Source organism: Melospiza melodia, chromosome 9 (assembly GCF_035770615.1).
Source record: "Melospiza melodia melodia isolate bMelMel2 chromosome 9, bMelMel2.pri, whole genome shotgun sequence".
Classification (NCBI taxonomy): Eukaryota; Metazoa; Chordata; class Aves; order Passeriformes; family Passerellidae; genus Melospiza; species Melospiza melodia.
The window spans coordinates 10,121,951-10,182,898 of record NC_086202.1 but is presented as its reverse complement, the minus strand read 5'-3'; the positions used below and the strand labels follow the sequence as shown (position 1 = coordinate 10,182,898).

General features: G+C 46.2%; 1 protein-coding gene across 2 annotated transcripts; it reads left to right on the top strand.

Annotated features, from left to right (window-relative positions):
- The first annotated feature begins 1,004 nt into the window (after positions 1-1,004).
- MXI1 (MAX interactor 1, dimerization protein) lies at positions 1,005-55,854 on the top strand. Of its 2 annotated transcripts, none has more exons than XM_063163222.1 (6): positions 1,005-1,200; positions 11,660-11,792; positions 27,834-27,863; positions 51,355-51,469; positions 52,655-52,826; positions 53,964-55,854. In XM_063163222.1, the coding sequence occupies exons 1-6, from the start codon at positions 1,005-1,007 to the stop codon at positions 54,125-54,127; spliced, it is 810 nt and encodes a 269-aa protein (XP_063019292.1). In that variant the 3' UTR covers positions 54,128-55,854. The 2 variants fall into 2 exon arrangements, with proteins under 2 accessions (XP_063019292.1, XP_063019293.1); XM_063163223.1 differs by lacking the exon at positions 1,005-1,200 and adding an exon at positions 10,614-10,942.
- The last annotated feature ends 5,094 nt before the right edge of the window (positions 55,855-60,948 follow it).

Here is a 60,948-nt window from a genome sequence, read left to right as displayed (position 1 = left end):
GGTGCTGGAGGTCACTTGCGGCCAGCCTGGTGCTCGTGGAGTCCACTCCGCATACCCCCTCAAAATTCATGGACCCGAGATTGCAAATGACTCCTGGAAGTGCCAATCCTTGCCCTTCTCCTCAGTCTGGGTCAGGTCCTGCACTCTCTCCTCGGGGCGCAGCTGCTCTTTCTCACCTCCCTGACTGCAAAACAAGGGCAAAACAAGCTGTAGTGTGCCCGGCCCTGACCCACGTCTGCAGGGATGGGTATGGAGGGGGTGAGGGAGGCTGGTGCATCCCTTGCCTGCTCTCCGCCTTCGATTTACTTTGGAAAAAAATAATTTATTAATTGCTTTTAGAGTCTGCACCCAGAGAGAGCTTTCTGGGGGACACTGCATAACAGAGGAGTAACGTGACATTAGGTTTAATGCTAGTGCTTCGTGCCGAGGGGCCCCTTTGGAGTTCGGGGCAGTGCTGGCCCCATCGCCCCCAGCACTGGGCGCAGCATGGGCTCCCCAGTCCGCCTGTCACGCTGGGTCCCTGACCAGGGACAGACCCTGGGGCAGTGGCGGGAGGTGACACGGGGTGACAAGAGGCAGGGCAGGCTTGGCTGCGCCTCCGCGTCCTGGGGGCGGGTGCAGCTGGGCCCCCACCAGTGCCACCATCCCCGGGGCACGGTGCCACCGCCGCCGGCGCCCCTTTCCGAGCGGTCGTTCCCCCCGCGGCGCTGTGACACATCCCGGCGCTGCTGACCCGCCGGTCCCGGCCCGGCCCGGCCCTGCCCCGCCGGCCGCCCCCCCGCGCCGGGCGCCGCGCAGCCGCCGGCGCTCGCACTCCGCAGGCGCGGCCGGGCCGGGCCGCCCCGCCGGGGCGCGGGGGGGGCGGGACGGCGGCGGCCCGTGGGGCGACACAGCGGCGGGGCGGGCGGCGGCAGCGCTGGGACCGCGGCGGCCGCCGGGCTCGCCGGCAGACGGACGGACGGACGGACGGACGGAGGCAGCGCAGCACGGAGAGGCGGCGGGGCATGGGGAAGCGCGGCCGGCCGCGGAGGGAGCCGCGGAGCGAGCCGCGGAGCGCAGGGGCGGCCGGCGGGGCCCGGTGCCCCCTTGGGGACATCTGCAACACGAGCCCCGCGGCGGGCATGGACACCTTCCTCTACAACGTGCAGGTGCTCCTGGAGGCCGCCAGCTACCTGGAGCGGATCGAGAAGGAGAATAAAAGTAAGTGCGGGCTGGCGGCCGTGGCCGCGCGTGTGCGTGACTGCGGGGCGGTCAAGGGGAGTAAGGAAAATAACCCAAACTTTCGGCTGCCTGCAGGGGCCGGCGACGCAGTGACAAAGGGCGCCGGGGCCGGCCTGCACCCCCCGCGGCAGAGCCGTGCGTGCGACCCCCGCCGCCACTGGGGAGACCGGGCCCGGGGGAAAGTTTGGGATGGAGAGCGGAGCGGGACGGCGCGGGGAGGGGGGGCGCATCTCTGGTTCTCGGGGAGAGCGGGCTCGGAGCGGCACCGAGAGGGGCCGGGGGGGCGGTGGGCCCCGCGCGGAGCCAGAGCCGGTGGCGGAGCCGGAGCGGCGGGGGAGGAGGCGATGACACGTCCCCGCTCCCCCCGCCGGGGCATGGGCAGAGTCACGTAGGCAAGTGGCAGCGCTCGCCAGGTAGCCGGCGGGGAGGAGAGGGCAGGGCAGAGCAGTGCAGTGCAGGGCAGGGCAAGCGTCCGGTGCGGGGCGGTGGCCAGCAGCGCCGCTAGCCTCCTGCTCCGCGGGCGCGGAGGGTGCGCGTAGCCCGCGGCTTTGCCCCGCGGAGCGGTGTCCCGAGCGGGCAGGCGAGCCGCGAGGGACGGCGGCACCGCGAGGCAGAAGCGCTTCGGGAACAAAGGGGCGGCCGTGGCCCGCGGCGGAGCGCGGCCGCGGACCCCGCGCGGTGGCGGAGCGCGCTCCAGCGGCGCTGCGCCCGGCGCGCCCCGCCCCGCGGGCGGACACATGGTTCGCACATGGAGCCAGCGCGCCGCGTTCATTGGCCGCCGCCTCCCGGGGGCGGGGCCTCCCCTCCCGCTCCGCCAATGCGCGGCGCCGGGGTCCCCCGTGTGACGTCACGCGTTGCCGAGCGGGCCGGGGGGGCGCGGGGCCGGGGGGGCTCGGCCGGGGGGTTCGGCTCGGGGGCTCCGGGACCTGCGGGCCCGGGGCTGTCACACGGACACCTCGCAGGGAGCCCCGGGCTCCGCTCCGCCACCGGCGCTTTGCCCTTGTTTTCCTCGGGTTTCTCTGTTACTCTTTGTTATAGCCTTTTTAATTTTTTTTTTTTTAAATTTTCTACTTTTTTTTTATTATTCTACTTTTTTTTTCTTTTTTTTTAATTTCTCTGTCCTCCTCGCTTTCATGTTTGGGGTTTTCCCCCCCTCCCCCCTTTTTTTCCTCCGAGGAGCATGTGCTGCGTTTTGTTTTCCGTTTAACTTTACAAAGGCATCGGCAGTGCCTCGCCACGCGTCTCCATCGCTCCATCGCCCTCTCCTCGCCGTTCGCCCCCGTGGCAGCTGCAGGTCCCGAGCAGGTGCCGGTACAGGGTGCCCTTGTTCTGCGGGAAAAGCTGCGTGCCCGCAGGCTCCCAGGGAAAGGGATCCCACTGCGGAGGAGCCGCTCTGCCGCTAAAGCTGCAGCCAGCAGCCCTTGTTCTTTGCTCGCCCAGAACAAATCCAGGCTGCTCTTCTGTTTTGGAAAGTTGAGTTAATATTAGGGTGGGATTTTTTTTTTTTCTCTCACGTGCTAATTGTTGTTTCGTAATGAATCTGCAAAGCCAAGCGTCTGAGGAGCTGAGCTGCGCCGTGAGCAGCAGCTGCGAGCAGGGAAATGACAGGAGACACCAGCAAGAACTGGGTTTGCGTGTGAAAACAGCAGCATCCCTGGTTTGGAAACTGAGTGTCAGACCGCTGCTTTAGGTCTGTTTTTTTTCTCAAGGAGTGCTCTTATTGTGAAGGGGAACTGTCAAAATCATGGCTTTTTTTCAGGGTGGGGGGAGATAGAATTCTCTTTGCCGTTGAGATGGATAGTATCTGATCTTTTACACGCTCCATTTAAAAATGCATCATTTTACACGGTTCCTTGTTTGGAACTGGAAAATGACTAGGACTGCAGGATACAGGATTTTTTATTGCTAGGTTTTTAAAAGAGGTGTTTGCATCTAAACAACTCCATTCCTGAGCACTTGTTTTCACGGAAGCTTTCACTAGTAATTGTTGAGGTCATAATGTTGAAAATCATCACTTTTATTAGGAAATTCTGCAAAACCTTTCAGTATTTTAATGTGCAATCAGGACATTTTAGGGTGAAAAGTCCCATTTAACCAAAGGTTCAGCTGGTGAACGTGCTGTTCAGAACGTGACTGTCATAAACCAGGCAGCTTTTACGTGTTGCTCCCAAACAAAGAAAAATGCTGCTGGGATTGGAAAACAATCTCTGAGCCTTACTGGCCCTATCTAAACTAAGGAACAGCTGCAGAAGCGGGAGCGTTGTACCCTAATGTATATACATCTCCTTTCTGGGAAGGGATTTGCATGCAGAGCTCAGGTTATTGCACCAAGAGAATGCTGTGCCCTTTCCTCTGCCAGGGCAGGGGTGATTCCTCAGTGCACCCAGTGCTGGCAGCCTGGCAGAGATGTTGCTAATGGTCACTCCTCATTACAGTCTCTGAAATCACAATTCACAATAATAGAGGGGGCAGCTCAAAAGAGTTTGGTGATGGAGACTGCCAGACTCAGTTGCTGGAGACTGCCAGACTCAGAAGCTTGCCTGCTTCCTGCAGGATGCCCAGGTCACTTGACCATGGTGTTACAAAGGGTGTAATGAGCTATTTTGGTGTTACTCCCATCAGGAAGGTGGCTGAGTCACAGCCCTGTTGTGCCAGGTGCTGTACATGCAGGGGAGTGACAGTGCCCTGCCCCAAGGAAACAGTCTTGAAAAAACAGAGGTGACAGGTGGATGTTTGTCTCTTCCTGGCCAGGATGGGTGACAGGACAGAGCTGGGTAAAGCTGGTTGGGATCAGCATCACAGTGGTATGGAAACTGAAGAGCTTCAGTAACCATAGGAAGGAATTTAAGGAAGGGCTGTTAAGGCTCTGAGAGCTCAAGTGGTTTTTCCTCATAGTTTTATGGTTTCTGATAAACAACACTCAGTGCCCTCATTCATTCTTCCAAGCCTTTGGTGGCTGTGCCATGTTATTCACCTTCTCAAAACAGCGTCCTCAGCAGGAGCAGATGCTGTTTGGTAGAAGGGCCCCCTGAGAGGTGGACACAACCTCTTCTCTTGTGGGTCCAAATGCTTGGATATCCCAGATGTGCATGTCACGCCTTCTGGTGATAGAGGAGCAGCTACAAGGAAGTTTTCAGCCTCCAAAACACACCTACCCTTGTCTGCAGGTCAGTGGTACAAGGCAGACAGCAGAGCCTTCCAGGTCTAGGGCAGGACTTGAGATAAGGCAGGAATTTCCTACCTGCCTGAAGCCCAGGCAGAAATATGGAGATGATGATGATTTACATTTATAGGTCCCACATCCTATCGTTGTGGCCATGAATAATAGCTGAGGGGCCGTGGGTTGGCTGGGTGGTGTGGAAACAGAACCACAAGCCATGGAGCAGGGTAGGATATACTGTCAGGGCTATGGCAGGGGGAGGCAATGTTCAGGAGTGGCCTCTCAGCAACACCCTTATTCACTTATATTTTAAAATATTAGAATAAAAATGACCTGTGTTACAGTATGGTGACAGGGAGGGTTAGAATCCTCTTATCAGACTCCTTGGGTAAGCTGGAGTATTTTAGCTGCTGAAATATAACTGAATTGTTTTTCCAGTTGAGCCTCGGGGAGTGAATAACAGTGCTGCCTGCCTGCTTGCTGCAGTTCTCATGGTGAGACCACAAAACCCAATCCCAACACACCTTGCTAACTGACATGTACAGGTTTCCAAATGACCTGTTTCTAGAAATTTAAGCTTGGTATCCAAATAATAGAAATGTGGCACGAAGAAAGTTACAGTGGCTGTTTTCAGAGAGGAAAGTTGTGCTGAGGGCAGCTCTGTTGATACATCTGTAACCTCTGCAAATGCCACTTCATGAATAAACAGGGCTGAAATCTGTAGCAGTTGGAATGTTTTTAAAGGGACCTGGAGTAAACTCAGGTGAGGTTTAGTATTGTGCCAGGCACCCCCTTTGTGTGTGTGGACTCATGTTTTTGTCAGTAGGAGTTGCACAAACATGTGATGAATCCTTCGGATACGATGACTTATCTGTAATAGGCATGGTGTGTAATACATTCTGATCTCACTACAGATACAGACCTGTGTTGCCATATCCTCTTCCAAAAGCATGAAGGCAATCAAGTCTCTGTAACAGGGGTGACAAGTTCACCAGTCTAATAGAGGTGTGCATGCATAGGACAGTGGGCCTTGCCCCTCGCAGGAGACAGCTAGGTCTTCTTCAAGTGCTGGCTATGTTTATTGATCTTCTGACCAGGAATAACAAATGGATGATCTTAGATTTGTCCTTTGCTCCTGAATAATTCTCTCTGAGGGAGAAGACAACTGAGCCTTGGGGATGAATTAACAGTATCTTCATCATGTGGCTCCTTCCATTGTTTGTGTACTGTTTAGGGTCTTTTTCTGACAAACCAAAGAAATGTCAGAAACCTGTAATTAGCTGAGGGCAGAAGAAGCTGAGACTGCCTTTGGTCTGCATGCAGAGCTCCCATTATATCAATGAGAGCTGACCAAGTGGCTCAAGGTCAGTGTAGATGGCCTTGGATCTCATGGTGATGTGATATATAGAGCAGTGTGGGACCCCTTTATTTATATATTTTTCATCCAACTCACAGTAAACCCCTTTCATTCCTCCTGGTTCATGACCTGGCCACAGTGATTCATGTGTTAGCCACTTCCAGGTTGGGGTGTTTTGACTCATGCTGTTTGGACCTCAGCATAGAATTCAGAAGGAAGCCACAGCAGGAGAAATGATAGGGCAGAGGTAGAACCATGGAACTGTGCTGGAAGCACTGCTGAGAACTGATCACATCCCTTGTCAGCAGAGCATCCTGAGAGCCAGAAATGAAGCACATTCTGAAGAACCCTACTTTCTTGTTATTTAGCTGAAGGACTCTGTATATTTTTTCTTGTGGAAATTCCTTTTAATTTTGCAGCTGGATCAGTTAAGTGACTTAATCAAAGTTATAGAGTAAGTCACTGACTCAGTATAAATTTGGGCACAGCACAGGGCTGAAAACAGAGCACATCTCCTGGAGAGAAGGAACAAGTGACCCGAAGAGCCAATAGATCTGTGGCTTTTATCTTATTGTTTGGCAGAGCTTAGTCTTTGAATCAAAGCGTGCACTTGATTCCTGTTCAAACTCTTGGGTATCCCAGAGGTTTGGTTCTGAGGAATGTCTGTCCTCAGTGGTGGATGGGTTCCAGGTACCAGTGGGAGTGCTGAAATGGATTATCTGGTGCCTTGCAAAAGAGTGAACCTCCTGGATGAGAAATGAGGCCATGTCCTGTAGGCACTTGTAGGTCCCTTGGTGAAGGTATTGCAAGCCTTGGAAGGAGTTGAGTAGGTGGGACTTGGGTTGTGCTCCAGTCTGCTGCTTCAAGTCCTGCAATTCTGAGCTATTACAGTCATGACTACGAGAATAGAGACCTGTTTGTTACAGTGTGTGCTGATTATGTTGTTCAGATGTTGTTCCCCTCACTAGAGAAACAGGAGTGGTATGGATCTGCTGTTCCCAGAAATTTGGGGAATCACTGAATCTTTTGAGAGTGCCAGAAAATGGTTCCCACCAGGGACCTCTGTTCATGCTTTGATTACACAAGTGTTAGATTTCAAGGATTTGAAAACAATATTAAGAGTTTGGAGGGTTTGTGTGAAGGTGGGCAAAGGAAGCACTTATGGCTGTTGCCATTTTAATGTTTCTCCTAGAAAATGCAAATGGTTGGGAACAGGAGGATTTTAGCAAAAGCCAAACACAGAATGAAAAACAAGGCAGCTTAGCCAAAGGGATTGCCCTTATTGAAAATAACTTCCACGTTGCAAAGCATTGTGCTATTTCTAAGGTTTGTGTTCAAAGCAGAGGGCTGGGCATCTTGATTTGTGAGACGTGTTCCTGTTCCACCTCTGACTTAGGGTGTGTCTTCTTGTGAGTAATTATGCTGCTTACACCTCAGTTTCCCTTCCTGTCGAGTGGAAAGAAAATAGCTGAAGTAATTTTGGGTTTGAGAAGCTTAAAGCATTACTTTTGGAAAGCTCTTAGAAAATTTCCCTGATGGAAGTTGCTAGTTTAATGTAGGTGATGGCGATGTTGATAAAAAACAGATCACATCTGTTATACTTGATGAAAATAGTACAGCAGCATTTCAGATGTAAATATTAATTGATTTCTGCACTGCAGATTTCTTCTTGGATATTTAAATTATTGCTAAGGAGGAGGGAAAGGCTATCAGGGAGATTAACAAATCCATTATTAAGGCTGGAAATGGAGGGTTGCCGAAGTGCCATTTAATAAAATGTAAAAAGCCCCTTTCTAAAGGGCGAAGCAGCAGAACACACAATGAAAGTGAATCACAGCTGCCAGAAGGGATGCCAGCAGCAAGCACTTATAATCAGAAAACTGTACTTACAGATCATTCGGAGCCACTAAATTAAATGATCTCATTCTCCCCTAAAATACTCTTCCCTTAGCCCCTCCCCAGTGTTGCCTGTGGATTGCTCAACCACATTTAAAATTTGACTTTGGGGGCTTTTTGGTCAGCAGTTGAGTGGCATTGGGCCTCTTCGTGCTATTTACTTTCCACCCACTTTTGTTTCTGTCACACTCTGGCATTTTGCAGGCTGACCTGCCCACACGAGCACTTGGGATGGCAATTGCAAGATTTTACAGATCTGCTGGGGCTCCATAGTTACTTGCCTCTTCTCTAGGGCTCCTTCTTTGGGGAAATGTCCCACAGTTTATTTCCAAATTTGTCTTTGTTTCACACAGATTTTTTTTTCTAATTTACATTGTTTACTTCAGAAACAAAGACTTGGAAGCTGAGCTGAAGTGTAAATGCAAGAGCTTGTCCTACATCATTTCACACAGAACTGATCCTGCTGTTACTTATTTCTAGGCTGATTTAATTCACCATGTGTATCAGGATTCCCCTCCTTCCTCCTCTCTTGTTTTGTATATTGAGCTTTACCTTCATGAGGCTGACTCTCTGATATGCTCCTAACCTACCCCTTCATTTTCCAGCCATGGGTTTCCCATTTAACCCCTAGAGTGGCACCACGTATCTCCCAATGTGCCATCAGAAAAGCTAATGGCAGTGGGTCTGCTAAGGGCCTGTTTTGCAGTGAGTTTGGGGGGTTGGAGTTGCAGGGTTTGGGTTTTTTAGTGTTTAGTGTTGCTAATCCTGAGAAGCAAATGGCTCTCTGGTTTTGGAAGTAGGTTAAAGGAAGCTCAGTTAGAGCCCAGAAATGCTCTTGTGTTAACCTCTCTGTTGTGGAGATGTCTGTGCACCTGTGTCCTTTTCCTTAATCCAGGATCTTATGAGTAGTCCTTGACACTGCCCAAATTTGGAATTTTCCTTCTGTGCTTTTAACAGTCTCCTCTATGGGCAGTTTCCAGTGTAGAAATATGAGGTGGGGAGAGAGAATGTTTCATTCCCTGAGTTCTCCTTTCCAAGCAAGGGCTGGGACTGTCTTTCCCAGAATGAGGAAGGGATGTCCCTGGAGGTGTCCCAGCTTCCTTTATTTTTCAGCTATGTCACCTTAAGAGAAACAAAACAAATCAACCCCTAGAGATCTGGAGATGAAAAGGTCTGTGTAAGAACTGAATAGTGGTATTATTTTTACCTCCATCAGCTGCAAGCCTGCAGTTTTCTGAGGAAACCTCAGAAATGGTGGATCAGCAAATTATGTGTAGAGAAAAGTTAGCTACCCTGAATCCACTTTTTTCAGCTCTTCTCTAGTTGAGTGCTGCCGACTCTTGCAACTGCATCACAAGTCTCCTGATACTTTGTGCTCTGCCTAAAGCCTTTGCTACCAGACATAAGCCATTGATTGAGAATTTCTGCTTTTTTGGGATTTTTTTCAAGGTACTTTTCTGTCTCCTGTTGTGATGGAGGAATGTTTGCAAATGTAACCAGTCATGGCCTAAAGGTTCAGAAAATATCCCAGTCAGAACTACAAAACAGTCCTTGGGGTATTCTAAGTCAGAATCAGTTGGAGATTCAGATATTTACTATGAATGTTCTTATTGTGATCTTGAATGTTTTCTGAGTGCATCCTTTTCAAGTAAGATAAATATTTTAGAGGTTGGTATAATACAATTCTATGTTACCAGGTTTTTAAGCTCCATTCCAGCTAATACTGAGTTTGGTAAAATTCAGGGTGATAGAAGTGATCCAAGGGTTTGTACCTACATGAAAATAAGGATGTAAATACATTATTAAAATTCTGGAAAGAGTGATCATACTGAAGGCATTTGTTAAAATGTTGAGATGATCACTGTTGTGCCTTGTTAATGTACCACTTCAAGTATAGTGAATTTGCTGTCTGTGGTATCTCTTGTCTATGCTCTTAAATAATCTGTGCACATTGAAAAATGGGCCTTGCTCCTTAACCTCCTATGAAAAACAATCTATCAGTCACTCCAGGTGGGAATTCCAGGAGTTCCATCTCCACAGGTGAGATGTGGAAAGTTTCCACATTGTGGCTGTGGCTTTGTCTTTTGTAGGCTCTCAGCTTTGTCCTTGCCACAGCCCTGCCAGTTCCATGTGGGTGGGCACGGAGCCCTCACCTGGGGTGGGTGCTGTGTCCGGCCCTGGGCTTCTCAGCTCAAGGGAGACACGGAGCAGGTGCACTGGAGGGCTGCGGAGTTGATCTGGGGACTGGAGCGTCTCTCTTAAAAGGCTGAGGGAGCTGGGCCTGCTCAGCCTCAAGAAGAGATGTCTGAGAGGGGATTTTATTAATGTCTGTCTGTTGGAAGGGAAGTGTCAGAGGTTGGACTGGGTTCTTTGTGGTGGTGCCCAGCAATGGGACAAGTGGCAAGGGGCAGATGCTGATACACAGCAGTCCCACCTGAATATGAGGAGCTGTGCAGGTAACTGAGACTGGCACAGGTTGCCCAGAGAGGCTGTGGAGTGTCTCTCACTGGAGATATTCCAGAGCCATCTGGATGCAATCCTGCACACTGTGCTCTGGAGTGACCCTCCTTAGCTGGGAGCTGACCCACCGTGGTCCCTCCCAGCGTGACCCACTCAGTGATTCTGTGACCTGACCACCACGACCACCACCTCAGGGTCTGGGTGGGCCCGGAGCCATCCCCTCAGGCGCGGGGACACGCAGCCACTGCCCCGGGAGCTGCCCCCACACGCTCCGGCCGTGCCTCGGTGCTCCCGGGAACTGCATTTCCCAGCCCGCCCCGCTCCGCTCCGCTCCGCCCGCCCGTGAGCGCCGGGCAGAGGTAAACAAAGTGCTGCGAGGCGGCGGGCGGGGCGGCGGCCGGAGGGGCCGGTCCCGCCGCGGGGCTGCCGGGCCGAGGGGGCCGGGGCTGGATCCTGGCAGGGCCCGGCGCGGGGGCGCATCGGGGCTGGCCGCGGGGGCAGCGCTGGGGACGGGGCTGGGGCAGGAATAAGCGCTCGCCGCTCCCCGGCGGGAGCATCCCGGAGCGGCTCCTTCCTCCGGCATTTCCTCCGGCGTGTTCCCTTGCCGCCCCTCGCCCTCCCAGGAGAGCCGCCCCCGGCACGGTGTGACGAGGCCCGGGCACTGGGCAGAGACGGCGATCCCCAGCGCCTCCCCGCCGCAGCCGCCCCCGTGTCCAGCGGGGGAACCGGGAGCGTGGGGGCGGAGGGCGGCCCGGGGCTGCGGAGCCCCCCGGCCATGGAGCGGGTCCAGATGATCAACATCCAGCGGCTGCTGGAGGCGGCCGAGTATCTGGAGCGAAGGGAGAGAGGTAATGGGGGGAGGATGGGTGCCCTCCGTGAGGGGAACGGGGCTGGGGTCAGATCCCCACCGAGGGGCGACAGTGACCCCGAGAAGGGATCAGAGCCGGTGTTTGCTGGCGGGACGGTGGTGAATCCCCAGCTGAATGAAGGATAGGGCTGATGAGCCCTCCTGAAGGTGGTGGATGAGGTGGAATGTTTTTGCAGAGTGGGGGAGGTTGACGTGGATGTGGTTTCTGGGAGGAAAAGGGGGTATTTGGTGTGAAAGTTTTCCACTGGGCAGGAGGGATGGTGATGGGTGGCTCTGGCTCAGCAGACACGTCAGTATCACGGTGAAATATATCTGGTTTGCCTGGTTCAGATAGGTTGGGCAGGAGGAGGAAGATGAGGCACTCTCTAGACTGTCTTGTTTTGTTTTTTTTTATATTTTCAATGTTTGAGTGGTGTTGACCTTCCTCCAGGGTTGGCAGAGACTTTATACTTCCCTTCCTCCCTTTTCTCCAGCCCCAGTCACTTCCCTGTGAAATGAATATATATCCTCAGTCATTTCCCTGAGCTGTTGTGATTAAGGGCCTCCCCAGCTAGGCCAGCAGGTTAGTGGTGAGGCCTGCCTGCTGACTTCTTTATTTTTTTCCTTTTTTATTTTTTTCTCTCCTTTTTCTATATATTTTTTTTTTTTTGGTCGTTGGTTTTTGTTATTAATGCCTTGCCTGTTGATTCTCTTGCAGAGTGTGAGCACGGCTATGCCTCGACCTTCCCCTCAGTCCCAAGCCCTGGACTACAAGACCCAAAGCCCACGCGGAGGCTGAGCCGGGCACGGAAATACAGCGGCAGTGGCAGCATTGCCAGCATTGCCACCAGGTACAGTGTGGGCAGGGCTGCCTGGGGCTCACAGCTGCAGAACAAAGCTGGAGGCAGTGGGGAGAAATTTCCTCTCTTGGAAAAATGGGAAGAGAATGTGAACAGCTAGAGGGATTCAGAGCTGGGGCACACAGGTGCAGCGTCCATTCTGGATCTACAGCGCTGGAAGTAGAGGGGGACACAGGGGAGCTGGATCTGAAGTGGCGCTGCCAGCTGACACCATGCCAAGTCTCAGATGCTGCAGAGGGAAGGGGAATAGGGAGATCTGTTCATAAGGTTTAGGGAGAAGGTAGGCAATAGCTATTCCCATTATATACAGCTGATGCCTTTGCAACCCAGAAATCACTGCTTTTAAGGGATAGTGCATGTGCAGCCTGGGTGCTTTGGGATTGTAATGACAGGCATGATTTGAAGCAAGGAAATGTTTTGAAATGGATCCCCTACAACAAATGGGAGAGAGGGAGATGACTGACTGTAATGTACAACATGTTAAAAATTCAGTTCAGGAAAACAAAGCTGTGTTTCAGTCTGCCTTTCAGGGCAGTGGGATTTCCCAGCTTTTGATAGCTTGGTAATTGTAGAACTCCATATTTTTGACACTTTTCTTATTATACAATGGCATGTTTTTGGTTTCTTAAAACTAGAAGAGACAATAGGATTAAGCCTATTGCCTGATGCTGTGGTTGCATTTGCCTCTTCCCTCTCATTTCTGTTCTTTTTATTTTTGTTTGCTACCTTCTGTAGGTTTGTTCAGACCTTGTTGAGACCTTCTGGGGTAGAGAAACTTTAGAAACATAGAGTATGCCTTTGAAAAGGCATTTGCAAGCTTGCTTTTACTGCAGCAAGGCCTGTGCAATCCATAAAATGGTGGCAGGTGGCTCAGGTGATTAAGGCTTTCTTAAGGCCATTGGGAAGGACCTGTAAAGGCCTAAGGGGAAGGTGCCTTTGCTTGCAGTGATTCTGCTTCGGCAGCATTTGATAATAAAGGTTGTTTGAAGCAATGTTAGGACACCTTGCTGTGGGGAAGTTTTCTTCATCAGGATCAGCATATCTTGAGCTCTTTGTCTGTTCAATGTTTGTATTTGCTTCTCTGCTTCATCCAGCCTCTCCTAATTTGAGGGCATTTGTAGCTCTTTGCTGTTTACTGTGAACCAAAGCCCCCAGTCCTGTGACTTTGTGTTGGAAAATGGTGGCAAATGCTGAATTGAGGTCGGTATTTTTCTCTCTAGGTTTCCCACATACTATTTTTCCATCCCACACCTCTTTGTCTCAAAGGCCTTTGTCATGGCAACCTGCCCTTCTCCAGAGGAGGGCTGGAAGCACACCCCCCTCAGGAACTCCTTAGCACTGAATCCAGCAGCCTGTAGGCTGGAGAGGGATGCAGAGCACTCCCAGTCCCTGGGGCCAGGGTGCTCAGCAGGCCCTGCCAGCACAGAGCTCCAGGCACAGCTCTCCTGGGGCAGCTCTGTGCTGACACCAGCCCACTGGGCCCTGGAGCTGACAGGCTGAATATGTTCCTGTGGGGGGAAAGGCAGCAGAGAAGCAGAAGAGGTACTTTCTAGTCTTTCTTAAACCTTCTTTATACAAAGAATACTGAGGCCAGATTGAATCTTTAGAGTGAGAGCGTTGTTACCCAGAGTGTTTCCTCCTGTGCTTGTTCCAGCCTCAGGGAGTGACCAGTGTCAGGTCTGCTCCAGGCAGGGACCAGTGTGGGTCTTTTGGGGAGCTCAGACCTTACATGCACAGTTGGAAATGGAAGTTTCTTTTAGCACAAGTCGTAGCAGCTTGCACTTGCTGTAGGAGATGGCAGGCCTTCCAGATGGCTGAAGTGCCGGGAAGTGACAACTGTGAAGTTTAGGGTGCCTCCAAATTCACTGCAGTGTCTTTTGTGTGATGCTGAGTATAGCATCAGCCTTGTTTAAGGAAGGCTCTGTATCATCTCTTCCTATTAAAATCAAAGGGGCAATTCAGTAAGTTCTGTCTGGTGGAGTTGGAATGGACTTTGAATTAAATATCAAGTCCTTGATGAGGAACAAAACTTACATTTCATGTGTGGACAAGAGATTTTCTTAGATTGCTTTTGTCTCAAAATGTTTCATTGGTGTAGAGAAATAATGCATTTAGATCTCATGCAGATCTTGTAATAAAACAACCTCCTGTAAAAATGTCTCTCAGGCAACCTTGGGAAAGTGACAATGTTTTCCTTTTTTTTATTTATACACTTTTACACATTCTTTTACAAATTGGCACGTGTACATTGTTGGTGGTCTTTATTGAACCAAATAATCCATGATTTTGTGGTGCTGGGTATTTATGAAGCTTGGCTGCTTGTTTGATTAATATTTTAATTCCAAGTATTTCCCTTCAGCATTTGCAGCCCAGACATGACAGCTATTTCCTCCCAACAGGCTCTGTGCTGTCATTGCACAAACACCCAGAAAGTTCTGAGGAGCAGACAGCCCAGTTCTGGATGGCAGTGGTGGAGCAATTCTTATTCTTACAGAGCTATGGTGATCTCGCAATCTCAACAAAATAATTCTTTTCTACCCCAAATAGGGGTGTGCAGATAAGAGGAAAAAAATTGCTTCATAGTTTCTAATTCTTGTGATGCAATTTTAAGGAAGGATGTTGAGGCTCAGGTTCTCTTTTCCTTTGCTTGTCTCTGTTGTGCAACCAACAGCATGGAGATTGCTGCAGAGGGCTTCCCTCTGCAATCATTATCTACATGAATGTGCAGTGTTTTGTGCACATGTTTTAAAGATATAGTCAGTTTGAGTTAAAACATGAACTTATTTAAAAATACAGTTTTGCTTTAGTTGGAGATATTTTGGTATGGGAAATTACCCACCTGCAGAAAATAATTGGAGAATCACAGTCATTGTTACTTGGTGTTTATAATAGACAAGGGAAACTTTTTTTTTTTAAATCCAACTTAACACATAAATAAAAGCAAAAAACCCAAGCAAATCGAAAACTGAAGTTAGCCAACATGTGTTACATTTGAATTGAATATTGCCTCCTTAAATTTGCTCTTGACAAAATTATCTTCTGATTTTTGGGAGGGGTTGGAAAATGAACAGCAGTTTGTTACAGCATGTCGTATCACTTATTTAACATTACTTTTTTCAGAAGGGGTTTCTGGGGCAGAACCTGAGTTTCTAAAACACTGCTAGAGAAGTGAAGTAGTGTGTGCTGGGGGTGAAGTTCTGTGGGTACATTAACTTGCACTCAATGTCACTGGAAACTGCTGCCACGGACCCTACATGTGCAGTTCTAATAGACTCAATTATTTGAAAGGTTCATTATATTTACTTAGGATTAGCCTGGCTTGATATTTCTACATTTTGGAAAATAATTGAGAAGACTTTTTAATCAATTAAATCATTGTGTCAGCAGGAAATAAAATAAACAGTAGGGTTGCTAAATTATTTTTCCCCGATAATGCCGTCAATTTAATGAAGTTAAGATTTATAAGGAAATCTGAAATTGCGTTACAATATTAGATTGTCATTTGTGTTTTGTTGTTATTTAGGCTCTCAGGCATGTAGAAAGCCTGTTGTTTTTTGGTCTAATCCTGGGGAAATACCAAGCATCCTCCCAGCAGCACTGGGAGCCCTCAGCTCTCCCAGGAGACCCATGTTGTTAAGGGCTCTCAAATAATCTATTGCTCAGTTCCATGGGGGAGGGTTTGATCTCTGTCCAGTTTCTTTTTCTTTTCATTTTCCTCTCTTCCCATTATCCTCCCTTGTGTCTGGCACTGCCTCCCAAGGGCCTTTCATACACCTACAGTCTGGTAGCAGGTTGCTTGCAGAGCTTGGAGTCAGCAGCTGTGATGAGTATGGTGAGGCATTTTGGGCATGTTATCTTGGAAATCTGGGTGTCTGGGTTTCTTTGCCCTTCTGGCTGTTCTGCTGGTGCAGCTCCTCATTTTCTCTGTTGTTGCACTCTCATCTACCCATATAAAACTTTTTTTCCACTTCTAAATCCCATCACTTGGTCTTGTGCTGAACTTCTCTGTAGGCCTTCACCTCTCATATCCTTTGAAGTTCTCTCCTGGGGGTCCACATGGGGACTTCACTGCTGAAACCCTCAGGTATGCTTGGCTTTGAGCTTGCTTTGCTCACAGTGTCCCAGAGCAAGGACTGTGGGGTGGGTGTGTAGCTGTGCATTAGGTACTCTGTGTGCCTTAGGTGAGGGCTTAATGTGGCAAAGGTTCACAAACATGGGTGCAGAAGCTCAAAGGGTGTGGCTGCAGGTGAATCTGCAGGTCAGCCTTGGGTGTCTGGTGCACAAGCAAGCTGATGTACCACAGCAGCAGTGCTGTGCAGCTGCACCTCACTGTGCAGGGGAGGAGTAGGGGGGTTGGTGAACATTGCACAGTTTCAATGTTTTATCTTTTCTGTCAAAGGAGGTTTCCACCCTCCTCCCCCCACATCGTGCTGCTGACTGAGTACCTGGCAATTTTCAGTCCTTCCTGGAGCCTCTGGAGTTAGGACAGTGCTGTAATTATGATTTTATTGGGAGAGAGGGTGTGCAGGTGGCTGAGTGGTTTGCCTGTCTTGTGTAAGGAATTCCTGAAAGAGCAAATTGCTGTGTCAGCTCTTGTTGATCTATTTTTCTGCGCAAAGCCCCCACCCCTATCTTCATGTCCCAGAGACCTGGTGTCTGAGACTTTTGTCCACAGCTTTCCTGCTTCCTAGGCTCTATAGTTGCTACTTGTTTCTGGATGATACTTTGTTTATTTGCTTGTGAGTTTTTTGGGTTTTTTTTTTTAGTCCTCTTGCACTGGATCACGCCTCACTCCGCAGCTAGTGGGAGTTGAGTTTTGACTCGCTGTGTGTAGGTGGGTTAGAATCTGGCCCTTGTGTAATATGGGGGGGATGCTTTCTGCCTCAAACCTTGTAGTGCCTTGTAGTGAAGCTCTGTTCATGGCTCAGGACCTGGCTTTGCTTTATAGAGTACAATCCACACATGTAAAACAGAGAATGTGTGAGATCTGCTGTGCCATGTTTTGAGTTATGCTTCATTTTGATCATGCACAAGCAGTGTGATTAGTATCTGGAAGCTTCATCTTGCTCTTGAAATTTTGTCTGGACATACTTGGAGTCAGGATCTTGCCTCCCAGTAGAGGGTATACCTGAATGTGCTGGTTAAATTTCCAAGAAAGGGAAGCTGAATGAAGCTGTTAAGGATTGCTTTTCTCTTAGAAATATTGAGGGAGACTGGCCAGCAGTATTGAGTGTAGTGAGATATGTGCAGGACTTCTTTTTGAGAAAGGATAATGACAGTATAAATGTTGGGCTGGGAAGCTGGATTAGTGGTCCATGCACAAGAGGCAAATATTCACCCCATATTCAAATCCCAGTGTCTTTGTGGGTTTGTACCTGCACACAGGTGCTCAGAGAAGGCTGACAGGACTGCACTGAACTCTGTTCAGCCTCAGCACATCCCCTCTGCCCATCTGCCCCAGTGCAATCTGCAAATGTAGATCAGCAACTCCCAGCGATGCTGGAGTTTCTGAACCTGCCATGGTGTGAGATCCTGACATGATTTGGAAAACAAAGCAGTGCCCCATGCAGGTGAGGTTCTGTATGCAGGGTCTTCTCAGTGGTGCTTGGCTTTGCAGTGCAGCTGGCAGGTTACCAGGGAAAACACAGAAAGTGGGGTGAACCCAGCAAATGGCATGAGAAGCATAAACCCCACTCCCTGGTGAGGAATGAGGCCTCCAGAAGTGCAAGAGCTGATGTAGCAATTTCCATGGGGGAACCCACTGTGTTCCTCTTTGTCACCCTGTTTACTTTATAAGCCTCCAAGGAAGAAGATCCTGCAGAGCTGCAGTTCCTGTTTTCCTTTGTGTATTAGCACTGAAGCCGTGTATGGGGATATCTGGGTGGCAAGGAGTCTATGCAGAAGCCCACAATTCTAGGCTCAGTTTATACTTGGTACTTTCAGTAGTTGTAAAATGTAATTTGTGTTCTCTTTAGACTATCCAAGTTGTGCAAAGAGGCCTTTGTGTAAACTAGAAGTAGGCCCAGTTGTTGATGTTATCTGCAGCCAAGCTGTAATTCTCTGCTGCAGCATCTGTCTGCTGGGAGGTGTCACTGTGTGTGGCTGAAGGCTCCTGATCCCTTTGTCCTCCCAGGTTTGGGGGAATCCTCTGCAGGAGTGTTGTTTTACAGCAGGGAGTCAGTCAGGGCTCGTGCTGATGGTGTTGCAGCACTGCCCAGTTAGAGCTGTGCTGCAGCTGCCCTGGGCTGATCTGCATCACTGATCACAGTGCTGCTGTGATGGCAGGAAACTTCACATTTTCTGATGTTCTCAGGGTCTTTTGAATTGTGAAGCTTGTTAGACCCAGCCCCTAGAGAAATTTTGTGTCCTGGGATGGTGGGGAGGATATTTGGGCAAAACCTGGTCAACTGTTCCCACAATTCTCTTGTTTTTCCATTATATTCACTGTACAGACAATTCTCTGGTTTAAGTCATATTCCTTCTTTGTCAGTTGTTTTGGTTTTCTTCCCACCTCAGCACATTTGTACCCTTTTTATATCTTCTCTGTGTAATGTTTCATCCACAACACATGCAGGGATTTATCCTTCATGCTTTTGTTTAACCTGACCTGGTGCTGTGCTCGGCAGTGGATTGGTTGTCACCTGTAGTGTTGTTTCCATCTGTTCTCCTGTTTGTAGGTAAGACTGACTTTTTCCTTTCCTGCTCCTGATGGAGCTTTCAAATCCATTTCTATTTCTGACCCAAACAGACTGGTCAATGTCCTGCTGCTGAGTTAATTGTCTTGCTTGTTGGAGTTCCTGCTGTTCATCATCTCCTGATCCCTCCTGACAAACTTCTGCCCAAATTCAAAGACTGGCTGCTATTTGTTCTCCTCCTGGGAGTGTTGGCTCTTACTCCCTACCTTCTTTGAACCAACAAAGATAGGATTTGTTTTTGTTGACTTATTTTGGGCTCTCTTGATCAGAGGCTGTGGGTCTCTGGGGCTGTGCACTTGGCTGGCCTTTGCCTGGATCTCTTCTCTATGAGACACTGCCTTGTTGATCAGCTCAGAGAGAACAGGCCTGCTTTTTCCATCTTGCTGGATATATTCCCATCTCTCTTTTCTGTGTTCCCTACTGTACTTTCAGTCCTTTCATTCTCTGATATGAAAGTGATTTCACTTCAGTTCTGTTGCTTTATGAATCCAGTTTGAAGTAGCCTTAGATGATTCCCAATATTATCTTAATTACTTGTTTATGCTTTGCTGCTTGCTCTGTGACAAGCAGGCATGTGGACTGAGAGCAATTCTTTTGCCTCAGTTTTGATTAAAGCTCCTCTCCATAAAATAGTCGATTATTTTCTGAAAGCTTCTCATTTATCTCCCACCATCTGTTACACCATCAAGAAGGGAGAAGTTGTGAGAAAGGACAGATGACATTGGCATTGCTGTTGGGGCTGCTGTGCCAGGGGTCATTGCCCAGGTGCCTGGGCAGCCCTAAAGCAGCATATAGGCATGGTAAGGTAACATGGCACAGCTTCTGATTTGCCTTTAACAGTGAGGCTACAAAGTGCAGCAGTTCATGAACTGCTTTACAAGCAGCCTGGCCATCTGGGAGCTGTGGGAGGTAGCCACCTTGCAGCCTTCATGGTTGGTGCTGCTCGTGAGTCAGAGCTGTAAGAACAGAAGAAATCAAAGCTCTTCCATTTTTCTCAGCCTTTCTTTTCCATGGATCTCCCAAATGCTGGATGAGTGTGTCCCTGTTGACAGAATACAGTCCCAGACATAAGGACATCTGAGTTCTCTTCCTGATTTTCTTACAGCCTGTGGAGCCTCTGTGCCTCAGTTTCCCTAGTACAGCATGCAGCTAACAGTATTGTCAATGTATTTTCCTGATTTAAAGTATGTTTCCCCCTGCCTTCATCTCCAGGCACAGTATTGCAGCAGTATGGTTGTAACATGAGACATAACTAACAAGCCTAAATACAAGTGAAGGAAGTCTGGCCTGGCCCACAGCCATATAAATGCCATCAGTTTCTTTTCAAACAAAGTGCAGTTCAGTCAGGTGGTGTTTACTCAAAAAGCCTCACTTTCCCCAGTGCATCTGAAGGCAGTTTCTTGAGGGCAGAAGATGTGTGTTTGCAGAGAAGTACATGTTCCCCAAACAGACTGCTGCACTGCAGAGGGCACAGCCTGGGCTATTTCTGGAAGTGACCATCTTCCTCAAAAGGGTAATGTTATGTGTGGGAAGAACACGTTACAGGGCAGGGCCTGGCATGCTGGGCCTTGGATCATTTCCTGAGCATGCTGCAGAAAGGCTGCACGGTCTGGGCACGTCAGATGACCTACATGGCTCCTGCCATCTGCACATTGTGTGGTTCCCACCATCTGTACATTGGGGTAATGCACACACTTTTCTAATCCTGTTTCTAGAAGCTATAGATGTTTTGGAGCTTGTAACTGTTTTAAAGAAGATGAGACTTAAGCTCCTGGGTTTTCTAGGTAGATTTGAAAATTGCCTCCTGTGTCTTTATTCTTTTTCTATGAGCCACTGCAATGCAGGTACCAGCAGCTGGGATGCTGGTTCTGATGTGGCCTTGGAAGTGGCCAAGTCCCTGACCATGTAGTGAGACTCACATATCCTGCTGGAAGTCAGCAGGACAGGGACAACATAGAAAAGTGTTTGTATTTTCCTGTCCTCATTCTTTGTCATGCTCTTCCTTGTGCATGGGAGAGCTTGGAAGTGCATGGTGACATTTTTCTTCAGCAGATCATGAAATACACAGTTTTGTCAATATATTAAAAAAAGGCAAGAAACTGTTTACAAGAAGCTCAAACTCCCGTGCATCATGAATCACAGACAAGAGTCTTGCATTGGTGAAGGCAAAAATATTCTTCTTCCTGACATGTGAGAATCTGCCTGAATTGTCTGAGTTCTAAATTGTTAGGGAAGATGTCTGCTGCATGTCCAAGGAGGATGGACTGGGGTTTCTCTACTGAAATGGCTGAGGTACTTCACCAAGTGAACATACATCAGCCTTTGTGTCTGATCTATGTGTACCAGCCCCCTTTGACGTGGTTAACTGTGGGCTGGGAAGAGAAGGAAGTGGTTTCTGTAGGACTTTTGCTCACTTGTGGCAGGAGTTAGAAGGCAGACAAATGGAGCAATGAATACACTTTGGAGAACTTGCTTCACTCTTGGCTGATGTCAACAAGCCCCTTTCAGGCCAGCTTGTTATGGGAGACCCCAACCTGTCTGTTCCTCACACTGATCTTTTCCAAGATATGAACCTGGGATCTGGACTGTGGAAGTGCTGGTGGTGCACAGCCAGGGGGGCCACCAGCAGGGCTTGTGCTTAGATCATGCAAAGTGGCCTAGAAAACAAAGTCCTTGGGGGTCTTCATGGAAGTGCTCAGAGGGACATAAAGATGCAATTCTGATTTTTCTGTGTCTTAGCTTTCAGTTTGGAAAGTGAGGATGCATGAGGATAAATGTGCTTGTGAGCTGCCCAGCCACTGCTCTCAGTGAGCCTGTCAAAAAGCCTGTAAGGAAAGCTCCAGTTCTGTATTCAGAGCAGGGCTTGGCTTGAGGCCACACGTTGAACAATGAAGAGAAAACAAAATATTGAATAGCTGCTTGTTCAGCAAACCCAGTTCCTCTTGGCCATACAGGGCCCTGCATGAGGACAGTTTTCTCTAGCATTTGGGGCTAGGAGGAGCATGTAGGGTCTCAGGTGGTGCAGGAAAAAGCCCACACCAGCACGCTTGCTCCCAGCCTGCACAGTGGGGAGGGAAGCCAGCTGGGGACTTCTTTGCTGGCCCCAGACTGCAGCACTGAATGCAAACAACATTCCTGCTGTTATGTTGCCTGGCCTGGAAAACCTTTCCCTGCAGAGTGCCACCTTGTGCTGCTTATTAGGATGTTAGTCTGGATTGGGGGAGCTCAGCTCTGGAGCTGGGATAAACTCATGGTGCTCAGCAAGGAGGATCTGTCTTCCTGCTCTTTTCTCCTGTGTGCTGAAAAAGCAGAACATGCACTGTCAGAACAGTGTTGCTTCCTCAGATGAGGGTTATGTCTGATACATCTTTGGGTTGAGTTTTATCAGTAAATTAACAGTGCTTTGTTATTGACTCCCATTTTAGATAGTTCTCTGGCACTTTGTACAGTGGTGTTTGAGAGTCGGGTTAGCTCACTTGGCAGACAGTGGGCAAGACATCAAGGCAGGTTTAGGTTGTTGTTGATTGTGGGCTTTTTTCTCAGTTTCCCACTTACACTTCACAGTGGTTATGTGATTTTTTGGGGGTATTTGACCCAAGAGTCAGATGGCATGAGTGTTCGTGCTAGCTGTCTCTGGGATGCCTGAGAACAGCTACCTTATCCTGGGGTTCAGGGAACCCAAATTAAGTACCCTGCTCTGCCACAGGTTTCTTGTATGACCTTGGGAAAATTATTTCTAATTTCTGTGTGTTGGTGTTGTCCCCCTGCATAAAAAGGATTACAGAAGACTTAATTTAGAAATGTTGCAAACAGAAATAATGGTTATGGGGAGCAGGTACCAAATTGAGAGAGGCTGTATAAATACTGTAGGTGACTTTGAATATATTTACTTCTTGAAGGGAAGCATGCAGTATACTTTTAAAAGTTGTTTTGACTGGGTCTTGCAGGACACTTTCCCAATACTGTGTAGAAACCCAGGGGTTGGTGGTTTTCTATAGCTGTGAACCACGTGGAAGAGTTCTCTTCTGCTCTTTGAGCTGAAAGCAGACTGTGGGGCCATTTCTCCTTTTCCAAAGATGAACAAACATGAACAGATGCCAGTACGGCTGCGTTCCCTTCTCTGTTGGAGACGGAGAATGTGAACTTTGGAAAGGTCTGGCTTGATCCTGGGAAAACAGCTTTGATCAGAGCCTTGGGAGGAATCTGATACTGTGTCCATCTAAGAGCCACAGAAAAGCTAGCCAGAGTGTGGGGCCAGCTTAATCTGGTGCATCTCCACTGACGTCAGTGAGAAGGTGAAACAGGCTGTTCCATCCCCTCACCTCAGCTCCTCGTGGAGAAGAATTTACTCTGGACCTCAAGGCCAGACAGTGTAGGGGGATCATGAGGTAGAAATGGTTTAAGATAATTTTTGTCTCTGGTACTGCTTGTAAGGAAACGTTTTGTTAGATTTGCTGATATGCAAGACTGAGGTGATGTTCTTGTTAGACTTGAGGCTGCTGCTTGCAGAGGGCATAAGGATGGCAGCAGAAGGACTCCTGCCCTGGCTGTGCCATCTTCTGTTCAGCTGCATTTTGCTCCTCCTCACTGTAGGAGCTCATGGCAGTGTTGAGTACCATAAGTTGCTGTGTTCCCATGGCTCCCCTGAAGCTCTCTGAGGACCAAACTTCTGGGCCTCTCATAGGTGAGGAGGGTTCACAGCTCCCTTAGAAAGGGCCCTTGAGCATCTCTGTCTGGACAGGAAGAGTTAACTCTTGTGCAGCCTTCATTTGTGTTGCCATTGGGCTGGAAGCCTCACGTGCTGCTGCTGCTGAAGGTTCTTTGTGGGTTTCCCAGGCTGGCTTCTGCCCTGGCTTCATAGGCTCCTGTGGTGTTGATCCACTTGGAACCCTGGCAAAGCACTGGCAAAACACTTCAGCCAGTAAGTTTTTTTTTGTGGACACAGGTGGGTTTAAAATGTAAAAAAGCTGTAGACCCCCCTTATTTTCCATGATTTTATTTTGTCATTTTTGAGGAAGAACTTGCATAGAGAGGAGTAATGTAGTTCACTGGTTTCAGAAGGATTGGTTATTCTTGGCCTGAAGAATGGAAGAAGGCATTTCCTGCAGGGGAATTTAGTGGCCCGGTGAATGGATGTCAGCTGAGCCAGAAGGTGGGAAGGGTCTGTAAAATGAGGAAGAATGAGATTGTATCTGGTGTGATGATGCATAAGCAGAAGACATAGCTGAACCTGAGTGAAGTAAGACAGAAAGCAGCTGGCCTGGTGTGCACATGAATGTTCTTGTTTTGCTAAACATGATTCAGGTAACTCTACCCTAGTTTTCACCAGCTGTGGAATATTTCTTTCATTATTAAACTCTTGATAAAGCTGAGTGTGGTGAGTGAATTTGGAGAAGCACTGGGTCTATGTAGGCATTAAGGATGTATGGGAGGAGCCCCTTACTTGTAGCCAGCAGCACCCTCTGAGACAACAGTCTATCTGTTGTGGTGCAGATGGAGCTCTTGGAGTCCTGGACTCCTCTGGAGCCAGGAGCTGATGCCAGATTCAGGCAGGAAGATGACCAGGTTCAGGAGAGATGACAGATCGTGGGGTCTAAATGCCATCTGTGTATTGCACAGGACAAGGGCTCTCAAGGACTGTGTTCTCCTCAGCAGAAAATAGTTACCTCACTGAGAACCCAAACCAAAATGCAGATGTTCTGCAAATGCATGTATTTGCCCATTTATCAATAATAAATGTGTAAACCAGAAAGGTCAGCTGTGTGTAATGTCATGTGGCAGCTTTGTGATTTTAATTACAGTAAAAACCCCAATGACAAATGAATTCAAGGCTCTTTAGAGCTTGTTCCTTTCTGCTGCAGTTAGTTGTGTTGCCTTACCTGTGCTTGGGCAAAGTTGGGCTGCCTCTGCCATGGTAGAAGAAATTTTATTTAAATAAAGAAAAATGGGGTAAAGTGCAAATTACTTGCAGGTTCTCATGTACTGGGGGACTTCAGTGGAGCTTAATGTTTCAACAACACCTCGTTACTTGTTGGATAGCAAGGTTGCAGGCAATATCACGGTAACTGGCACAAAAAGGTTGTTGCATTTGACCTTAAATTAGAATGACTGACAATTTCTGCTTCCCTCTTTCTTCCCATTATGTATGCAGTTTCAGGTATCTGGGGTAAATTGGGATAACTTGACTTTGTCCTCTTTCAACTTTTTGTTGCATAGACAGAGACTGCTCTGCTATTTTTGTTGTTGTTTGCTTGGCCTCTTTATCTTAAGCTTCTGAAACTCATTCTTGATCTTTTCCCAAGCTGTTTTCAAAATGTAGTGAGCAGGATCCTCCTCCTTAATAACATTTCTTCAGTTTTTAGGAGTAGTTATCAGTTTGGATGTTTTAAATTGACTGCTAAAGAATGACTGCTATAGAAACCTGACTTTCAAATGAGGACCCTGCAGACAGTTTGTGCTGGAGCTACTTTTAAATTGCAGCTGCCGTTTTGAGCAGGGCCAGTACATGTGCTTGGTCTTTTGTTTTCCCCTCTGAATGTGTCCATACCCCCCGGCTCTGGTTTCAGCTTTGCAGGTTCTGCCTGCCCTGCCCACCTGCCGGCAGGGATGTGAATTCCCCTGGTTTGTGTCCTTGTTCCCTGGGTGGCACAGGCAGTGGCTGACTGTCACAGTGGCGCACTGAGCACGCTGGTCACTTGCTGCCCTACAGCCAGAGTGTTCCCTGAGTTTTGGCAATAGTTTTCAGATGTGGTGTTCATCCTGTACCCATCAAAAAGCTGGTGATAGTGCACCAGGATGAGGCCTTGATTTCAGTCTGCTGATAGTCTCTAAGTTCTCAGTTAAGAGATAACACCAGCTCAGTTCAAGAGATCCAGTTACATTTGTTTCTGTACCTATTTAAGACACTTATTTTTCTGACTTGTATCAGTAGAGGCCCCTCCACTTTTTTCCACTTCACTGACAGCACTGTCCTTGTTTAACTCCAAATAAATCTTAGTAACACGTGCAGCCCAAAGATGAGGGGTAAAAACTAATCTTTAGATTAGGAGCTATAGAAAATGAAATGAGTAATGAACAGAAGAGAGAGGATTGTTTCCCTTTCTGTGTTGTCCAAGCAAAAGGAAACTGTCACAGAAAATTTAAATTAGTGAATGGTGATTGTGGGGAGCAGTGTTGGACTTTTTTCTTGAATTTGGGTGAAATAAAAAATTAAAACTTTTCCAGATGGTCCTAGTGAGACCAAGCAAAACATAGGCAGGTAAGAGAATAAGCCTCCCTGTAGGATTGATTCAATACTACTGAGATTCTTTCATTTGCATTCAGCTTCAGTGGAAGGTGTGTGTGGGGGGGGGGTGGGGGGGGAGTTGTTTTTTTGTTTTTTTTTCCTTGCCACAGCCGTGGTTAAAAGTCACAGCGAATATTTCCTGACTTGGTGAAAAGCCTGTGACCTCTCTCAGTTGTCTTGTTCATCAGAAGGCAGATAGGTAATAAAGAGTCTCCTGTGTGAGAGGAGTAAGGAGAACCTGCTGTTTTAATTTTGTTCACAGCAGTGGGCCAAACTTTGTTCTTTCAGTGCTGGCCTTGGTAATTGGCTCGATATAATACAGGAATTCAAGCCATTGCATATCTTTGGCCTTATAACTGCTAATGTCATAGCCGAGAAGAGTGCACAGTCTCCTGCAGGAGCACACAGTAAAGAAGAACAATAAGCATGTTTCAAACTATGTATGGGCAGTGGTTCTAAAGGGCCTCAGCTCAGTCCTGATGGGTTCATTTGGGTCCAAGTTGCCCAGACAAAGGATTTTGCTGGTTTAGACTCAGAGAGGTTGGGGTGGAGGGTAGAGGGGGTTGATTTGGGAGACTTTCTGGACCAAATATTATGTTCATGTTTCTGATTCCTGGGAATCAGAATGAAGGCATCCACTGCTGTAGGGAGGGAATTCAGGAGTTTTCTCAAGATGAAGAGTTTGACTATAGTGTGCCTTGCCTTTAGGGTATCCCATGTCCTGCTGAGCAGGGTGGCTTGCACAGGTGTATGCTAACATTTTTTTTTCCTCTGCTCTCAGCCATGGTCAGCTAAGGCTCATTTACCTTGTTTTTTGCAGACATCCACAGTTTAGTAATCATTTTCAATGCAGTTCTAACACCTGTTAGGCACTCCTCCTTCCTTTTTTTGGAGAAGCATTTAATTATGACAGGGTTTCCCTTGGAGCACATCCTCCATTCAGTTCCCTAATTGTAGAATTCTCTGTGGGATTCTCCAGATGGAGGATAGAGGATAATCTTCTCAGAGCTCCGGAAGAAATGTGATGCCAAATTAAAGAAAATAGATCCTTTTTATTAAGCTCTTGGGTTCTTTTTACTCTTATTTTAAGGTGACCTTCCGTTGAAGAGAAATGTTGGACAAATGGCTATCCTTTTAAATAATCCTCAACAACCTTACCTGGGTTAGATTAGAAATCCTGAATGGATTTAAACTTTTTTTGCCACTCATTCTATCATCACAGAGGCAAGGAGAATGAGCTTGCCTGTTTCCCTTTTGTTTCTAGCTGGTTTCATTTCCAAGCTGCAAAGCTCCAAATAAAGGAATACTGGCAGTGTGCTTGGCGTGGTGGGCAGGTATAAAGACAAAGCCCCCTCCTTTGTGGAGGGTCACAGTGTCACTTTATGGGTCACTTCACTGCATGCTGGTGTTGTGGCAGTGCTGTTCCCATCCCCAAGGGCTTTCCAGGCATCCTAAATGTGCTGTGCAGTGCCAGAGATGTTTGCAAACAGGGCACTACTGGCTATCCCATTTTGTGCCCAAATGCTGGCCATGTCTGCTTCTGCTAAATTGGCTAAATCTGGCATGTGATGGCTGAAGGGCTCCAGGGGCTGTCCCTACAGGGCCAGTTCTGCTGGAAGGAAGGTTCCCATGTATTTGATGCACAAATTAATTCTCTATGAGCTCCTGCATTAGAAGATGATACTGATATTTTTATAGTGTGAATGAAGAAATTAAAGCACAAAGAAACAACTTCAGTCCGGTACTGAGTTGGTGGCAGTGCCAGGAGTCTGGAAATTACAGGCTCTGGTTCCTTGTTCTAATCATTGCCTCTCTTTAAGATTTTGTGTGCATTTAAGTCTCTAGGGAACATTTTCTTTAGCAGTAAGGGTACCAGCATTTGCACTGGAGGGAAGGAACGTCTTGTCAGCAAGGTTATAGATTTTAATGTATGTAGTTGGTTGGCTTTGCAGTATGATGTGCCAATGGGGATGTGTACAGCTTGCAGCAGTTGAACTTCAGTGCTCAGAGGTCAAAGGTGGCTAATCCAATTTTTTTTTTTTTATTTTCCAGGTCTACGCACAACGAACTAGAAAAGAACCGGTAAGTAGCTAATGAGCTGAATTCTAAAAAATGTAAGCCTGGTGAGTGTAATGTGCTTTGACCTTACTCATGCAGGTGCTGTTTGATCAGCTTAGACAGCTGTGAGTGACCACACTGCATCATGTAGTTTTCAAAGTTGGGGGGAAGACACAAAAAGATCTGAAAAAGAAGCTTTGTTTTTGGTTGGGTTTTTTTTTCTCTCTCTCTGAAAAGGCAAGAAGTGACCCAGTTTTGTGACTAATCTGTATGCAGAGTAAATACTGTTCTTCTCCTGACACAGTGAAATCTGATTGGGGCACTTTCCATACATGAGGTTGCTACGGGATCAGGTTTCTTGGGCGCTGGGTACTATGTGTTACCATGAACTGAAGGGCAGAGCCCTGTGCTCTGCACCCTCTCCCCCCACCCTGCACTGGGCTGTCACAGTCTCTGTAGCACAGAAGAAAATACCATTGTCCAGAGGCTTGGAGCTCTGGCTACCTGTGCTCCTGCAGAGACTCTCCTAACCTGTTCTAGGGTTGCGCCTGTTTATCCTTGAATCTGATGTTTTAGCAAGCCCTGCAGTTTTGTTACTTGGCTGGCTCTTCTAAATGACTCAACCCTTTTGTAACAGGAGTTAAAGTAAGATAAATACCGTTGAGACAAGGGGAGCCAGTTCACACACAGATCAGATTATCGCCTTCCATTCAGGATGCTATAGTTAAGGTTGTGTCAGGGTTTCCATTATAAACTTATCTTGGCTCTTCTGTGGGATTTTAGGGGGGCTGAGGGTGGGTGTCTGTGTTTTCTGTGGCTGCTGTAACAAAGGCGGTGCTTTGGCCAGCTGCTCCTATGAAGAAACCCCCAGGGTGGGAAGAAAAGCTCAGTCTAGATAGGTTGATTGCCTCCTCTTCTCTCTTAGCAGCCATCATGTAACAAGGGATGGGAGTTCTGTGAGGATGGCCAAAGACACACAGAGCTTTGAGCCAAATGTGTATTTTCGTTCAGACAAGGTCTTCCCCTGTGGCTTCAAGGGAATTGGAGCTGAGTACCTCATAAATTGTGTTGCCTCAGTTTCCCCCACATCTGCCTCTCCCTAGCAGCAGCAATGCTGGGAAGCAGCTTGGCCTTTGCATGGTGTGGGTGTTTTCTTCCAGCCTGTGCTTCTCCCTCCTGGTATTTTTGAGTAACTACAGAATTGCCATGGTCTTACCTCTCTGGGTTGATGCAGGGAAGGTTTTTTATTTGGGTTGTGTTGCTCCCTGAGCTTCAGCCTTTCCAGTCCCTGGCTGAGCTGTGTTGAGGAGTGTTGGCTCCTGGGTTTTCCAGTGCTCTCTCTGGTTCTATTTACCAGTGAGGGAAAGGAAATGCAGTCCTTGGGTCTGACCCAGAACTGAAGGTGCTTTTTTTCTCCATGACAACAGTAAACCGTCACTAATCTTCAGTGTGCTTATTTGCATATCTAATTGTTACTGCAAATGCTGCTTTTACTCAGTGCAGCTTTAGAGCAGAGCTGTTTCCATCTTTCCCTGGACCAGCCTGGTCCTATCACATTGGCCAAGTTTGCATGGATATGTGATCATCTTCTTCTAGCCTGAGGGCAGGCAGCAAAACTTCAAATTCTTAGCAGCCAGTGTTACATACTTACTGTCCAGCTAAGGACTCTGTCAACTGATAGGATGGGGATGTGCTGGGTATCAGTTGTCTGTGTGAGTTGAGGAAGTTCTTGCCTTGATTCCCTGTCTTTAACTGAGGACAGTTACATTCTCTGAGGTGGGGATACCATAAGGATTAACTATTGACTAGCATGTCAGGAAGTGTTACTTGTGAGAGGAGTGTTATTACTTGAGCTCCCCCTTATGCCTCCTTTTCCTCAATATTGACAAGGTGTTTGCTTGTTGCAGAATTTGTCCTTCCATTTTCAGTCGGTGTAATATCTCTCTCTTCCTCTCCTTTTGTCTGTTATTCTCCTTAGTCCCCACCTGCTCCAGGCTGAAGATTCCTAACCATCAGCCTTCTCAGCAAGGTCTTTCCTCCAGGGCTTCCCATGCCGGGGCACTGTATTCCAGGTCTGTCTCAGACATGGTTTTAGAAGCCTTTGGTTTTCATCCTTCTGGGAAGGGCACACATTTGATCATGTTGGGTGCTCTGTACAGGCAAACTCCTGTATCTGGGAACTTTGCTCAGGAGTCTGATGTTCCTGGTTTGGGATTGTCTGTCCCTTGATGCAGATGCTGTGGCTTGATCAGCTGCTCCCATGTGCAAACCCAGCTAGATGCTGTGGTGCCCTTGCTGTGTTTGCAGTGTTCATTACCAGTGATTTGGGCAGCGAGTTGCATACGGAAGCATTTATTTTCAAACTCCACAGCAGTGTTTTCTGAGTGAGGGGGATTGTTTCCTGTGTTCCCCAGCTCCTTTTTTTATTTGCTGTGTTGTTGAGTTTGTCAGTGTCTCCAGACTTAACTGTTGCAGATATAAAAGCCCTGATACTAATGGCTTTGTGGCTGACAGGTGCTCATTTTCCCTATTATTTGAGATTATTCCTTCTGAATCTCACTGTTATCTCTATTATTGACACACACTATAATTTTCAAAATTGTCCACTATTAGGTCTCTGACTCTGTTTTTTTCTCTTCTTGTCTGTGAACAGCAGTCTTCTTATGTTCAGTTAAATTTTCGTTTAACCCATTCAACAATTACACAGAGTTTGTTTTAAGCAGTAGCAAGAGAATATTAGTAAAACAAAATGCTCTCCTCCTTTCTGAATATGTGATTTAACTTGGACTCAGTATTGCAGAGCTGATGATGTTTTAGTGTGTACCACTTTAATGTAGAAAACCTTCTAAAAATGTGTTTTAAAAAAAATTAAAAGAATTTTTTTAAGGTTTACTGCTTGAAAATCTTTTGCTCCAGAACACTCCACTGGTTCTGCTAAGGAGCTGTTTGATTTGGTACCAAACATTTGCTGTAATATTTAAATGATTCCTCTTCTGGCTTTGATTTGGGTTTTTTAATTTGAAAAGATTGCAGTGACATTTATATAAGGGACTTCGTTTGTTGTAAAAGATTAAAGTTAATTTATACTTATTATCTGTCATTAATCCTCACACTGAAAAATTTTATTTAATGGGTATGTGTTTCAGTTTATCTCTGCTCAGGATGAGTCATAGCTTGCATTTAAACAAGAAACCAGCATTCTTCTCATCTGCTGCAGTATGTAACTAAAATGATATTTTTTAGTCCTTTAACATGCCTACCAAAAAACCTGATGTGTAAGCAACACTCTGCATTGTTTTCTGAAGGAAGACAAGATAAAGTGTGTGACTGAAAGATGAAGTTTACAAGTGTAATATTTTCTCAAAAAGGATAACAACTGAAATCCAGGTTAAAGGTAAATGTTGTGTGTTATACAGATAGTGGTGTTAGCTGTTGTCTGTGAACATTTGAGACACATGCCAGTGTTAGGAGGATGTGGTCAGTGTGGGATTAGGGGGAGACACGCAGCTCTGAGGTGACATCCTGCTGCTCTGTGAAGTGGCAGTTCTGGTAGACCAATACAGCAGTGATGTCTGTCAGAAATGTTACATCTCCTGACAGAGCAAGAAGGAGTTTTGTAATGCTGTTGATCAGATTTAAAAAATAAAAATCAAAAAAAACCCAGCATTTTTCTGTAGATCATACATTGTTCTATTAGGTTTTGATGATGATTGCTTTGTAATGCAGCAGAAGGAAGGAAAACAAAGCTGAGTAATTGGGTAAAGAATGAGTTATGAGAGCATATTTTTCTTATGGTAACAATAATTCAGTTCAAACAAAAGATAGATCAAGGAGGTAAAGAGGACTCAGGATCACTGAAAATAGAATTTTCTGAAGATCTTGCAGAATTTGTGGCTTTGCAAAAGTACATAATTTAGAAAGAAAATGGAAAAAGTCTAAAGGAGACAAACTTTAAACCAAGTTGCTTAAAGTTTGTTGCATGTAAAAGCACGGAGTGAAGCGGTGTAACATCCTTTCTCTCTGATATCTTTTGACGTGATCAGAAGCAAAGAAGACAGGCACATAGCAAGGATCAAGTACTGTGGTTTTTAGCCTGACTCTTACCAGAATTCCCCATCTTGTGGCTCCTCACCCATTCTTTCTTTGACGTGAGAGGCTGTTTATTGCAGAGTGGCTTTCCAAGGCGGTTTCTCACCCAGAGCTGACTGTTGTGCTCAGTTGCCTATCTGAGGTAGTGGATAAGATAAAAAAAACCCCTACTGAAAGTTGAGGACAGAACAGTGACCTGGGTCAGTTTGCACTGAAACATGGGGGCCTTCTGAGGCTCTGCAGCATTTGCACTGTTTGGTTCTGTTTCTTTAGAATAAGGGCTTTGAGTGTGTCTTAGGAAAAGCTTTTAAGGTAGAGCTTTTAAATAGTGCAGACAAGCTGTCTAGGCTGGGAAAGATAGAAGGAAGGGAAATGAAAGTATGGTGAATCCTTGCTACTCTGAATAGACAAGGATGATTGTGCTTTTGTAGTGCTATATATGCTTGCCAAGGCAATCTGATCAGTGTTTGTCTTGAACCAGCTAATCAATGTGGTGTTGAGTTCAGTGCTATTTATCAGGAGAGCTGGAACAAGAAACTAATCCAGTAAATTTCATTTGTTCTCTGGAGTGAGCTTTGTTTTCATGCTAACTTCATGTAGCAAACGTTGACAGTACATATTGTTTTCCTCATTAATAAAAGTTGGAACCTGTGATGTTCCTTGCAGCAGTCAAACCATATCCAGCACAGCTGAGCATGCATCTTTCTTTGACACATCCAAAGGTCAGAGCATGCACTGATCCAACTTGCTCCTTGTGGGAACTGTAGCTAAACTCTCCTGTCTCCAAGGGCAGTGTGGAACAAGAGCTGGAGGTAGTTAGCTGTCTTCAGCTCTGTTGTTTGGATGACAGATGCCTCTGTTTTCAGCTGGGACTAACAATTTTCAACAGAGCTGCAGCATGTTTCTCTGTTTTAGGAGATCTGGATAACTTATTACAGTGCTGTTGCTGTTTTTGCTTAACCTGGAGGGAGTGAAGCTGGTGGCTTTTGGAGTAAGGCTGTCAGAGAGCTGTTCTTTCTGGGTTTGTTCAGGCTCAGCCAGCATTATTTAGTGTCAATCTGCCTTTTGCTGTTTCTTGGCACTGCTCTGAGAACTCACCAGTCACTGGTGTAACACTGGGGAAGGCTGACCAGCACACTTGGTCATGCAAAGTGCCTCCTTGGGCAGAAGCAGCATTTTGATTCAGTTACAATTGGAAGTCTGCAAAGGCTTTGTTTCACACTGGCTGGGTTGCTGAACATTCTGAACTCTGAGTACAGCTGCTGCAAAGGGACAGTTAGTCTCCATGCCAAGATTTGAAGGAAACAAAATTATCCACATTTCATTTCAAGTCCTTTAGTACTGCTCATATAGGAATTTCTAGTTTCAATATGATTTATTTTTTATTCAAAGTGATGCAGTGAAGAATGTATGCATGCCTGTCATCCTCTCTGCTCCCAGATCTCTGCACCTCCCTTAGGAATCCAATAGCTGTTGAAGAAAGAAGAGGGAAAAAATGAATACTACTATTTTGGATAAACTGTCACAAAGAAAAATGTTTTTATTTCAACAATGTTGCACAATAAAATCACTGTTATAAGCCATTTTTCAGAAACAGATATTTATCACAAAGCCCTTCTTAACTAAGATGTGTTTGGGGCACTTTCTGATATGTTTTTCTCCCATGGTGTAGAAAGAACTGTCAGCACAATCTGTTTGGCCTTGTCATAATGGTCTGATGCTGAGAATCCTTTCATCATCCTGCCTTCCAGAAGGGAGACCTGAGAGGAAACCCCCCTCTTCTGAAGAAATATTCTCTGCAGTCAGGTCTCTGCACCAAATCAGAGGTCACCAGTCTGATTTGGAGTGCATCATTGCCAGCTGTGGTTCCTGAATCTCTTCCCAAACTTGCATCCTCAGATTTCTACTTGGGTGCATTGCCTTTGTTTTGTTTCAGGTTGAACCCTCTCCAGTTCTGTATATTTATGGCTGTCCTCAAAAAATTATAAAGACTGGGCAAATGCCCTCTCTAATCAGTGAGCTTGGACCTCTGGTCTCAAGTAGGAAGTCAAGCATTCAGCTTTCCTGGCTCCATTTTCAGTTGTGTCATGGCTCTGTACTTACCATCTCTCCCCTAAATGCATCTCTGGAGACTTTGCAGGCTTGCTATTTTTTTTTTCCAGGGTGCTCTTTGAGGTGCTGAGAGCCTGCAGTCCTGATGCAACAACTTTTCTTGTTCAAGTGACTAACATTGCTCATGGGCCTGAAAGCATAGCTAAAAGCCAGTTGGGAATTTCTGCTGTAGGAAAGATGAGGTAATAGGAACATAATTTTGAGACTGATCACCTGTTAACGACATTTCAGGACCTTGTACTCTTGGGGCAGAAGTTGGAGTTGTATGTGTTGATCTACATCTGGTACATGTAATGATGTAGCCCATGCAGGTTTGTAATAACCAAAGGAAGTGGGGTAGGAAATGAAGGAAACATGCTTTTGTTCTCTTTTCTGTGTGTGGCCCATTTTTACCAAAGTATGACAGCTTGGATAACCTCTAACCTTATACTGCAAGGGAACATGGGAAGAATGGGATGCCCCACGTGTCTCCTGGTGTGGCCTGTGCCAGGTGAGAAGCAGACACATGCACAGAGCTGGTGCCTGATGGAGAAAAGGAGCAGGGACAAGGTTGCATTGACCCAGTCCTTTGACCCACAGCTTTATTGAGCCACATCTCTGGCTGGTTGCTTGCCTTTTCTCTCATTCACACAAGTTTCCCCTCTTCCACCTTCCTTCAAAACTTTATGCTCACTGCTTGTGTCCCTCTCAATGTCCTTCTGTCCCCTCAGTGTTGGCCAGGGCCAGGAGGTGCTGCTTGACACCTTCTCCCCTAAGGCAAGAGAAGAGGGACACAGAGTGTAGGCACATTTGCTGCTTTGGAGGCAGCAGTATGGTCTAACTCCTAGTTTTGGATGCTGTGATAGTAAATGCAAGTGTGTGACAGGTGTTCACAACTTTGTCTGGGAAAGGAGGGAAAGGCTTCATCTTGCAATTGCTGTGGTTCTTGTCTGGCTGCAAATGGTGCTGATTACCCTGAGTAGTTTGCATAACTGTGGGCAAACAGACCTCACAGGTTTCCTCCCAAACACTGCATGAGAAAACCATAAAACAATTAAATAAGCAATGTGGAACCAAGGGTCAGGAATTCTGCTCACATGGAACAAGTGGATAACATGGACAGGGCTATGTCAGGGGCATGGCAGAACATAGCAGTAGATGGTGTAACCTACCAGTGTCCCCTTCTGTCCTTGGGAGTTTGAATTTGTATGGAAATACAGATCATCTCTGCCTAGTGCTCTTTGTGGTTGTTCCTTACAGTGCCTGTGCAAAATTGGAGTATCCTGTTTTTCAGAGGTGAAACAGACTGTCTATTAGATGTAGGCTGAATCTCAGATAAAGACTTTGGATTTGTCTGACTCTGAAGGAATGCAGAGGAATCCCTGCATGAGTCAGGTTTTCAGCCCAGTGTTCCATTAAGAAGGCCTAGGGGCTGTCTTTTGAAGCTATACTTTATGGGTACACTGCTGCCTGAGCATCACTTCCCATTAGCCATGTAATAAGATTTTCTGTCCCTCTTGCCTGTTAATTATTTACCTTAGAGAGTACATTCATAAAGCAACATGACTTATTTAGGGGAAAAATGAAAAGCTTTTGCAAAGCATGGATGCCTTTTCTCTTTTCTCTTTTTTTTTTTTTTTTTGCCTGGGAGTTTGGGAGTTCAGTGCTTATAAGGCTCAGGATGAAGAACAGATTGCTGTGAATGGTAGATTTTGCAAATGAGCATGTTCAGCTCACAAAAGGTGAGGCAGGAAAGGGGATGTAGCAGTTACAGAATGATCTTGTAACTGCCTGTACAAGGGTTTCTGCACACGAGGAGCTGAGGGAAAGGAGGATTGGTACAGAAAAGCTTATTCATGAAGCCACCAGTGGAAACAGGACATGAGTTTGAAATGCAGCATTACTTTTATAGAAGCAGACTCTGTGCATGGTATCAGTGGGTTCACACATGGCCCAGACTGATAGCAGCTCCTATGGTAAGGGTGTGGGTTTTATCATGGTAGGTAGTAAACAGCTGCACAAAATTTAGTCATGCTTGCAAAGTCAAGTGCAGGCTGCTATCTCTGAGTTGTCTGGTTGCTGAGCCAGGGTGGAATATCTAAAAGCATCTGAATCATTTAGAAGCACAGCTCTTAATGGCTCTCTGGTGAATGCTGCTCCTTCACTTGGGCAGTTGTTGCTCCTCTCTGGTTGTCTCCACAGCACTGTAGTTGTGCCGAGTCATTTGGGGATCAGTGCCAAGGGTTCCTTACTGTCCAGGACAGTGAATAATGCAGAATCAAAAGGAGAACATTGATAGACACTGCTCTCCTCGTGTTTGTAATAAAAAGGACAAGGACCCTTCCACATGGGTGAGGGCTGGCAAAGCCATACAACCAGCAGGAGGGGTATATGGAAAGGTTGTTGATGCCAGACTTGATTTTGCTGCTTATTTGCATACGGGAAGATCTCCCTGTGAGCATCCCAGGAAAGAAAAGGAACAGAACAGGAAGGTTCAGCCCTGAGGAGCCCACTGTGACTGTCACTAGCCTTGAAGAAGAGCCTGGTCAGCCAAGAGTGTTCCAGAACCTGACAACAGGAAGCCACCAGCATTTCCGTGTGCTGCTGCAGTGTAGGTAATCTCCTCTTCCTCTCAGAGCTGGATTGTGCAGGAGGGATTGCTTTGGCTCCCCCAGGAAGTTCTGGGCAGTGTGTCCTCCACATTTTCTTCTCAGGAGAGACTTTACAGTACTACATAAAGACACAACTTGCTGAAGAGTTGGGTAATTCATTCCAATTCCACATGGTCAAGGCCCAGCCCTTAGATGGGAATTGTTGTGTTCCTTCTGGATACTCAATGAAATTGTTCAAATGAGTCATTCTAAATGGAGGAGCAATGCAGCACGTTTATTGTAGAAATCAGAGGCTAAAACGGAGGTTGCTTTGTATCTCCCATGTCTTTTATTTCCACCTATTTGGCCTTGTTCCCTGGGGTGGGTTGAGTTGTGGGTTGCCCAGTCAGGTTTTGCCCAGCTGTGTGGGAATCTTCCATAGAGCTTGGAAAATGCCATTCATGAGCTGCCCCCCGGTGATGGCAGGAGCTGGAGCGTGGGGCGAGTGCGCGCCTGTGCCCAGATGCACGGTTACGTGCAAGCACTCACAAAGAGCCTGCAGTTAAATCCACGTGCCCTTCTCTTTTTAACAGGGGAAGACAGCCCCAGCTGTGTATACAGCTTGGTGTTTCCCTTTGATCTGTGTTTGTTTCCAGTGTTTCTCATAGAGTGGATCCTGGTGCTCCTCAGAGCTGTCTGCCCTTTTCCAAGTTTGCAGCTGTGTAACTGCAGAGCTTGCTGGGGTGCAGGCAGTTTGGGTGGGGGGTTCCTCTTCCCTGCAATCCCTCCTGTTGTTTGCTTTGCTCCTGGTCTTTCCTTGCCAACCTGCACTGCAGGGAGCTGTCTCATTCTGCTAATGGAAACAGTGCTTTGCAGATGCCTCAAGATCCTCCCTTTTGCTTTGCCTGCTTGCTCCTACACACGTGGCATTAATGCCCTTTGCCAGCTGCAACTGCCACTCTGGAGCAGATCTTCTGCTCTCAAAGAGGTTTCTGGAGACTCAGCATGCTGCCCCTGCAGCTGGCTCAGGCTCTGTATCTAAAGGAGAGCAAGAAACTGTGTTCTTCAGATTTCTGTGGTTTCTGAAGTTTTCTGAAGCTGTCAGGGATGGAGCTGAGGGGGGCCTACAGCACTCACTTGGTGCCCTCATCCCAAGGCAGGATAAGCTCCATCTAAAGCTTTTCTGGCAGGTGCCAATCTAGCATGGCCTTAAAAGCATTTGACAGCAGGATTGCACAGGGAAACAGTGCAGCCTATTGCCCTCATTAACTATGGTTACTGCTAGAAAGTTTTTTCTAATGTCTGACTAAGAAGAAAATTATTTCAGCATTGTTCAAGGGAAGAAAAAAAGCTGTCCAAAGCTGAGTGCCTCTGTGCCTCTGTGAACGTGAAGAGTCTCAAATGCTGAATATAGCAGTCAACTTTCCTAGCAAGAATCACTCTGTTAGACCCTCAAAATATGCTGAGGAGTTCTGGCTGAGCTAGGCAAATGTGGGGAACAAATAAAATGGATCTTTTCTTTTTCCAATGTATGCATTTCCCACTTCACCTAAACCAGGGAGCAACTTTGATGCCAAAAAAAGTGGGAAACTGGATGGGAACACTTCATCTCCCGTGGATATTCTATGTAATATGACCCTCTTAGGAAATGTGCAGAGCCTGTTCTCTGTGGTGTGACCTCTTTTAAACTTTTCTTGGCTTGGAAGAGCAGCTTACAGGCTTGGTATTCACTGGAAAAAGCACATACAGGGATACATTTCAGTGAAGTGATTGCAAAAGGAGAGGAGAACCAAAATCTTATGTCTAGTGTCATATACTTCAGGAAAACATGTGAAGGCTCTCTGGAGACATGAGTGTCTCTTGGAGTTTCTCTGAGTTGTGTGTTGCGGTGATCTCTGCACAGAGCACACGTGGTGGGCAAAGAGCAGAATGGGAAGGGGTTTGTACTGTGTGTTGGGCACACTGGAAGTGTTCAGCAGCTGTCAGAGTGGAAGGCTGTGCTACACAAGCAGGGGACTCCTGTAAGCCCTCCAGGCTGGCTCCCAGGTCTGTGCAGACAGCACTGGCTTGTGCTTTCCTTCAGCCATCCAGGAAAGGCAAATTGCACGAGATTCTTAAAGAATTTTTTATTTTTTCATTTCAACTGAGCTTTTTTTTTTTTTTAATTGTTCTGTTATTTAAAGTGAAAAATATTATTAATATTGCCAACTCTTGTAATCTTCCCTACAATTCTGGTGATGCTTGGGGCAACCCAGCGCCCAGAGTTAAGTGTTTCCTATCCCCCACACAAAACCAATAAGCCAATGTAACCTTTGTATTTAAAAAACAGAAAGAAGAGGAAACATCCTATGTAGGTGTTTGTTTTTTAGAATAGTGTGATGTCTGAGCTACTGTGGTGTATATTTTTTTAATGGGGCCTAAACCATAATGGGATTAACAGTAGGACATCAGAACTAAAGGGTTTGAAGAAGTACAAAGCTTTATAATTGTGTGATTGCAGTGTCAACAATACAGCCTTCGTCTTGTCTTCCTGATTATGACTAAACTCCTTTGAAATTCCATCTTGAGAATTTCTTGGGACAGAGATAACAGAAGACCTCAGACAGATTTTTGTTGCATATATGGAGTAGTGAGGAATTACTGATCCATTTTGGGAAATGTGGCCATGTTGTACTCTGAGCCTCATTAACTACCAGAGGAAGTTGGATGAATTGGCTTCCAGAGAATCCCAGACTCTTGGCTCTTCCCACACCTTTCTCATTGCTGGGCTACATGAGCCCCTGAAAACCAGGAGTAGCTGTAGCTGTGCAGTACTGTATAAAGGAATCAAGATTAGATCCATTTTGTGGATGAGTGGGGTGTGCTTCAGTTCTGCAGGATTTCCCTGGGGTCATGCAAGCTGTCTGGGGCCAGGTCTGATTGTCACTCCAAGGTCCTGCTGCTGCGTCGCCCTTTCCTGCTGGTGGAAATGTCATCTCCGGTTTGCTGCTTTGCCCTTCCTGAAAGTGCCTGCAAGCTCTGCCAGCTCCTGCCTAGCACAGCACTGGGAAAGTCAAAAAGTTCCTCCTTCTGGTTTGTAGTTTGGCTCTCATGCTGAAGAAACCCACCACAGGCTCTCTCCAGGTGAATTGTGTTTGGAGAAAATGACTTTTTTTGTTGTTTTTTAGCTATGATTTTTAACAGCAGTGTTTTTTGAAACCAACAGGGAGTCATCCCAGGACGGGATGCAACATAGAAAATAAAATATCTGATTGGTGAAACAGTAGTAAGTATTGCCTAAGTTCATGAGGCCCTGAGGGTTACATAAGCACTACAAAAGAGCAAGGAAGGAGGGGGTGACTGATTATAAAGTGGTGCTGCTGCAGGTATTTCTGTAAGGTCGTGTGGTTATTTTCTTAATACTGCTCTGATAGCAGAGCAAATGGAAACCAGTTTCCACCAAACCAGAGGAGTAGGTGTTCCAGCTCCTCTCTCTTTTTCTTGTCTTTTAAAATATTTTTTCTTTCCAAAACAAGCCATGAACCTTTCAGTTTCTCCTTTGTTCCAAGTGGGGTCCTAACCCTTTTCCTGCTGGGAAAATACAGGGTCAGCTAGCATAAGGCAGCTAATCCTCCTACAAATGTTAGTTTACTCAACTACAGCTGTTCTTGGTTTGGAGAATCAAATTTGTATCCATTTGTGGCATTGAAGACCCAGACAGGGGTCATAATGGTCTTCTTTAGCTGATCAAAAGTTCACTAGGTAGAGCATCCTGTGCTTAATATAATGATTTTTGAGCCCTATTGAAAGCACTAGAAGTTTTGTAGTTGAGCTGAAGCAAATGGAGCAATTTGCATGTCTTACAGATACATTTTTTTTCTTGCTTCCAGCCCAGAGAAAGTTGTTTCCAAGCAGCCAGCTCCATGCTTTTTCCTTGTTTGAGGTTTGAGCCATCTTGCATCTCTTGGCCTTCACACACTCCTACAGGAGAGAAAGAAAATATAAGTAAGGTGCCCAGTTAAAGGGAAAGAGCAAGGCAGGGGGTTTGTGTTGTTCTTTCCCCCTGAGGTTTATATTGTTTTAATTTTCTAGACAATAAGCTTGGCCCCTCTTTGGAAGAACTGTATTGAGAGAGTTTGTATTAGCACATCACACCACCTAAACAGAGGCAAGGTGTGTTTTCACACTCTCTGGTGCCTCCTTTCAAAAATTCTTTTTTATTCCTGGTACCTCTGTATGTGTGAGTTCAGGACATGGCTCACCTGCTGTCAGTGTGCTGGGAGCTGTGCTCTGTTCAGGCTCCCTCCTGAGTAACAAGCATAGGTGACATGAGTTAAAACCATTTGTCACTTAATGTTAGCCAACTCATAGCCTCTTGAAATACACTATTGCTGCTTTTTCTGTGCAAAAATCCTTATATTCAGTACAAAAAGTACTGTTAGGATGTCTTAAGTTCTCCTTCCTACTGCTTTTTTTCCAAACATACATCAAAGAATGACCTTGGCTGGTAATTCATTTTCCCTGGGAAGTTTGAGGTTAAATTTAAAATAATTTTACAAGGTGAAATTACATGCACTGCTTCCCTTGTTCCAGATGTATGCCCTCCATACCTGAAAGGTACAGTAGATATTTGATGACTCCTTAAATATTTCTGACAGTGTGAAGAGATATTAGATGAAGAGCACATGCTTTCCTTCTGGCAGAAAATATTTTGTGTAAACAAGTATGTCAAATGGTCACATTCTTAGAATATACTTTCATTAGGAGTTTTCTTCCATGAGGTCAGCTTCAGAAAATAGATGCATGTGATTTAAAAATTCTTAGTGGCTATAACTTACCTGTGTTATTTTTTTAAATTATGTTAATGACAAAAAGAACTTCTAGCACCAGATAAGAATTTATTCTTGATATTGACAAATTTCCTATTCATGATTTTAAAAACAGGAAATATGTTTTCCCAAATAACAAGTTAATAGAATCCTTTACTCTTTCAGTGATGTACAAATGTCTGTCTTATGAAGCAGACCAGTCCCTGGCTACTCTCCAGCTGCCTGCAGGGAAGCTCTCTGCTGCCTTGGGTTCTGCCAGGCTCAAGTGCAGGCATGGCTCTTCAAGGGTCCCTGCAGATCCTTTCTAATTCATCTGTTTTCTGGTGTGCACCATCTTTGATTTTTTCTGGAGAGGCTGGAAGGACCTGGTGGCAGGAGATCTGAGCTGGAGAACTTTCTCATTGCCTGGCAGTTTTAGAGGCCATTAAGGATTATGGAGTGAGAGCATCTCTGCTTCTCAGTGTTTGACTGCAGAAGCCTTGCAGGAGCCCAAACACCCCTTCATTTCAAAGGCATTGTGCTTAGCCAGGAAACCTCTGAACAGAATAATCAAAAATAGCTGGAGAGTTTGGGAAATCTTGGCTATCTTTGCTGGTGACCTAATTCTAGCAGTAAAGCTGAAAATCCATAGATTGCAGCAAAGCAGGTTAGTGCCTCCTCTGCAAGGAGGCAGGTTCCTGATGAATGGCACAGCTGCTTTGCAGGCATGGTGGCAGCGTGCAGGAGGACTCTGCACTGACTTGGCTTTGAGCACACTGTGTATCCCTAGAAGGATAATTACAATGGTATTAGTGAGAACCAGGGCACAGGACACCGCTGGCTATTTAAAGAGCAGGTCTATTTTTAACCACCCTTTAACAAAGATGGAGTTTTTATTAGACTGGGCTTTATAATTAACCAGCCTGGGTTGTCTGTTGATGTTTACAGCTTTCTTTGCATGTTCCCTGATAGTCAAATGCAGGATTGTCACCATATCTTATGGCCCGGGTAGGAAATTGCAATACCTGCATGTTTAGCAGCACATTGAAAAGTTGGTGGCAAATGATCTTTACCTACATGTGCCCATACAGGCAGCACCTGGGCTGTGTTCTCAAGTCAGAAGGAGAACATGATGTAAAGCATTTGTGGCCTGTGGTGGCTGTTGGGTTTAGAATGTTGTGAGCACAGCTCAGCCTAAAAGGGGTTTAGCTGGTAACATTGTCTTCTGTGCTACACTAAAATATAATATAATTATATTCACCAGGGATTAAAATACTCTCTGACAATGTCCAATATTGATAATAGGAGATCCTCAATATATAAATTCAGGGGAAAATCTGCTCCAGAGCATCTGTTGCTATTTGAGATCTCTTAAAAAGTATCCAAATTTCTTGCAAGGAATGACAAAGAGGAGCTGGGAGTTGGGAAGAGAAAGTGATGGACGGGCGCTGAGGTCAGTGTGAGATCTGTATGAAAATGAAGGGGTGAGAGAAAATGCCAGGCATTGATTGATTCCATTCCTTTGCTGGGCAGATGTCCACCTATGCTGCTCTCATCACCTTCTCATTGTGAAGCCCAGGTTATTGCATTTGATCTTTTTCTACTGAGCTGAAGCAGCCCTGTCTCATCAGTGCCTCTGAAGATCAAAGGGGTTATGAAAGGATGAGCAGTCGTGTTACCGAGCAACTGTGAGTTCATTCTGGAGGAGGAACCTTCCAAAATGGCATAATTTTTATTACTGTGAGCATCAGCATTCAAAAGTTTTTGACATTGCCTTTTCTAGTTTTGGAAGTCATGAGATTATAGGTAGCCTCTCTTTTTTAGAAATTGTTTCATACATTTAAATAAAGCTTCTGTCTTCTAACCCTATAGTTCAAAGCAGGAAACCTCAAGATGTGCAACAAACAGGACCCAAAGGCCCAGAGTTATGCTGTGAATAAAATTAGTCCTGGATATATCACTTCAGCTTCAGAATCATAGTGTTGCTTTAGTATAATTATTTGGGATCTGCTTGATTTAGGAATTTGCCTTCAAAATCATAACATAATTAGGAGAGGCCTCTCAACAATATTCAGTTTTATACCCAGAAGGATCCCAGGAAATGCAGAGATTTTGACAGCTGTGTGATGCAGAGGGAGGTGGAGAAGCATGTCTTTCTCCAGACTGCAGTAGTAGGCTAGAAAGATCCATGTTGGAATGGACCAGTGGTGGCAAGACATCACTTGGCACAAGGTTTGTTGGTCTTGCAGCTTCTGTTTGCCAAGAACCTGAAACTCTTCCAAAGTTGACATCAGTGATGAGTGTTGCCATCTCAAAGTAATTTCTGTGTAAGGTGGCCACACACTCCCACTGCAGTGCAAGGCCACCCAGGGCTCAGGGACAGTCAGGGTTTGTAGCATGGACACTTTCAAAGTGTACAGTGGAGAGTGTGGGCGGTACATTTTCAGGTAAAACCTTGCTTTGTGCTTACCTTAAGGCTTGCAGCTTCTGTTGCAGATAGGGAGGAGGGTTTCTGTGCCCCAAAATCAGCCATTTATCCTGAGTATTTCAGTTGCTTGGTAAGATGCTCCCTTTCCCGGGGTACCTGGTGTTGGTTTTGTCTCTGAGGTGGCCTTTGGACAGAGCTCTGCAGTTGTGGAGTACATCAGGACATTGCTGTTTGTATTTTGTTTCCACTTACGGCCTTGAATCACAACTCTGCTTTCTTATGCACTGTGCCACCTCTTATTTGCCTGGTGCGTGGCTTGTGACCAGGCAGAGGTACATTGATTTGTATGACTTGGAAAAACTGCATTGCTTTGGGGTTGGATTTTTAAATTATTTCTATTATAGTTTTACCATTGTTAGGTCACAGATCTCATCATTTGCAGTTTGTTTTTCCTTTGGCCTTGATTTGAGAACACAGTTGGGTGCACGTTCATCTCTAACTTTTGCAGACAGACCTGACATGGTTAAGATAAGGTTGAAAATGTTGCTTGTAGAACTTTTTTGTTCCTTTAAATTCCTATTTATAGTATGTTGTCAAGTCTTTTTATTGTCGGGATTAAATTTTCATTTCTTTATCTTAAATGGAAGAACTTTACATCTAAAAATTTAAAAATACAAAGGATTTTTTTCAGTTAATTTTTATGGCAGATGTTTTTGGTAGATCTTTACATCTAAAAATTTAAAAATACGAAGGATTTTTTTCAGTTAATTTTCATGGCAGATGTTATTAGCTTTTGGAATACAAATACTCATACATGCCAGGGAGCCGTCGGTAGAAATTGACTGGAAACAGGGTCAGATGAGCAAGCGTCCTCTTCCAGCTGGGAGCACAGGCACGAAAACAATCATGAGGAGAGACCCGATTTAAAATCCGAAAGCAGGGCTTGTTGCGAGCGCTTTCCGAGCTCAGGTGGAGAACGTGAGCTTTCAGCGGTGCATTTGTGAGTCAGATTTCCTGCTGAAGGCCGCGGTGCCCTGTGCGCTCCGGCTGAGCGGGGCCGGGCTCTCACCGCAGCGCTGCTGCCCGGCCCGCGGGCTCGCAGCATTGCATAACGCGCTGCAGCAGCACCGAGCGGCACACCGCGGGCTCTGCCGCCTCCAGCCCGCAGCCACTGCCTGCAAAAACCTCTGGGGACAGGCGTGGGTAAAGCACCGGCACACCGCGGGCTCTGCCCGCTCTGCCTCCTCCAGCCCGCAGCCACTGCCTGCAAAAACCTCTGGGGACAGGCGTGGGTAAAGCACCGGCACACGGCGGGCTCTGCCCGCTCTGCCTCCTCCAGCCCGCAGCCACTGCCTGCAAAAACCTCTGGAGACAGGCGTGGGTAAAGCAGGGAGCGGATACCTCGCTGAGAGGGCTGGCCTGGGGGTCAGGGACAAGAGTAAGGAAAAAGCATCACGTCCTACGATGGCTGCTGGAGATAAGCAGCCTCTGACCTGTGAACTGCTTTTAGAAGGAAAGCGTATTTTCCCTGCCCTGTGGTTTTTGCATGTGTTTCTCATTACTTTTATCTCAAAATCATTCCCGTACATTGAATTATTGATGTGGGGTCGCATGTGTTTCTCCAGGAATTGCTTTCTTTAACCAGTGATCACTCCTGAATTTTTTAGACAATCTGTTAGGCTCTGCAATCCAAACAAAGTTGGTGGTTTCTAATTTCAGGGTTAAATTAGATTCGACTTTGAAAAGGCTTTGAGGGAAGAGGAGACATATGATAATGTCCTTCTCCATGTTAGGATCCTCCTTCTTCTGGTTCTTTTGGTGCTTCTTTTGGTTTGCTTCAATTTTTTTTAATATCTCACAAAGATCAAGTGTCTGATTTAGCCTCAGTGGAACTTGAGCATATTCCTAATGTTGAGCACATGCTTAAATCCACTGTTGAATTCAAGCCCTATAGACCTGGAGGCATAAGTACAAAAATATCTGGGAAATGCTTTTCTTTTCCCTCAGATGCTCCCTTCTTTCAACATACAAAATTAAGAATTCAGCATTTTGAACTGCTGCTGGAGGCGAGTTGGTCATTTCCTGCTGGGAGGGAGGCTTGATCTTTTAAAGATGGGAAGAGAGTTTGTGTGTGTGTGTCTGTGTGTGTGTTTTGCAGATGTTCAGGCCTTGATTCAGCAAAGTCTCTCAGCAGTGTCTGACGGGGGGATAGTGCTGAGTCTGGTAAACCTGCTGCTCCAGAGCCGAGTGTGCGCGTGTTTGCCTGACTCCTCAGCAGAGAAAGTTTCTTTTCTCAGTTTCCATCCCTTCTGCTCCTGGTGGAAGTTGGCAAGGACCCCTGCACAAATCCCAAACCGCTTCTGGCAAAGAAGCTGCTGTCTCTCTGGCAATGTTAACATTCAGGGATGGCCCATGTCTGCAGCGTTTCTGCAGCATGGACCAGAGGAGGATGGAGCAGGCAGTGGGGTCACCCCTTGTCAGGGGCTGCACAGGGGCTTGGCTGAGCCCACCAGGGCCAGGAAGGGAAACTGCCTGTGGTCTTACAGCCCTGGGCTGGCCCTTGTAGGGATCCTGTTGGGCATTGTTAGGGGGTTAGGTTTCCAGCCCCTGTGTAGCCCCTTTGTGACCAGCAGACTAAGAGCTTGGAGCTGCCAGCACAGGTCCTCAGCTCTCTGGGGACTTCCCAGCAAGGAGGAAGATGGTGGCTTTGTGCCCAGCTTGCTATGGTGCAGAGTGTTGTGCTAGGTTGATTCCTACCCAAACTCCTCAAAAATGTATTCAGAGGTGTGGGGGAAGGAAACAGAGACTTTTTTTTTGCACCCACACCTTTTTCTGCAGTGCAGTTTTGATTCAGGCAAAAGAGAGCCCAGTTCCTGCAGTGGGATTTGCATGTGTGTTGTACACTGAGACAGCTGAAGCTGTGAGCAAAAAGCACGCATAAATAAAGGCTTCCTCCCTGTGCTTTATATAATCAGAGTGGGTGATGTCATTGGGAGCTGGAGAGGAGAGCAGGCTGTGAAATTACAGCCCTCTGCAGCCAGACAGAGCCAAGTGCAAGGGGGGGCTGCACAGAGCAAGAGCCAGGCTCCCCTCTGATACAGGCTCAGGACAGAGGACCTTGGAGGGGAGCTGGGGGTAGAAGTAGATAATCCTAATACAGTCAGATAATCCAAATACAGTCAGAAGCTCTTGCACAGGCACAAAGGGAAAGCAGGGAGAACAGCAGGTGCCCAGTGAGCAGCACTGGGGCTGCCATTTCAAGGGCCAGCCCTCCCTTCTTCCATATGCAGCCTTTTACAGCTTATGGATCTGCTGGAAGGGCTGTGGGGCTGCTGGGCTTTTTCATCCTTCTTCTGCTTCAGTCTCCTGGCCCATTGCAGCTCCTGGCAGAGAAGAGAGGGCATCCTTGCCCTGCTTGCCCTCCACATCCCAGAGGAACTTGCTTCCAGTCTCTTCCTGGCCCCACACAGAGGAGGAAGCTCAAGCAGCATAGGGGCTCTGTCTTAGACAGAGTGAAACAAGATAAAGGATGATCCTCAGCTCTTTGGGACAGGGCTTGTGTTTGGCTCTGGGTTTCTGAAACCTCTCAGGTGTTTTACTCCTTTTTGGCCATCCTGATGCCCCCCAACATGGGAATCTCAAACAGGAGTTTTCCCTCTCATCAGGCTGAGCAGGAAGAGGGGACCAGGCTCATCCCTTGGGAAAGTGGAGAGCCCCTTTCTTTCAAATCTTTCACAGACTTCTCTTTCAACACATCAAGCATCTACAATGTGCTCAGTATGCTGCTGTGAGAGCCTGATTTTTTCCCACTTTGGCAGGAGGAAGGGCTGCAGCTTTTCCCATCTCCCCTGCAGCTAGCATGCAAAAGCTTCGGCCTCTGCTGAAACTGGAATTCTCCTTCTGTCATCCTCTGTCTTCCTCAGGATGAAGAGAGTGAGAGGCAGCAGCCCTTTGCACCAAGCCTGCCTTGTTTCTCTGTTATATAACAATATGGGCTTTTAGACTTGTTTTTCTAGATATTGGCAGATGCGTCAAATATTGGCATAATCCAGTGGTTTACATGGAAAGCCGTCTGGCTCTGTCTGGAGGCTGCACAATGCTGCTATTTTCATTGAAAACAAGAGCCTGCAGCATTGTCAAAGCCACGTTGCAGCAGAGTCCAGGTAAACAAGGGGAAAAGGCACTCACATCATGGCCTGACCTGGGGAATTACAGCTGCCCAGGGGCAGCTCCAGGACTTGATAAGAAAGATTAATGGCTTTGCAATTGCTTTCTCTCTGAAATGGTCTTTTAGCTAAGTCTTCTGTGATGGTTTTCAAAGAATCACAAAGTCATTTCAGTTGGAAAAGACTTTCAAGACCATTGAGTTCAACCTTTGACCGATCACCATTTTGTCAGCTAGACCATAGCCCTCTGTGCAACATCTAGTTCAGTGAGCAGTGGCTCCATCTGCTCCCAGGGCTCTGGAGTTTTATTTCTGATGCACCCACCAGTCTGTCAGACCTGCAGTGTATGCCCTGCAGTTTAAGAACAAATCATGGTCCGCTGGGGCTGCTGGCAGCTGAGGTCAGGGACTGTGATTGGGCTAGATTTTAAAAGTAAAAAAATAAGGAAGGTATTGGATGCTGCAGAGGGGTAGCAGTTGGGCAAGTTGTTTAGTTGGGTCTCTCTGAAGGAAAGCATTGTGCTCACATGCCAGGACAGTTTGCAGGCTTGGTTGCTCCTTCCCATCCCAGTGTGGCTCAGCTTGGAGTGTGAAATAGGGGGAAATACAGTGGCAGCACAGAAGTATTAGCTTTGGTCAGACATGTTTGAAACCTGCCCCTGCAGTGTGCTTGCAGCCTGAGCTGTGCTGTGTGCAGCTTATCAGCTCCCACCACACTCGTGTCCCAGGCAGGTGGCCCCTCCTGATGGGGGCTGTGCTGGCACAGCCATCACCCCTGCTGCAGGCCACAGCCTTTGGCCAGCAGCCAGCAGAGCCAGGTGCAGGAGTGGCTTCTCTGAAAATGGTCTGCATGGGCCTGGGACAAGCAGTAACCTTCTTCTCTCCACCATGGTCCTGGGGCACAATGGGAAGGTTTTCAAGTATCTGGGGTTTTATTACATGGCTGGACCTTTGCCTGTAGCTTTCAGGTGCTTAACAGGGTTGATCTTGTTCAGTCTGCACACAACCCAGCTTTTGACGTGGCACATCAGTGCCACCCTTGATCGCTGTCTCAGCAATCCAGCCAGTGCTTGCTGCTGCCTGAAGCTGATCTCTGGTTCCAGGAATTGCAGTTCCTGGTGCAGCACCTTCCCAGTTCCTGGTAAAACACAGTGCTGAGAATCAGCCCAAAGCTCAGGCTTGTAGATGTGTTATCCATTTCTCTCTGCATTCAAGAGTGGACTGTGATGTCTTTGTGACTGGTTGGATGTTGATTCCCCAAACTTTTTTTCCTGTTACACAAATAATTTGATTTTCACCACGGGCTGGGAGCTGCCTCCAGGCCTGTGGTACCTGCCTGGAGCAGATGCTGTGTAGCAGTCTGCTGTTAGGTGAAGCCCCAGATCTGGGCTCTGCTTGATCAGTGTTTTTAACTTGGGCTGATCTGTAGGTGAAATGTGTGGCTGGAGCTGATGCTTGTGCTGTGAGGAGACACGTGCTGCTCCATGCTGCAGCTTAGTGGCTGTGCTCTGACAGCTCTGACTCAGTGACTTGCCTGTGTGGCCATTCAGGAAGTCTGTGCCATATCCAAAAATTGGTTTCAAACCCCAGAATGTCTTTGACCACAAGATCCTGCTCCTCTTCATTTCTGTGCAAGAAGTCAGTGCCCAATGTCCCAGCTGTAGTGTCACTGTGAACCAGCAATACTTTTTCATTGCTTACCCTTTCAGTCATCATGGGACACAGGGCAAACACTTGTAGTGGGAGCACACTCCTGACCAAGCTCTGTGTTGAAAACTGGCTTTCAGGTAAAAAAAAAATCTCCCCATGTCAACCATATGAGTTTAATGACAGTGGGGTTTGCCCTAGAGCAACTTGAGAAGTAGATGAGATTGATGTGATTACTGTTCTTTCAGTTTGATTTTTGGATTATTATTTCCCTTTCCCCACCCCTGTAGTTGTTAATGTTTAATGGAAAACATGCTTTCTTCAAGGCTCTTGCTGGTAATATGCAGCCCTGTGACTGTTATTGAAACAGAATGATGAACCCTTCGTAAAGAGATTTATGGTAGAAACTGTGAGGAGCTCACTTCTACAGCACGGCCAGTGAACACTCCCCTGTGCTGACAGTTCATCAGCAAAACCCCTGACCCTTCCACCCTTAATCATCCTTGCTTGTCACTGACATAATTGCCTGATTACAGACTCCTCTCCCCCACCCCTTTCAAACTGGGTGCAATAGTGCATTTGAAAAACAAATGGAAATGAACTGTCCGTGCTCTTTTTTTCTTTCTTTTTTTTTTTTTCTTCCCCTGCATTGAGATGGATCAGGCTAAGATTCAGTTTCTTTGTGCATGAGCAGGGGCTGGGATAGGCTTTCAGGAGTCTTTTGCACTGGTGTTTCTTGCATGTGAATGGTAAAGCTGATGTCATTGTGTTATTGATTGGGATGACAACTTTGGACATAAATCATTAATGTCTGGGAAAGAGAGAGGGAGGGGAAAAAGGCAACACACACTCGATAGTTTTCCATAAATCTGCGGTTCATCCCTGCAGATGTGATCCAGAGGAGGAGACAGTGGGAACAGTTTTCCTCTGCAGCCTGAGGACGATGTGTGTTGTTACTGCTGCCTGAACCATTTACCCCAGAACATGTTGCCATGTTCTGCAGAAAATGGATCATATCACCAACAGTGCTGTTGTGCTGGAGCCTTTGTAGCCAAGGTCAGAAGTCTGCCTGGGGGAAGGTCTTGGGTTCTCTCATTCCCACAGACCTTGCACCCCCAGCAGCATTTCAGACCTGGGCCCAGGAAGGAGTAAGAGTGCAGTTCTTGGGAACTACTGTCCCTCTCATTCCTTGAATTGCCAGGGATTGTTTCAGTGTTTTGAATTGACCATTTCTTCATTGATGATCTTAATTTCATGCAAGAAGAGGTGTTCAGGTCAGTTCATAGCAAATGTCCTTGAGCTGGCAATGAACAAGCACACAGCGGGTAGCAGTCATTCAAAACTGCTTTCACAAAAGTTCTCAGCAAAACAGACAGCAAATAGCTCAGAGAGAGAGGAAATCCATGAGATACTTGTACCATTTTCTTCTGTGCCTTTGCCCCTGCACAAAGTTCATGCAGATGGGTCAGATTATCAGTTCAGACAGCAAGAAAATAAACAGTGTCTGTCAGAGGTTAGCAATAATGAAGGTATTGGTGAGCAGCTGATGTTTGAAGCGTAAATAGTTCAGTGGAAGTCTGTGCGGGTACCTGAGGGGAATCTTGTCATGTGTGGAAATAGGGAAGCCTGAAAACTGCCTTGTGGGGTGGCAGCAGTGAAAGCAGTGACATTCCCTTGCAGAAAGCATGGCTCTGACCCTCCTGTTCTCCCCTTGCAGCCGAGCTCACCTCCGCCTGTGTCTAGAACGCTTAAAAGTTCTGATACCGCTCGGACCAGACTGCACCCGGCACACCACGCTTGGGCTGCTCAACAAAGCCAAAGCACATATCAAGGTAAGAGCTGCCTTTCCCTGCTGCTTTCAGTGTGGGATCTTGGGAAGTGCAATGCAGTTGCTCGTCCTTGCTGCCTAGAGCTAACTCCGTTGAAGGAAACGTGACACTGTTAATAAATAAATAAATAAAAAGAGCAAGCAGGCCTTGCCCCCTTGATTAGCCATTTATCATTGCCACAAGCCACATTGTTGGAAGAGTCCGTAATGAACTCCTTAAGTACAAAAATGATAGATTTGAAGAGCGAAGATCTTGTTCTGTATTGTTGACAGCTGTATCTCTTTAAAGAAAAACATACCTACTGCTGAGTGACTGCCTTTTGATGGGAAATGCAGCTTTTTTTCTGGTGTGCTACTGAGTTTCCACTGCTGAAGCATTAGCACAAACCACAAGAGTGCGAGACAGGTTTGGCTTGCTGGAGTTCCATGTGTGAACCTTCCAGCTAGCCTAGCTCTTCCAGCTCCACTTTTGGCAAAGAGAGATGTGAAAAGAAAATGCAGCATTGTCAGTATCTGGGAGAGGCTGAAATACTTCGTTGCAGGTCAGGATATAGAGAGGGAAGATTGGGTGATGAGGGAGGGAAAATGCTGCCAAAGGGACAGAGTTAGCCTGAAATGACTCCTCCTTATGCAATGTGCTTGTCGTAGGAAACAAAGAACAGTGCCCTGGTAGATTTCCCAGCTGTGATCAAAGAAATCTGTAGTAGGTTATGTAAATCACTCACTGAATAGAAAACTGTTTCTGAGAAATCCTTCTAAACCACGCAGTAAGGAGCACAGAACTGCCGGGCCACGTTTTTATGTTGGAGCAGCTCGTAACAAACCCTGGAGTGGATTGGCTTGGGGGTGTGAGGCCCCTCCGTGGGCACAGGCGGTAATGCAGGTGTCTGATCCCGGGTGGAATGACCCACACGCAGACTGCTGCAGTTCACAGCGTGTCCCCTGGAGAGGCTCAGTCCTCAGAGACTCTTTGTACTAATGGGTATGATTTATCAGGAGCTGAGAGGTGGAAAGATGTGAGGAGAAGGCATTGTGCTTGGAGACTGTGAGGCAGCTTGGTTCAGCGCACTTGAACTTGAATCCTTCTGGGACTGGGAAGGTCTAAGCAAGGCAGGTGGCAGGGCAGTGGAGGTGGGAGGGAAGGAGAAAAGGATAAAAGCAATTACTGAGTTATATTTGGTCATCTCAGAAACTTGAAGAGGCTGAGAGGAGAAGCCAACACCAGCTTGAGAACCTGGAACGAGAACAAAGATTCCTAAAGAGAAGACTGGAGCAGCTACAGGGTCCTCAGGAGATAGAGCGAATACGAATGGACAGCATTGGATCTACCATTTCCTCGGATCACTCGGACTCGGAGCGAGGTGGGTGTTGCTGAACCAGCGTGGAATTGCCAGGACTCTGAAGTGAGAGAATGAGATTCATCCATTTCGTATCTTTCAGCTTCCCCTTCCCATGGCCTTTGGTGTTTAGGTTGCTGATTCTGCTCAAACACAGGCACATACACACACATGCATATGGAGAGTTTAGTATTTTGCATGAGTTCCAAGTCTGGAAGAATTGTTGTTGCTGTCAACTTGATCTGATTTACTTGGCATTGAAAGAGATGGTAAAGTTGAGATGCTCATTGTGATTTTTGTTCTGCTGAATCTCTTGGCAACAAAAAGAGGAAAATGCAAGATATCAATAAAACTGGAACCAATGTTTTGTACAGCTACCCCCCAGCCCCCCCTACCAAACTTCCCATTGAGCTCACCTCTTCAGTCAAAACTGACTAGATATATCTGAATGGCTAACTGAATTAAGATAACTCCTTTTTAAAAATATCCCTGCAGTGGACAGAACATTAGGCACAATATATGGTTTGATATTTACTGACAGACCAGAAGATGATGGATAGTTTGGGTATGAATCTGTAGTTTAAAACAAAAATCCTTTGGAAAATTCATGAACAATATGGGAGCCAAGATACCTGGTTAATTAGATCTTTGCTTTTTAAGTCTTTCTTAAAAACAAGATGTCTGTTCCAAAATCCACTGAGCATGTGTGAGAGTAACCCAGATTCCCATGGTAATGCATTGTAATTGTGTGTGGTCCTGGCTTTGGCAATATAAAGTCAAGCAGCTAGCATGTTTAGGGTTGACTTCATGCTCCATTTTCTCTCTTGCACTCAGTTTTATTTGTTTCTTCTTTTTTTCTAACACTGGGGTATTAGAGGTCCAAAGAAAGAGGTGGTGGGACAAGCTCAGTGTGTGGGGTGGGTCAAGTACGCTGACAGTGTGGCTGGTGTGTGGAGGAGTGAAATCCCTTTGCCAAATCCCTACAAAAACCTCCAAGCTGGTATTAGTCTTTTTATAAACAATGACCACAGCCCATCCCATTCCAGGGAGAACCTACTTCAGTTCCCTGTGTTGGGGGAGTCCCAGGAGCTCACTGGCATGAAGGGGGCAGTTGGGTGTGGAGTGCTAACCTGTGTGCATTTCTCTCATTTCCCTTTCTAGAAGAGATTGAAGTGGACGTTGAAAGCACAGAGTTCTCCCATGGAGAAGTGGACAATATCAGCACAACCAGCATCAGTGACATTGATGATCACAGCAGCTTGCAGAGTATTGGGAGTGATGAGGGTTACTCCAGCGCCAGTGTCAAGCTCTCGTTTGCTTCCTAGAACCAAGTGAGACAACAGTGCAGGGTGAATGATTTCACTGGGATGATCAAACTGGGTCCTAGATGCCAGTATCCTCTTTCAGAATTGACATATTGACAGCTAGGCCTGGAGAGACCTGTATATAAAGCTTTTTGGGTAAAGGAAGCCTCCCCAGAAACCCATATTTGTTCATTTGGTCATGTTACCAATCCCAATTTCTGCTGGCAAAAAGTTAGGCCAAATACTAGTCCCTTTGCAGTCAATGAAATCCATTTGTTTCTGTGGGACCTGGATCTAGACCTTAGTGATGAAACACTTTGTTTTGAATTTATTAGAAATTGTTTGAAAGAGGATACTAGAAACTCATCCCTCTCTTTCTGTCATGAGATCTGAGAAATGTCAAAATTTCTTACACCGCATTCAGATTGAACAACCTAATTTAGGCCCTTCTGAAGAGCTTTTTTGGTCCTGAAAGGACTGTATCCTACAGTTTACCACAATCTAATGCTGTCATAATGTACTAGGAAATCTAAGAAGGCTTACGTAGCCTAGGAATAACAGTGCCGATAATGATGAAGGTCTCATTCTGTGCCCAGAGGGAGAGGGGCAGCGATGTTCAGGGGAGAACACCATTCAACTCAGCTTTCTGTTGGACATCATTTGAACAGTGAGTACCTCAGAAGCGTGGCTAAAGCGAGAGGTACACACCTGTAACCTACCAGCACAGGGTGGGCTGTCAGGCCTGGGGCTGTGCCAGCGCCAGCAGGTCCCAGGTAGATGTGTGCCCCTCGCAGGCACACGGCCAGCTGAGGGCAGAACGAAACCAGCACTCGAGAGCTGACACACCAGACAGTCATGCCCAGATACTGAGCCACTATGACCTTTTTATTTGAAGTGATTTTTTGATAAACATTTGTAAATGTGTTGGGAGGGAAAACACCCCAAGTCTGATGCATCTTTTTAGAGCTTGTCCATATGAAACCTTAGATGTCTTTTATATGAATTTATGCCATGAAAAGATCTCTGTTTTGATGAAGCACTTGACCCAATGAAATGCAAAGATCCTTTTTTTGCCATGCACACAAAAATGAAGGTTGTGCTAAGCTGGAAGAGGCCAGGTTTGGTGGGGGTTTCTTCAGTTTTCTTTTTAGAATCATTCCCTTTGCCGACTTTTGAAGTTCCAGTCCAGTAGTTAACCTAGTTAAGCTCAGCACGTCTCTCATGTTAATGTAACGTTTTGACTGCACGTCCTGTTCCCAAGGGCCTTGCCACCTTATCTGTGCAGGTGCTGTTAAGAGCTGTTATAGCGAATGTTTTCTAATTTTCTCCAAGACAAGCATTCTAACCTGCACTTTGAGGGCTTTGCTTTTTTTATTTTTGTCTTTTTAATGGCCAGGATTATTTTGTTTTCCAAGTTTTAAAAACCTTAATAGAGTCTTCACCTATGGCATTGTTTGAAACTTTGTATATCCTTAAGTAATTTAATTACCCCTCATTACTAAGAAAAAAAGAGGAAAAAATGCTTTATAAAATTCATAACTTATTGCTGATTTGAATGGGTTGTTAATTTCAGTCCTTTAGATTTTATTTTATTGTTTTAGATAGGGTTGGGTAAAAAGAGGTAAAATAAAGTAAAAAAAAATAAAGACAACCATATTTAGCAGTGCAGTGGAATTGTGTTTAAATGTTAGCATATGGTCCCCATTAAAGTAGCACTTTAACGCCATTAAACATTTCTGTATCTGAAATGAGTTGTGTTCTTCCATCTTGGTCATTCCTGTCACTTCAGCCAGCTGCTGTTCTTCTTGTGCCCTTCGGTCCTGCGGTGACATCCTGAGCAAGTCTCATGCAGACTTGTGCACTGTGATAAGTTGCCTGTGTTTAAATACTCTGTGTTTAAATACCCCACTCTCCAAAATGTGTCATTCCCTGTAAGAGGCACAACACACATGCTTGAGTAGAGAAATACTCTTTCCATGGCTGTAATGAATGATTTCTCTCCAGTCTGGGTTTTTTTGAAATTAATTTGCTTACTAAGTTTGCATCTGGTTGCAGTTGTTAAACATGTTTTCACTTGTGTGCATGTAATCCAGTGTCTCAGTCCATCTGTTCTTCTTTCTGGGAGGTTACCTGGCAGGAGCAGGAGTCTGCCACAGAGTGAATTAAGCTCTAGGTTGCAAATGCAGCCCAAGGGCTCTGAAAGAAGAAATGCTGCTTGAATTTGCTTTTGGGGTCTATATGATATCTGGATGACACAAGGCTTGAAACAGTCTGTAGAGTGGTGAAAGATAGGAAACTTCAGCTCTAGCAAGGTCTTATTTATTTATTCATTATTATTCTCCTTGGAAGTGTTGACAACTGGCAGTGCTGGTGCTGAGCAGTTGGATACCAGTTGGATTTATTTATTTATGAGCCATTTTCCGTAGCTGTCACAGCACCTCCTCTTTCCTGTTATTCCTGTTTGTGTGAAATGTCCACTTGGGAAAGGAATGCAACAGCTGAGAAGCACTGAAGTTCAAGGGATGGAGAATGGCCCTGCTCTCCTAGTTGGTATAAAACAGTGACGTGTCTATGGTTGGAATAAATGCATTTGAAATGTTTGTTTGTAATGCTCTGGAGCAGTTTGGTATCTCCTACCTTTTCTAGTGTTGTGGTCTCAAAGGGGTCCTGATCTCAAGTGCAAGTAAATGGGGAAAATGTCATAGGAGATGAACTTCCATCACCAGCTACCTGCCTGACTGCTCAGCCAGCAGCAGTGCTCCAGCAAGGGGGAGGTCAAGGAAGAAAACAAATCTAAAAACCTTTCTAATAACTCCAAAAACTTGGGATTGGTTGCTCTGGTGCTGGTGGGTTCTTTGTAGCAGATACTAGCAGATTTCAGCTAGAGTTTTGATAATTTCTTATGTGATGAAACATTTCTCTGGCCTTTCAAAGTTGTCCTGCCCTGGTTTATTTCTGCTTTGTGGACTCTGCATTTTCTCACCTCACACAGCTGCCATCCTCCTCAAATCTCCCTTCACTGTTCTGGCCTCTTGCATTGCAGTGTTCAAGAGAACCAATTTTTAGACATGTTGCTATAATTTTACAAGACTATGGTGACTTTTCCTGTGAAAGCAGAATTGGATGCAGTTTCCTGAGGCAGCCTTCCCATGCAGCAGGCAGACGTGCACACGCACGCACAGCTCCCTCCTAAGCTCATTCTGTCAAGTCCTCCCTCTGTAAATTAGATCCCCAGTGGGTCTCTTTGCTACAGACAAACCCATTAAAAAGACCATCCAGCATTTTCCTTCTTTTGACACGAGTGTATTATGGAATGTCACCTCGTGTCTGCAGACAAGGTGGAGATGACTATCTGGCTGCATTTGTCACGGTTATCCTGTGGCGAGTTGTCACTTGAAGGTCATTTTAACGTCCGTTCCATTAGCAGCATGTCAGTGACGAAGGTGGTCTCACATCTGTCTGTCTCAAGAAATCTGTAGGTCAATAGAAAGGGGGTTAACTAGACAGACTTATCATTTTCTGGGGTTGGTGATTGTGTTTTCCTTTTGTCTGTTTGTTTGCTTGTTTGCTGCCATCTGTTTGTGAGCTCCAGCCTCCTGCTTTTCTGCTTTGTTCTCTTGTACTCACTTTTCCCTATTTGTTGTGTTGCCCCGTTGGAATGGGTGAAACATTTGGCTTCAGAGGAAGTGGGATCCATTGGGTGCCCTAACTGGAGATAGTTGTTCTCTTTCCTCCCCACCCAGGATCATAAGCTTTTCCTGTGGCATTTTTTCTGACACCAAACATGCATCATTGGAGGAAGAAATCAAGGTCGCTTCCTGCAAGAGAATGGTAAAAAACAGGGCTTCATTCTGAGGCTAGGGAGGTGATAACAATGAAAAGCTATATAAAAGCAGAATAAAGTCCTAATTTTTTTCCTGGAGCTTTCTCCCATGGACACATTGTCCAGTGAGTGAGAAATTCCGTGACTGGATAGTGACTGAAACGCCTCTGCATCAGCAGTGTGATCTCTGAATTGTCCTGTGGGACCCTCGGGGAAGAGGAGTGTGTCCTTCTGCCCCTCTGTTCCCCAGTTTGCATAGAATACCTCGAGAACACTGATGTGCTGTCACATCTTCTTGAAATGTGCCAACACATCTGAGTGACATTTGGGAGGATGAATGCAGGAGAGTGGTGTCTGTACAGACAAAGTTTTCCTTTTACTGAAAGATGGGTTAACTGGGAATAATGCACCAGCACTGGCCTCTGCTTCTCTGCTCATTTCCTCCTGCCCAGAGGGCTGATCGTGTCGTTGTGAGGCAGAGGCAGGAGCAGGGAGGCTATGGGTACTGGTGTTGTGGCTGTGGTGCTAAATACCTTTTATGGAGGGGTTCTGTTTGTGGAGTTGTCTCACAACATGCATATGTTGAGATCCCTTCAAAAGTGTCAAGGATCAGGGATTGCTGAGCAGCCTCTGGGAAGGGTGGAAGTGTGCTCTGAGGGGTGGGCTCATACAGAGCTGAACAGTTCAGTCACGTGGTGCTGCTGGCCTGGCTGATGCAGGCCAAAGGTGTGAAATGTAATTTATTTGGGGAAAGATCTTCAACATTAGCCATGCTGTAAAAGCTGTGGGTAGCAATTTATTTTTATCACACTGGGAAAAATCAGCGCCTTGGTTTGTAGTACCCCCGTGAGGCCTGGAGCAAGTGGTGGGGTGAGCTGGGTAGTTTGGCCTTTAGCGAGTCATCCAACATCTTGGCTTGCAGACTGCTGTGCTGCAGACATGTGATGAAGCTTTATTTTAATACAGCAAGGATACAGCTTCGGCAAGGATTAATTTTGATCTTGAGGGATGTTGCAGCAAAGCAGAATAAGCCATGAAGGAATTTAAAGTATTTTATGGTGGTTTTAATATTGTGGTTTCTAGTTAAAATGTGCACAGGCCTAGGCCATAACTTGGGCTACCAGTGCTCTTGTTAATGCTCCCTTCAGCTAAGGTTAGGAAATTCTTTCCATTTAATCCCCTTTCAAAAATATGTCTCAATTAATTGTTTTGGATCTCCTCCTGGAAGGCTTGATGGGGAAATACAAAAGCTCTTTCCTATCCCAGAGTGCTGGATAACTGTACGAAATAGTATCCATCACCCCAGGAAATCCCAGTTTCAGCAGGTCAGTCAGACAGGTAAAGTGTAAAATGCAGCTCACTCATATTCCTCAATGATAAAGGCTCTTTATCAAGTAACAGCACCTTTCAGTCTAAGTGAGAGCAAACCTTTTTCAGTCAGCACCCACTGTGAGAAGGCTTTGCACTTCTGTGCAGACCAAGGAGTCGTTGTGAGGTGAGTTCAGTGTAGAAAGGGAATTGCTTTGCAGAAGGAAGCAATGCAAGTGCTTTTATGTAGCAGAGCCTTTAGCTCAAGACCAGAGCTGGCTTGGGTGGGTGGCACCATCATCCCCATGCAAATGTCCCTCCTTATTTTACTGTCTAAGTGAAAGTTCTTAGAGCCCAGATGAAGATTGAACAAATCACAATGCAAAGAGCAGCACCAGCTCCCAGGCAGCAATCCTTCTCTTGGGCCTGACCCAGGAATGTTTTCAGCAACCTCACTCTTCACAGAACTGTTGCAAAGAGAGTGTTCCCAAGACCCTGCCACAGCTGCTGCAGGTGAGCAGAACCTCAAGGGGAAGCAGAGAAGTTTGCTGTAGGTTTTGCCTTCTAAAGATCTCCACTCTTGAATTGCAGTCCTCTCAGGTAAAGTCCCTTTTTGTATTTACAAACCTGTGAGACCGAGCAGCTGCATAAATAAGTGACACAGCACTCACTGGCTTTAGGGAAGGCAAAGGAGAAATGGATTGCCATGACCATGAGAATTTCAATTTGCTACTGCTGAGACTTCTAAATACTTAAACTGACTGGGGCAATCTCCTATATCTGAGTCAGGTTTATGCTGGTTAAATTTCCACAATGGGTTTCAGTTTGCACAGGACTGAGGCTGTGCTTGAGAAGAAGAAACATGCAGCCCATACTGGTCATTTTGCACAGTACCCTTATCTGACAGGCACAAATCTCTTGACAAATATCTCTTCCGTCTCCATAGCTTGGGGGGGTTTGCACTCTTTACTTTTACAGTAACTTTCCCTGTCATTTCAGTGTTTTTAAGTAGTCTCTGGCCATAGCAGGATTTGCTGGCACTGGGGTAGGTAATTTGTGTGCAAAGGCCCAGAGCATGAGTTCCCAGGCTTCTTTCTGTCTAGACCAGTTATTAAAACTGGAAAATAAATTGTAAAAGAACCCCAACCAACCAAAACACCATCAGCCACATTTCAGGTCAACTCAGAATTTGTAATGTAAGAAACTTTTGTGTTTTGGCAATTACCAGCATTGCTTCACGCAAGATTTATTTTTATTACATGAATTTCTCAAGCCACTTTACTAAGGCTGTGTTCCAAAGCCAGATTACAATTAACTGGCCCATCCTGCAGATGAGGCAAGAGCATAAAAAATCTTGATGTGCTATAAGGAAAGGCTGTGTGGCCAACACAGCAGTTTTGGTTGGGCAGATTTTTTTGTTTATAAAAGTTGTTCTCAAGATGTATTCTCTTCATAGATGGGACCACCCCAGGCACATTGTTTCACTTACTCCAGGTAAGGTGTTTCAGGAAAAAGCCAATCAAAACTTTCTTTCAGCACTTCTTTGCAGTGCCCAACAGAAGAGTTGCACCAAAGTTCCTGTGGCAGCCCCATTACAAGAGGTGACAGTAAATTACTCAGTGGAAAGGTACAAGTTTTGCTAAATTTTTTAAAATGTTTAGCTAAAACAAGTTGGGCTGAACTGTCCCTTGCAGGGGAGGCTCACAGCACC

Excerpts from the sequence above, each read along its gene's own strand:
- MXI1 (XM_063163222.1), top strand. The coding sequence starts at position 1,005 with ATGGGGAAGCGCGGCCGGCCGCGGAGGGAGCCGCGGAGCGAGCCGCGG. Across the intron at positions 1,201-11,659 it reads GATCGAGAAGGAGAATAAAA|AGTGTGAGCACGGCTATGCC; the intron begins GTAAGTGCGGGC and ends ATTCTCTTGCAG. Across the intron at positions 52,827-53,963 it reads TCACTCGGACTCGGAGCGAG|AAGAGATTGAAGTGGACGTT; the intron begins GTGGGTGTTGCT and ends TTCCCTTTCTAG.